At 34.0% G+C, this 72,089-nt stretch overlaps 3 protein-coding genes across 15 annotated transcripts in view; 1 reads left to right on the top strand and 2 right to left on the bottom strand.

Annotated features, from left to right (window-relative positions):
• The window catches only part of mcf2la (mcf.2 cell line derived transforming sequence-like a), a 139,993-nt gene extending 128,229 nt beyond the window's left edge, over positions 1 to 11,764 (bottom strand). Inside the window, exons 1-2 of one of the 2 annotated variants that reach the window (XM_087237622.1) lie at positions 11,467 to 11,764; positions 10,362 to 10,518 (exon numbers count right to left, since the gene is read on the bottom strand). In XM_087237622.1, the coding sequence (XP_087093748.1) occupies positions 10,362 to 10,518; positions 11,467 to 11,487 (178 nt within the window). In that variant the 5' untranslated portion in view covers positions 11,488 to 11,764. The remainder of the gene's footprint in view (positions 1 to 10,361; positions 10,519 to 11,466) is intronic. The other variant, XM_087237625.1, reaches the window with a different exon arrangement.
• Positions 11,765 to 14,229: 2,465 nt separating this feature from the next.
• Positions 14,230 to 54,225, bottom strand: tubgcp3 (tubulin gamma complex component 3). Of its 3 annotated transcripts, none has more exons than XM_087236095.1 (22): positions 54,017 to 54,225; positions 49,093 to 49,200; positions 47,946 to 48,013; positions 47,753 to 47,836; positions 47,159 to 47,370; positions 45,983 to 46,155; positions 44,537 to 44,649; positions 39,187 to 39,312; positions 37,496 to 37,564; positions 35,865 to 35,997; positions 34,441 to 34,607; positions 29,083 to 29,193; positions 27,753 to 27,861; positions 25,747 to 25,936; positions 24,655 to 24,790; positions 24,496 to 24,564; positions 23,692 to 23,827; positions 20,693 to 20,781; positions 19,778 to 19,909; positions 19,557 to 19,697; positions 17,848 to 17,964; positions 14,230 to 15,453 (listed from the first exon to the last, which is right to left on the bottom strand). In XM_087236095.1, exons 1-22 carry the CDS (start codon positions 54,090 to 54,092, stop codon positions 15,292 to 15,294), a joined length of 2,721 nt encoding a protein of 906 aa, XP_087092221.1. In that variant the 5' UTR covers positions 54,093 to 54,225; the 3' UTR covers positions 14,230 to 15,291.
• Positions 54,226 to 58,615: 4,390 nt separating this feature from the next.
• atp11a (ATPase phospholipid transporting 11A) overlaps positions 58,616 to 72,089 on the top strand; it is a 136,655-nt gene continuing 123,181 nt past the window's right edge. For all 10 annotated transcript variants that reach the window (XR_015476925.1, XM_087237657.1, XM_087237658.1 and 7 more), the window contains exon 1: positions 58,616 to 59,029. Coding sequence is in view for 9 of the 10 variants with exons in the window: in XM_087237657.1 (XP_087093783.1) it covers positions 58,991 to 59,029 (39 nt within the window). In the remaining variant the exon portion in view is untranslated. The remainder of the gene's footprint in view (positions 59,030 to 72,089) is intronic.

Raw genomic sequence — 72,089 nt, 5'->3', positions numbered from 1 at the left:
TTACACACACACACACACACACACACACACACACACACATATAAACACTAATCTCCAGCATTCTTGTGCGCCACTTAGGGGCCAAACTGACTAACTTTTTCTAAACATAAATAACAAAATTAATTTAAATTTTTTTTAATGGAATTATATCAAGCATATTCACATCTAGTACACTGTAAAAAGCGATTAGTTAACTTTACTCTTAAACCAGGGGTAAATTTATTGTAACTATTAAGTTAACAAGCTGTGTGCATAATTATAATAGTCAATAAATTTACTCACTTTTTTAAAGTAAGATCAACTTGTTGTTCTTAAGGCAACAGATTTACTCACTTATTTAAAGGTGCTGATTGTAAGTTTTTGACTCTTCTAAAGCATAAAATACCATAATATGTTTGCAGATTTTTAAGAAACATGCTAAGTTATCATTCTTGTTTATCTGAAAAACAATGATAAAGTCAGATATTCTGCTTTGAAAATGTGCATTACGTGCCGGAACGTCCGTCTTTGTTTTGGTTCTTTTACCCCGCCCACTGCCACTTTAGCCAATTATATTTCAGCACCCTGAGTTGCCTTGATAAAAAACTACATATTTCATTCACTCAGTCATGAAGGCTCTTAAAGTGTGCATCCAAGACTGTAATGCGACCTCCTGTGGACCGTAGCAAAATGACTTCAAATGACTCCAAAATGAAATGCAGATTCAGAGTTCCACATGAGGTGGTTATTAATTAGCAAACAATACAAATAAATCAAGAGCAAACATTAGGTGAGCAGGTTACATTGTAATGTCATGTCCTAACAACAGGCTATGTGATGAGATTTTTAGTGAAAAGCAGTTTGACTGTTTACACCAGACGAAACACGACAGAAATTTAAGCACAACCATTTAGAAGCACAGAATAGTGCACCCACTGCACTCCAATGAAATGGTAAGGTTTATAATCTCATTAATACATATTAAACCCTGTTTTACATTATTAAATGTAGATGCTAAGACACTGGTTTTGCCTCAAGTTCAATTTAAAACTTTATTTTAAAGATCTGAGGTGAACTATCTGCTGCTGTTTTCAGTAGTATGGCAATAATTGTCATTTAAAATAGTATTCAAACTCACATTGTTAGTATTAAACACTTAATAAAGCACAAAATGTACCTGAGGTGGTCATTGTCTGTTTTTCCTGTTGTTCAACAGCAAGAAATATAAGTCGTTTCTAAAATATCAATTTCAGTTGTTGGTTAGGACAAAAACTTTTGCCCTAAATTTAATATGGAAAATATTCCATCTATCATGAGCCAATGCTTTTATTTTGAACATGGCTTAAGTCAGCCTTTAGGCTCGATAGTCAGGCTCACTCCTGTCAATGTCATTAATCTGGAAACCTGTGCTCGCATGTGTTTTAAACCAGACATGCAATACCTAGTTCAACCACTGGGTGTCAAACTTACATACTGCACCTTTAAAGTATAACTAGCCACTTTTTTACAGTGTATTTCCATTTTATGACCTAAATTAAATGATTTTTTAATGCTGTGTTCAATGCATTAAAACTTCAATTAAATAGATGAATTAAAATACATTTTAATTGAATGGGTAAGATAGGGTTAATCTGTAGGATTTACAATCAATTTGAAAATGTAAAACAATAGCTGTGCATGTAAAATATGGTGGCAACTAGTGTATTTAGAAAGTCCTCAATTGGAAAATGAATTAATAAAACATTTAAGGGCTTGGAAAAGGACAGACTATAGCATCAATAATTAATTAGAAATTTGTGCAATGGGAAATTCTAATAAATTCATAAAAATGTAATGCATTTAAAGAATTCAAGTAAATAAAGGATTGACGTTGCAACACAACATTCTGAAAACGTACCCCAGTATACATTTCTGGAGAGTGCGAATTATGTAGCCAGAGCTAAGTATGGTTGCATTTCTGCTTTAAAACAAACCTCAGTGTGGACAGCCTTACCACTATTGCCAGTTTTCCCAGTAGCTCGCCGTGTAGGTTGGCGGACCAGAGACACAGAAAGGAATTTACCGTGACAACGTGGTTGGAGTCTGGCGAAGAACAGTTCCAGTAAGCAGGTACACCAAAAAAAGGCAAAAAATAAAATAACAGGGAGAGAACATGGTAAGTTCTGAAAATCAGGCAAGAGATTTTCTTTTTCTGAATTGCTTTTGAAAACACTACCGATTGGGTTTAGGGAAGGGGGTGGGTGGGGTTATCGGGCAGTCAGTCAACAGCGGCCTCTGCTGAATTTACGTGAGAACAGCAGGTGCTAAAGGCATTCGTGAGAGAAATTTGAGATCTAAAAAGCATACACAGCAGTCTCTGGTGAATTTGCTAATTCTGGAACACATTTTGCGATCTCCAAAAATGTATATAGGGGTACATATGAATAATGAGCCAGGGTTGTCAATATTTTTTGAAACTATAACAAGTTGTAATATTATACACATTATATAATATTGCAAACCTATTACTGGTGCATCGGGGAAGCCCGCAGTTAAAGCCAATCAACCCTAAAATGAAAGGTAGGGATAATCTGTAGTATTTTATTTAGCAGGAAATGACCAATAAAAATATAGAAAAGCTTAGAGTCAAAATAGGAATAAAGTATTGAATAAAAAAAAATTTGTTGCAAAAGTCAAAGTCAGAACATGTTTGTGTGATGAGCAGTCAGATGCAGAAAGATGAAGAGCTGAGTAAGCCATTTTCCAGTACGTTCCCTCAAACACACCACATGGATAAACACTATAAATAATGCAGACTACACCTAAACATACTTCCTTATGTGACTTTGTACAATTCCTAACATTACGACCACAGAACAAATAACACACCCTCTCATCATAGAGCTCTGTAATTATGCACTATTAAATATTATCGTGAATATGCATGTACATAATCTTAGTTCAGTCCTTTACAACTGCATAGCACAATTTAGCAAGATACAAAAAATGTAGTACTGATTTTCAACTGTTCACAACTACCACACATGACAGGTCGAGAGACAGACACTTACTGTTCCTCTCTTTGCTCTGATTCTCTCCCTGTTTCAACCCTGGCACTCTCTCCTCTTCACAGAACACACAGAAAAGAGCAGAGAGAGAGAGAAACGGCCTGCCAAGGTTTATGCAAAGGCCTCCGCAGCATGTAATTTAGCCCTCCCGTTCTCATCCTATTACCACGCTGGAGGAAACCCCACAGAAGAAAACAGCCTCCTCCTGAAAGACCACAGAACCCGTTTCTACAGCAACCTGCAGACTCCATACAGTATGTAGAACCCATAAGCTGCGCTAAATAGAGGAAAACCTGTATGAAATGAAAACTAATTTGCTATTCGTAGTATTTCCGTGCGCTAGTGGCTAACCTGAGCTGCGCTGCGTTTCATAGCTTCCCTTGAATTAAATATCAGTGTGAAATATTTGCACAGTATAGTACTGCAAAAAACAAAACAAAGAGTATGAAAAGCATGAGATAATGTGAAATGGGTTAAAAGCTTGCAAGTTATGCTGAAAAAAAAAAAAAACCATCACAAACACCAAAACATTACAAACCATTAACTACAATCTATTAGAATCAGTACACTTCTAGTGGTTTCTACTGTGTATTGGGATATATTTCCTAGAGTATAAAGAGTTATAAGACTTAAATAACATAAATAAGGTTTCAACAACAAAAAACAAGGTATACAAAGTTTAACTTAATATTTGTAGTCATATAAAGTCATATATAGTCTTATATTTTGACTGATTACCGACAAATTACCGGTACAGACACACAGGGATCATTACATTTAATATTAAAAAACTTAAAATTCAAATTATGAATTTTGTGTTGAAATGTGTTTAAAAAAAACACAAACAAACAAAAAAAACGTTATAAATTCTATACAATTTTCTATTTTTTTTTTTTTTAGCAGAGAAGAAAAAAGAAAAATCAAACATTAGATCTCAAATCATATAAAACCACTATACAGACGCTGTTCAAAATCAACTGACATAAAGAAACCATTTAATATCACATTACAGTATTAATATAAAGATGCTTTCAGGTTTCTGGCTTTTTCAGGTACATTTGTACTTTGTAGGTATTAATATGTACTTTTAGGGACCTATCAGGAGCAAAAAAATACCTTTTGAAAATGTACCACCCCAGTGACAGATTTTGCATCTTTATTTTAGTAAAGATCCAACTGAAAAAACAACAGAAACCATCACAAAAGTTCTAATGGTTTCCTCTACAAATACAAATGCACTTTGATGACTTGTACTATATTTTGAGACCATTCATTCATTTATTTTCTTTTAGGCTCACTACCTTTATTACTTAGGGGTTGCCACAGCGGAATGATCTGCCAACTTATCCAGCATATGTTTTTATGTAGCGGATGCCCTTCCAGCTGCAACCCAACACTAGGAAACGCCCATACACTTTTGCATTCATACACATACACTACGGCCAATGTAGCTTATTCAATTTACCTATAGCACATGTCTTTGGGCTGTTGGGGAAACTGGAGCACCCGGAGGAAACCTACACAAACACAGGGAGAACATGCAAACTCCACACAGAAATGCCAACTGACCCAGCCGGGGCTCGAACTAGCGACCTTCTTGCTGTGAGGCGATCGTGCTACCCAGTATGCCACCATGATGCCCTATTGAGACATTTTCCATTTAAATTTAGTGTGTTTTTACCATGCCACCAGTAAAAGGCAAATGACCAGGACAGACCCAAAGGACCAATACAATTTCAATAAAAACCAATACAATTAATTAAATTCTATTATAAACCATTAGAAATTCTAAGATAGTTTCTATGTATGTAATTTTTTTCATCAGTGGTGAAATGCCCAAATCAAATTTGGATTTAACAACAAAAAATACCACTGAATTATAAAATAATTTATAAATTATTTATTTTATTTATAAAATAATAGACCAACAAGCTCCAAAGAAAGCCACTGCTGTTGTCTCTCCATTCGGATGCATAAGCAGAATCTCTGAATGCTCTGACCAATGAGATGAGAGTTCATCTAAACGTGACAATTTTGGGTCCATTTAGAAATATTGCCTTGTGTAAGCAAACTGAACCAATATGAAACTGCAACATTCTGCCTTTTTTGATCCCTGTTTTGGATCTACAGGTGTTGTAACATCCTGACTGTCACCGCACTGAGAGCTGGATGAGCACAATGGGTGACATTGTCAGTCCAGACGCTATGTCATGTGTGAGTGTGTGAGCAGACAGCTGAAGGCTGGCAATAGCTCTTTGGCTAGACTAAGTTTTTAACACCTCATAAACACTATTTCAAGACATAAAATGAGGTACCGTATAGTTCACTATAGTATATAGCACACACATACTCTGTCAGAATTTCAACATCACGAATCAACCATGCTTGTGTTGTGAATTTAAATGATGACAATATCTCGATGGTGGTTTAACATCAAACCCTTCAGTCCTGAATTATAATTATATTGTCATAAACGCTGAAGGTGATTCACATTGACTTTTACTGATTATTTATTTAAATAATGATGTTTGCTTACATGCATGCTGGTACAGTATATTTATTAAGATGTTGTCAATGTAGCTGCAGGTGAAATGAACCTTTCTGTTTGAGTATACTGTATTTTAAAATGTAATTAATTCCTAACAGCTACCGCAACACTTCCTATTTGCGTGCACATATGTAATGCTTGGAAGTCTCAAAATACACACACACAAATGGGATTCACAGGTGAAAGAAGATTTGTAAATTCGCGGTCACGATGAAGTTGCAAATTTTAAACATTTACAGATTTCTGTACGCTGTTATTCATTTGTAAATGTAGTTTTGCATTTGTGAAACATGATTCATGAACATGTATTTTCATCCTGTGTATGTGAATTCATTTTGTGAAAATATATAATAATTTTGTGCATGTGAAATTGTTTTCACGCATATGAAGTTGACTTTATAAACGTGTGTATATCGGGTTTTTGCGTGAGTTGTTATTGAGACTGATCTAGCTTCATACGGGATCGTTGCTGTTTATGAAGGACAAGAAAGCTCTTGAATCTAAATATTCATCTATATTTGATATTAAAATAGCAAATTTTGTGAATGAAATGTCTCAGGAGATTGGAACATCATGACGGTGTGTAATTAATAACTACATTTTGATTTTAAGGTGAACTAACACTGTAATGACTGGTAGAATGAGCAACATATAATAAGTTCTGCCTTCTAACTACTACAGCCAATCGGTAAATGCTACAAAAGCTTGAGTTGTCTTTGAAATATTCATTTCATAGACTAATAATGCATTGATTGATTCACTCACACATATAATATATGTTTTTTAATGCTACTTTAGTGCAAGAAACATCATTTAAAGGACAATTAAAGCAGGATGGCATTAACTATGTGTTTAAACTAACAGTTTATCAAGCAATTTTTTGAGATTTCAGGATTGTACTATTCAAGTAGATGGCAGATGCATGCTTGAAACTGTTCGACCAGAGCTGTTGCAAATATTGGCGCAGAGTTAAAAGCCTATTCTTGAGTAGCCCCTCGACTGAATTTAACACCTGTCTTGAGAAAAGGTGTGTAGTTGCTTTAGGTGGGCTCTGAATGTAGCTCTCTTTATGTTGTGCTCTTTTTTTCACATGCATCCATTTTTCTCTGCAGCTTTAAGCAATTCTGCATGGGTATATTTTACATACACTGTAAAAAATATCCCTAAATTTGCAGTTTTTCATATTTAGTGATTCATGTTCTTATTTTTCTGCTTATTTCTGCTTTTGATTGCATTTTTGGACCTTGATCTTACTTTCAACAACTTTTAACCTTGACATTTGGGGGGAAAATGACTTTTAGTGACATTTGTAACAGTTGAAAGTCATATATTTTCTGGGTTGCTGTTGTACATTACAGTAGAAAACCCTTGTATAAACTGCCAGTATATTTTCAGTAATGTTACAGACTTACTGCTCTATACATTTTTTCTATACATTACATTACTTCAAACTCCTAAAATGTCAATAGAAGTCGCTTTGTTAAACTGTAGAGTTGAATTTTCAACATCAAAAGTCAGCTGAGCAGAGATCAACATCCCATAATGCAATTCACAGCCGTAAATAAACAGAAGGCACTAGTGAAACTGATCTTTTTATTAACATATAAAATATACAGACAAATCTCTATCAATAGACATCATCATATCGCACAGGACCTTTACCCCTGCTTTACATGCAAACCTTGTGTTTCTGCAGGTCACATCGTTCCTGGAAAATAACTAATAATAACCCATTTAGTAGAGTTTCTGCAAATGAGAGTTTGTGGGAATATGAGCAGGCTGAACATGAGTTCACTACTGTACACAGTAACACCAGAACGCTGAAGGCGAATTTTGACTAAAGGATGACCCATTTATGAGTTTACAATATTTTTGAAAGACCAAAATGTGGGTAGGGATGTTACTACACATTGTGTGTTTGCTGTTTCATTGTGCCAGTGTGTGTTTTTAGCTCACTGCCATTGGCAGACTGCTCAAATGTAGGGAAATAGGACACGCAGAAGTCCTCAGAGAATAGCAGAGACATGGTAAAAACACCGTTAGGGTTATCAACAACAGATGAAAGTGAGTCAAAGCTTGTTTACAAATCTATACAATAAAATTTTTATTGTAGTTTTAAAATATTGATGATTAAAAAAATGACTAGTTTTTGAATGAATAATTAAGGCAGAAAATAATAATAATAATAATAAAATAATAAATTAATTAATTCATTGTCATTTAATGAATACATTAAATGATTACATCCAGTAATAAAAATTACTTTTATTGACACTTTATAGAGGTTTTAAATAAAATTTTGTCTAATTAGCAGCCAGTACTTTTAAAATATGCTTTCACATCTGCTAAAAAGATAATAGTGCGAAGATGGCTCCCTCCAAATTCTTTAGTTATTCTGCAGTGTTTTTTTTCTTCAGTTTTATATTATAGTATTGCTTGAATTTTCAACAGCCAGAAAAAAATAAAGCTAGTGTAAAGAAAGTGACTGCAGACAAACTGGCAAAAAGACACGGATAGTAGAAATTAATGTGCTACAACCTGAATCTTTAAATCTCTGATAATCTGTGTGATTTTCTACCTACTTTATTTAGTTTATTAGTATATATAGTTGAAGTCAGAATTATTAGGTAATTATAGCCCCCCGTTAATATTTTCCCCAATTTCTGTTTAACGGAGAGCAGATTTTTTCAGCACATTTCTAAACATAACAGTTTTAATAACTCATTTCTAATTACTGATTTATTTTATCTTTGCCATGATGACAGTAAATAATATTTTACTAGATATTTTTCAAGACACTTCTATACAACTTAAAGTGACATTTAAGGGTTAACTAGGTTAACTAGGTTAAATCGGCAGGTTAGGGTAATTAGACAAGTTATTGTATAATGATGGTTTGTTCTGTAGATCATCAAAAAATATATAGCTTAAAGGGGCTAATAACATAAAAAAAATTTAAAAACTGCTTTTATTCTAGCCAAAATAAAACTAATAAGTATATGTACACACATATGGGCAGGTATATATACATATATATGTGCATTATTTTCTATGAAATTATAGACTGTACTTATACCCTGTAATTATTATGTTCATGTTTAAGGTATATGTAGTTCATGTTTATAAGTATGTGTATATTTTCTGTTAGTTATTTGTCCTGATTGCAATGTTATTTGTGGGATGGCACGGACTTTAGCACTACTGGAGGGGTGGGGTTGGTGTTTTTTTGTGTGGGCTGAAGGGGTTGAGGAGTGGATCTTGTTTTTTGTTTATTGGAAAGAAAAGTTTAAAGATGCTGTGATCACTCACATGTAAAAATCAATAACAATTTGATCACAAAAAAAAAAATAATTCTACTCATTTGAACAGAGTTTTGAACTCAGTGTTGAAAGTGCTGAGTTAATTAAACTTCATAACTTCAACTTAAATGGAGTAAGTTCACAGTACTCATATAGATTAGTTTTTTTTTACTCAAATGGTTTGTAGCAATCGGTTTCCTCAAACGGTTTGAGTTACCTTAACTTATTGGGTTTTACAGTACTCAGCTGGTTTGAGTTCTCTTTATGTATTATGTTTTACTGTGCTCAAATTGTTTCGTTTACACAAATGGAGTAAGTTCAAAGAATTCATTAGGATTAGTTTGTGAACTTAAATGGTTTGTTGCAATCAGTTTCCTCAAATTTTTTGAGTTACCTTAACTTTTTGGGGTTTCACAGTGTATATTTTGTGACTGTAAAAGTAAATAAATGTCACTTTGTTTAACTGCAGTCATAAACATTTGTTGGAAAAGAGTTTAATGTCCCAAGTTGCAATTCGAAAGCATAAAGTAATAAAAATACACCTGTAAATCAAAAATAAAAAACTGTTAATTAAAATACAGTGAAGCAGCATATATGAGTACAGCCCATTTCGAACATTCTCAGTGAATACGGTGTAATATATATTGGTGCATTTGAACAAGACAGATTTATTAAACAGATATATTTATAATATTTTAGTCACAGAACATCTTTAGAAATGGAAAGATAATACAATTAAATTCATGCAAAATATTGCTATTTTTGAAAATGGTATTTAATATTTTTCCATAGCATCTAAATTTGGGCTACTAATTTTTGAACCATTATTGTAAGTTATATTGTTAGATTAGCTCTAGATTTGGCTTCAGTACTTACTCATGTATATGCACAAATATAATATTGTAAAGCATCTTTTGGAACAATATTAATTTGAATAAGAGATATGGGGGGGGGGTGTACTCATATATGCTGAGCAGTGTACTTTAACTGTGTTCTGTTGCATGCAGCTGAGAAAGAACCGATAATGTTAGTGATATTTTAGGTTAACCGATAAGTAGAAAGTGCAATTTAAGCCCATCTGCATGTGGAAAAAGACATTTACTTAAACTGTCCATTTTTCGACCAGCAAGCACATGTCTACACTCTAATGTTAAAACCTTTTTGCAATTCTGATTAGTTATGTTGACAATTTTCTTATTAAGACTTTTCAAAATTCAACTTTCTAAATTCAGACGCCATCAACAGCAACACCTTTGAGTGCTCAACTAAGCATAATAATTGGACCGATCCATTAATTCAAATACAAAAGCAATACAACACAATTTTAGCAAACATTTACCAAAGCAAAGACAAACAGAAGCTGCAAACAACCTTGAGCTACAGTTCCCATACTGATTCACACACACACACACCACACACACACACACACACACACACACACACACACACATGCACGCATAAACACACAAACACAGCTCCTCCTCCTACCGATTTTCAGCATGGTAACAGTGAGTCGTCTGACAAGCTCCTCCAGAGAGTCCTCTCCCATCTTCACCCACAGGATCATGATGAGCAGGAGCCAGGAGAGCAGGAGCTGCAGAGGAGAACACACGACTGAAGCTGAAGACTGCTGCTGCAAGAGATGCTGGAGAGAGAGAGAGAGAGAGAGAGAGAGAGAGAGATGCCTCAGCAAAGCAGCAAAGATGAGACAGCAACACACTGACACACATGTACACTTAGGCTCTGCATCAACCAGGCAGAGTTTGTGCACACACACACACACACACACAGGTATGCGCATATGAGTAATGTTAAGGTCACTGTATTTACAACTCTGACAAAGGAACCATGACATACAAACATGCATGTGCTCAGTTTGTTTAAGTATTCATGTGTGTGTGTGTGTGTGCGAGTGTGTGTGTGTGAGTGTGTGTTTTACTGCTTTTTCTAACTACTTCTTTAAAATGAGCGGAATCAACACAATTTATGGGTTTTTTGGGGGAGGACAATTTAACAGTTTTATGTTCAATGCACTTGAGTTTGTAAAAACAATTACTGTAAATTAACTTCATTGATTTGTGTTGGGACAACATGCAGGACCTCTGTGGAACCCAGCATTTTTACAATTTACAATGTATGGCACAGGTATTTACAAAGAGATGGTGAATTATGAGGACATTGCTGATGTCCTCATTTTTCAAAATGTCTATAAATCATACAGAATGAGTTTTCTTTTCTTCAGAAGGTAGAACTACAGTTTACTGTAAGAAGCAGGCGTAGAGTAATAGAAAATAGTATAGTTGTATAAAAACAATGAAAATCTATGGAAATGTCATCACAATTCACCAAGTGTGTGTACCTGACATTGTGGAGACCAAATGTTTAATCAAAAGAAACTAATACCAGTCATTTTGATTTTTTAGTCCCTTGAAGAAAACATCTTTTAAATGTGTGTCTATCACAGAATGAAGTATTTCAAACATGCGAGTGTCGTGTTTAGGGGGAAAGTAAAAGTAACAGAGGAAAATACAGTTCGTTAGGTATTAAAAAATACGTTAGTGTGTGGTAAGTCCCCATAAAACTTGAAACTCACCAGGTGTGTTGTCATATCCATGTCATATATGTCAAACAGTCATAATTTGAAAAAAAAAAAACTGCATGGCATTTAATACACTGCAGCCATCGTCGAATTCAAGGTCAAGAAAGGACATTTGGGTTTGTTCGTGGTTAATTCTGTATTTTTTCAGTCGTTATTTTGCAGACGTTTATAAAAATTAAACACAATTTGATAACGTCAAAGGATGAAACTACACAAATGTAGTAGAAAGAATCATGGATGAGTAGTGCTGCATTACCTGCATCAAGACTGTACCTCGAGGAGCTCAGAACTCTGTGCTTGAGGAACGTGGCGACATCTTGTGTTCGACAAGCAGAATTACAAAATTACATTTGTTTTAAATTCCCAGAAGCTGAATAGCACTTTAAAGAAGAGAAACAATTCATAAAAGACAACAATGCTCAAACAATATTGGACAAACATAAAAGCAAACAAAAAGCCAAGACTCGAACCAGCGATCTCACAGCAAGAAGGTTTGTCACAGTTCTGTTGTTTAATGCTTTAATACTTCCCCCTCCATATTACATTCAAGGCTTCTAAAAGACATTAAAGCGATTACATATCGTAGTCTAAAGGGCACCTATGATGAAAATCAACTTTATGCTGTTTGGACAGAACTGATTAAAGTTGTAGTGTGTCCACTGTCATATTGGAGTGTTAGAAACCCAAAGAGTGTCTGTTTTTTTTTTTTTTAATTCTTAACGTTACAATAGCACCCAAATACCAGTGATTTTGAGGCCCAATGCAACGGGAAGTAAGAGCGTGGTTTCCCCGCCCCACCAAATTGATTGACAGGCACCATGTTTCTATAATAACATGTGTACACATCCAGTCCACAGAACCTTTTTTTTTTTTGCAAAGAAACTGGGATTAAAACATCTATTCCAAGTCTCTGTGATTTTTATGTTTTATAAATTTAAAACGTTTTAAAGCAGAGCATGATTTCAAGAATCAGACAGAACTGTTCCGGTTTCCCCCACTGTCCATAGACATGCGGTAAAGGTTAATTGGGTAAGCTAAATTGTTTGTAGTGTATGAGTATGAATGAGTGTGTATGAATGTTTCCCAGAGATGGGTGTTGCAGCTTGAAGGGCATCCGGTGCGTAAAACATATGCTGGATAAATTGGTGGTTCATTCCGCTGTGGCAACCCCAGAATAATAAAGGGACTAAGCCGAAAAGAAAATGAATAAATGTATGTATATATATATATATATATATATATATATATATATATATATATATATATATATATATATATATATACACACACACATACATACAACAGTTTGGTTTGGGTCTTGAATTTGATTGGTTGATATATTCTGCCAGTAAAAGCACTTGTACCGCTTATATTATACAAATATTGCAGCTGTTGGACAACATCATGTACTTTTGAGGATTTTTTTGGTCAAGAATATAGTTTAGATTGCAACTATGCAGTTCATTTATAAGGATATTCCCTATTTTGAATATTTATCATTTCTGAGACAGCGCATTGGCAGCTATTATCCTGCTATACCGAGTAGACCAAAGACGGTTGACGTTGTCTATCCACAAGATGGCAACAGAGACCACATAATAAGCCTTTAGAGGAGACAAAATACAGCGTAATTTTAAACTACAGCTGATTAAATCAATATTTAACTGATAAGTGATATTTTAAGTCGATCTCTCACTTTTGCATGTTGTATTGCTGTATTTATACCATATAATTGTAGTGTAATGAGTATGAGACGGGACTCGCATATCAGGAACGTGTGTTGTGTTGGCAATGTGCGTTCCTTGTCGCAAACACAACAGCAGTCTGGTATGCTTGAGCAGCCTTTTTCGGGGTTAATTATTGTGATATCCTGATTGCAACAGAGAATGCTGTAGACTGTAACACTGTAGGGAGATATCAGTGTACACTGCCGTTCAGCATTATAATCTTAAAATCTCAGCAAAATCAGCTGTTTTGTTATCACTTTAGACTTCACGCTAGAGAATTATTCAAACACTAGCTCTAAAGTGATGTTGGTGAATTAGTAACGGTTTCTGCTTTTCTGATGTCAGCTGCAGATGTGAATGAATGGCGGAAGTAGTTTCTTATAAAAAAGGGTTTTTAGACTCCAAGTTTGATTTTCTTTTTTATATACACGATTATGCTGTTGAACTGTTGTATAAACGCAATATCACACAGTAGCAGTGTGATGTGGCTGAATATCATCACTGGTGGGACACTAAGGCACGCCTCCCACCAGCCGATATACAGCCACATCACACTGCTACTCCTATATGTATATGTGTGTGTGTGTTTATGTATATGTGCTGCAAACAACATTTGTGTGAGACTCATCGTTTCAGAAAGGCTTGAATAAACTCCACCACAAATACAGCAAATAAACTTACTTGGTATTTTTGACTAATGAGCTGCATTTCAGCTTCATTCATGTCTGTTTCTGACTTCTGATTACCTGACCTAACACAGGAGAAGCAGACACCCACATAGGAACGGTGGGCGGGGAGAAGCAGCTCATTTGCATTTAAAGCAACAGGCTACAAAAACAGCTGCAATGTACTCAGCAAAATGAGCATATTCTGGAGGCTATAATAAATCTGATGGGTATTTTGAGTGGAAACTTTACGGACGCATTCTGGAGACACCAAAGACTTACCTTACATCTTGTAAAAGGTGTAAAATAGGTGCCATTTAAAAGTGAAGCAATTCAATACTTGACTTGAATGAAAATCTACCATGTTTTATATATATTATAAAAAAAGTTTATTCATTCAAGAAAAGAAAGACAGGATGTTGGATTCTGAATTCTGCTTTGTAGACGTGTGTTACAGAGCAGAAAGCGCTTAATCCATCAATGAACGATCATTTCAGTCTGCTTCAGCCTCAAACCCCTGCCACACATTAAAATATGGATAAAAAAAGTCTTCTCCACTTCATCCGAGGACAAAACTATTTATCAATCTCCATATAAAGGGGGACTTTTTTTCATCTTTGCCAGCTTCACCAAAGCCACTTCCATCAATACAGTTCATGAACATGAGAGAAAGACAAAGGGGAAAAACATTACAACAGCAATCTATTCATATTGCCCATAATGACCCAATACTTCAAAACAACAACTTCATCCTCGCAGTATCAACCTGAGGCTTGAGAAGATCACACAGCATTGTGGGTAATTGATTTTTGTACACGTATGAAATGATTTTTTGTTTTTACAGAGGTCAAAGTAGTTCATTTACTGTAAGTGCATGTAACTGAACAGGTCCATTCATATAAATTAAACAACTGCTTTACGGTTTCTTGTTCTTTTTTTACACAAAGGTCACAGCCTGTATAATTACAAACATAATATATTTATATATTTATAATCATGAAAAAGGTTCATTCGATATTCATCCAGAACCATAAACACAGTCGAATTTGTCTTATGAAGATTTTAAGATGCGTAACAAAAGGGCACAAGAAGAAAACAACTCCAAAAAAGTATGTAAACGTGGACTTAAATATTATCAAAAACAAAGATTTGTACAAAAACCAAAGAAAAAAAACTAGTATTCACACATTAACTACATCAACCGAAAATAAACAGACTTGTGACCTTGTGCTACTGAGTCACACGGTAAAAACCACTAGATAGTCAAGTGACTGAACTCATTTGTCGATGACACTGCAATAGGATATTCTAGAAAGGATTTCCCTGTTATATGGGTTCATTACAGAGCGCCAGACGAGTTCTGAGTAGCCCTAACAATAAACAGTCTTTTTAGACAGCGAGCGCACGTGATGTTGACATTCGCAGGGTCAGATGTTGGAGCTCCGTCTGCCTCTGGTGGCCCCGAGCGAGGGCCGCAGGCGGGGGTCACGGGCCTTGTAATGTTCATTGAAATCCAGACGAAAACTGAGGAACTGGAGACTCTCGTCAGAGCAGGTCATTAGCAGCCGCAGGAACTCCTGCACTATGCCCTGAAAGACAGGAAAAAAAAAAATCACAGCTCAGGGTTATTTTGGTTTGATGCTGATTTAACCCTTGTGTGCTGTTGAGGATGCCTTCATCCACTCTGGGGTGACTTTGATTCTTAATTTGGCCACAACTTTCTTTGTGTTTCAGGCAAATTGAATAATTTTTGGTGACAAATTTTATTTCAACAAATTTTAGGGGGAAAATGCTTTGAAAGATTACAAGAATTTAACAATACACTCTGGGCAAATTGACTACCATTTCGTTTTGTTGATGGCTGTTTTTGCCCCATTGACTTCCATTAAAATGACATTTTTTGATTGCAAAGCCATGACCGTTTAATCGTGCATCCTTGATTTGTTAGTGGTTTACCCTGTTGGGACGAGGTAAAATTGGTCAATTTTACTAGTTTCTGCCTTATATATGGAGTATAATGTGTGTGAGTGTGTGTGTGTGTGTGAGAGAGACCATTGTGCACTTAGTTTGATATGTCTGAGAAAATCAAAATAAGCAGCTCAGCTCTCATCAGATAATAGTACTTCAACAAACAGGATGTGCTTTAACTGCAGACTGTCAGCTTTAATTTGAGTGTATTTACATCTAAATCAGGTGAGTGGTTTAGGAATTACAACAATTTGCATTTTTGCCTCCCACTTGTTAAGGGTCCAAAAGTAATAGGACAATTGGCTCCTAAGCTGTTCTTTGGCCAGGTGTGTTATTCCCTCATTATCCCAATTGCAATAAGCAGAGAAAAGGTCCAGAGTTCATTGCTAGGGTGTTATTTGCATTTAGAATCGGTTACTGTCAATTCTCAAGATGCGATCCAAAGAGCTGTCACTTATAGTCAAGCAAGCCATCATTAGGCTGAAAAAACAAAACAAACCTATCAAAGAGATAGCAAAACCATCAGGCATGACCAATAACAACTGTTTGGAACATTCTTAAAAAGAAAGAACGGACCTTCAAGCTCAGCAACACCACTTTACCTGGAAGACCACAGAAATAACTGTGGTGGATGACCAAATAATTATTTTCCTGGTGAAGAAAACACCCTTCACAACAGTTGGCCAGATCAAGAACGCTCGCCAATGGGTAGCTGTATGTGTGACAATCAAGTCAACAATCAAGAGAAGACTTCACCGGAGTGAATACGGAAGGTTCAACACGAGATGTAAACCATTGGTGAGCCTCAAAAACAGGAACGCCAGATTAGAGTTCAAAAAAAGTCTTCACAGAGCTGGAACAACATCTATGGACAGATGAGTCCAAGACCAACTTGTACCAGCGTAATGGGAAGAGTATGGAGAAGGAAAGGATCTGCTGATGATCCTAAGCAGTGAAGCATGGTGGTAGTATTGACATGTCTTGGGCATGTATGGCTGTCATGGGAACTGTTTCTCTTGTATTTATTGATGATGTGACTGCTGACAAAAGCAGCAGGATGAATTCTGAAGTGTTTCAGGCAATATTATCTGCTCATATTAAGCCAAATTCTTCAGAACTCACTAGACGGTGCTTCACAGTGCAGATGGAGAATGATCCATAGCATACTGCAAAAGCAACCAAACAGTTTTTGAAGGGAAAGAAGTTGAATATAATGCAATGGCCAAGTAAACCACCTGACCTGAATCCGATTGAGCATGCATTTCACTTGCTAAAGACAAAACTGAAGGAAAATGCCCCAAGAACAAGCAGGAACTAAAGACAGTTGCCGTAGAGGCCTGGAAGAACACCACCAGGAATGAAACCCAACGTCTGCTTATGTTTATGCATTCCAGACTTCAGGCTGTAATTGACTGCAAAGAATTTGCAACCAAGTATTAAAAAGTAAAAGCTTAATTTATGATTATTATTCTGTCTAATTACTTTTGGACCCTTAACAAGTGGGAGGCACGTATGCAAACTGATGTTATTCCTACAGAGTTCACCTGATTTGGATGTAAATACACTCAAATTAAAGTTGACAGTCGGCAGTTGGCAGTTTAAGTACATCTTGTTCGTTCCATTTCAAATCGATTGTGCTGGTGTATAGAGCCAAAAATGTTGTAATTGTGTCGATGACCAAATATTATTGGACCTAACCGTATATATAAAAATAAAAAAATACACATACTGTTCCTAGAATGAGAATATCATTTTCCGATAACAACATCAATGCCCTCACTACTAGATTATCTAGCCTTCTCCAGCATGATGTGTTAAATATAGAGCACGTTCTGCTGAAATTCGATAAGATCCACATTAAGTGTCTGACAGTATCAGATGTAACGTGCGGATCAGCATAAAACGCTCCGCTAAACATCATTAAGCATGTTCTCTTGTGCTGGCTCAGCACTTTATCGCGGACGCATGAAATGATATTGGTTTATTAGGCGAGTGTGTGAAAGTGTCCGGGGTACCTGATAGAAGTGTGTGAGCAATCGGAGCTGAGAGCACATTTTTGGTATGGTGTCTTTAAACTCCTGCACGCGTCTGTTCTCCTCGGCCTCCTGCTCTGCTGTTACACCCCACTCGCCCTGAAACACACAAACAACCCTGTAAGCAAACACACCATGACACTATTTTCAGGTTTGTTTACTTTTGGAGCCATTTTAGCTGATGTGAAAGACAAAAAAGGAAGGGAAAAAAAAAATCGATGTCAATAGAAAACAAACACCAGCGCTGTAAAAGGAGACGCAGCTCTCAGTTTGGCTCATACATTTGCTAATGGCCACTTTACTGGGTCAAATAAAGAAGTGGATCATAATTCTGTGTATGGAGATAATAATAAGCATGGAAGGATCAGATCACCCAAAATCAACAAAGAAGAAAGATATTTTTAGGTGATTTCAGTCAAAATGCCTGAAAAATGCCTAAGAACTCTCAAAAAAATGAACATTTTCTTGCTCTCAAATGGTTACAAACCTTTATCAGTATCTTTTTTTGTTGACCACAAAACAATATTCTGAACAATGTTGAGGATTAGCAGCCATTGACAAATAAGAAATAATAATATGGATGTTAACGGCAACCAGTTTCCAACATACTTCAAAATGTCTTTTACAGCAGTGATTAATAATAGGTTTTAATGGTTTATTTTGGTTACATTATTTGAGGCTGTTTGGTAATTGTGAAGTGACAATGACACTCGTGCAGTTTGTCAAAGCTTTTTTGCAGAAACATGTACTCAGAGGGAGTTGGTACTATGCAACCAAATTTGTTGATGTTGTAAATAGGAACCATTTGTCTGTTGATTCTGTTATAACAAAATTGCTGGGCAGATCCTTCAAGTGCAGTGTTCATTATGTGGAATTTGTTCGGTAAAAGTGTTTCCATCGCAGTTTATGCGCATCTTTTCTTTTTGAATAAAAAAAGTTTATCCTACTCAGTTATGCACATTTTCAAAATTTTTGCTTATTTTGGCAATTCCATCAATCTGTTTTGATGCGCATATCTAAAATGCGCATAAAAATAGGTGGATGGAAACATAGCTATTGATGAATGAATCAGCAATTTTGAACGAAATTATTGAGTTAGTGATCCAATGTCCCAACAGCCAAGTATATATATATATATATATACACAGAACATATGTGTGTGCGTGCGTGTGTATTTATATGGTGGGGGGGCTCCAATGTTTGTATATGTTCTTTTGGGGGGGGGGAAAAAGAAAAAGGTTGGGAATCAATGCGCTAACGGACACAGTAAATACAGTGTCATGATCAGTAAAAAAATATATCTATCATAAGTAAATGAACTATTTTGACCTGACAAAAATGGATTAAAATTACTTTAGCATTCATCATTTTAGGGTTCAGACTGGAAGTCATTAGTTCCAATTGCAGAGTAGTCCGGGAGCTGTTGTTTAAAATTATTAGATGAGAATTATTATAAGTTGTTTGTTATTTTTTTGAATCAGAAAAGTAGTCCATAATAAAAAAAAACTTATACAATTTTTTTTATGCTCTCTCAACAATCCTCCAAAGTTTTTTTGCGGTCTATGAATTTCTAGCATTCATTCAATCAACCGTGGTAAAGGCACAGAAAATAAAGGCTCTTGCTTTTGCACTCCTTTATTGGAGTATCTTTAAGACTATCTGTATCGTTGAGAAACAGTGACTGCACATACCATCTCTTCTCTCTGTCTCTTCTTGTCCTCGAATTGTATGCGTAGCTGCAGTTCTTCTAGAGCAGAGCGGTACAGTGTGTCCTGAGCATTCTGGAACTCGATGATCTGATCAAACACTGCGCGCAACTGATTCAACAGAGACTACAAACACATGACAATAAAGTTAGAGATGTGAGGATGAGTATGAAGCATCCCAATCACCCAGTGTGAGTGCATCATACCCGGTTGTTCACATCCAGCAGGCAGCGAGAAATGATGGTGTCCAGGAAAACGTCATGAGCTGCTATAATGTGATCCAGATCCTGAGCCTGCTGGACTTTATTCCACAACTCATCCCAAGAGCATTCCAACACCTGCGTAAAAGCACACACGCACACAAATAATTAATTCAATGATATAGATCAGTGGTTCTCAAACTGGTACGTGTACCACTAGTGGTACGCAGGCTTACTTCTAGTGGTACGCAAAGGAATCACTGAGTAATGAAAGAAAAAAATTTATCAAATTTTGAAAAATTACCGTATTCTCTTGTTACATCTCGGTCACTTGGGCGTCAAAATTTAACCCACAGACTAGAAAAAATGAGTAAGAACTGCAGCACAACGCACTTGCGTATTCCAGGCATCCCCAGTTGAAAACATTTTAACTTGCCGCATTGTGAGTCACGTGACAAGAATCAACTGATCAGCTTCATGTTTTATATAAAATATAACTTCATTAGACTAATTATCTCAAACACAGAACACCCAAACACTGCAGTGCTTCTTAATTTTCTCCATAAATAAAACTCGTATCAGAGTGCAGCAATGTTCAGTCAGCTTGACATCCTCTGAGGAAAACGGGTTCCCTAGCAATCTACATACAAGTTAATGTTTAGATATCAAAGTTTTTAAAAAATGTCATATGTACATGCAACATATTTCAAAATCAATCAAAAATTGTATAAATATAAATATGACTTGTTTGTGCTGTAGCTGCTTAATTTGGCCAACTTCACTGCTTTATTTCACGACTGGTCATTATGGTGGTCCTTGGAGAGACCAATTTTTTCTGAGGTGGTACTTGGTGGAAAAAAGTTTGAGAACCACTGATATAGATCAACTGTTTAAATGAGGAAACCAGAAAGATTTACGCACCTCAAATGTGATGTAATACTGCATCTGATGAATGAAGTGAACCATTTCAGAAGCAAGAACGTGACACTGGTGCAGCACACCAGAAAGCTCTGTGAACGCACACAACACACAAATAAAATGAAACATTTACAAATATTACACACGTGATAGTTACTGTGTTTTGAAAGAAGTCAGATGTGACAATAAGGCCCAATCCCAATTCTATTTTTGCACCTCTACCTCTTGTGAAACGTGTGAAGGGCTTCAAATTTACCCCTAAGAAATGTTATAGCACTAAAACACCAGCACACATCATAATATGTCATTGTGAGCTCTTAGTTCATATGAGATCCATGATGGCGACTGCTGTGGTTATTCCAGTTGCATTATCTTTTGGTTTTTATTTTCAGGAAATTACCTAAGGCAACGATATCATGTTGTCATAATGATGTGATGTGGCAATAAGCTCATAACTGTACTGTGCATTTAACCGTGGCCATAATCATCCATGTAAACACACGAAAACAACATTAACATTATAGCAGACACTGAAAAGGTCATTCCCAGCCACTAGACTTTTCTGACTGGGGATTCCAGTGTCACCGAGTGACGGATGTAAAAGTATATTGTGAGACTACTATACAGGAGTTATTGTTATGGATTATACACTCACAGGTCACTTTAATAGGTACAAATGCTCGTTAACACAAATTTCCAATCAGCTAATCACATGGCAGCAACTCAATGCCTTTAGGCATGCAGACATAGTCAAGACGATCTGCTGCAGTTCAAACCGAGCATCAGAATGGGGAAGAAAGGTGATTTAAGTGACTTTGAACATGGCATGGTTGTCGGTACCAGACGGGCTGGTCTGAGTATTTCAGAAACTGCTGATCTACTGAGGTTTTCACGCACAACCATCTCTAAGAATTACAGAGAATGGTCCGAAAACGAGAAAATATCCAGTAAGCGGCAGTTCTGTGGGCACAAATGCCATGTTGATGCCAGAGGTCAGAGGAGAAATTAGCAGACTGGTTTAAGTTGATAGAAAGGCAACAGTAACTCAACCACTCAATACAAACAAGGTCTGCTGAAGAGCACCAGAACAATTTGAACCTTGGGGATATGGGATACAGCAGCAGAAGAACACACCAGGTACCATCTTTGTTAGTTAAGAACAGGAAACTGAGGCTACATTTCGCACAGGCTCACCAAAATTGGGCAATAGAAGATTAAGAAAAATGTTGCCTGGTCTGATAGGTCTCGATTTCTGCTGTGACATTCAGATGGAAGGGTCAGAATTTTCATTCAACAACATGAAAAGATGGATCCATCTTGCCTTTTATCAACGATTCTAGCTGGTAATGGTTGTGGGGATATTTTCTTGGCACACTTTAGGCTCATTAGTACAAATTGAGCATCGTGTCAACGTCACAGCCTGCCTGAGTATTGTTGCTGACCATTTCAATCCCTTTCTGACCACAGTATACACATCTTCTGATGGCTACTTCCAGCAGGATAAGGCACCATGTCATAAAGCACAAATCATCTAAGACTGGTTTCTTGAACATGACAATGAGTTCACTGTACTTAAATGGCCTCCAGTCACCAGATCTTAATCCAATAGAGTGCCTTTGTGTATGGTAGAACGGGAGATTCGCATCATGGATGTGCAGCCAACAAAAATCAGCAACTGCATGATGCTATCATGTTAATATGGACCAAAATCCATATCCTATCTACAACCCCTGAGGAATATTTTCAGTACCTTGTTGAATCTATGCCATGAAGGATTAAGGCAGTTCTGAAGGAAAAAGGGGGTCAACGTGGTACTAATAAGGTGTACCTAATTAAGTGGCAAAGTAAAGAGCGAAATTTAGCAGGTTTTTTTTTATCGTTTTATTTTTAAAAAGCATGATCATAAAACACGAACGCCATTATGAATGTAATGCAACATATGCTTGTTTGTTGTTTTTCTTCTGACTCACGTGTTTGGCTAAGTTGCCGTTGTAAGCTGGTGTATTCTGTGAAATTTTCTTACCCCTTGGTTTCAAGTGTGGTCCTCGAAAATCTCAGTTTCCAGGGCTATCTAGCCCTTCCGCTTAGCCCTATGCCTTCAAGCTAAAGAAGTCAAGCTGTGTACAAGTCAAACTTTACAAATTCCTGATATATAATATTTTAATAAAGTGCAGGGTTTCTGCAGGTCAAATTTAAGACTTTAAGACATTTTTTTTACCATTATGAATGAAAATGTAAACCTATACAAGGCTTAACGCAGATGGAAGATTTTCACTTGCCCTGTCAAAAATTATTATAATTTAATACATTTAATAATACAATAATAATATTAATATTCATTAATTTTATTTTCAGCTTAGTCCCTTTATTAACCAGGGGTCGCCACAGCAGAATGAACCACCAATAATAATATTAATAATAATTTAATAATAAAAAAATAGGTCAGGTCAGTGTCCTTAGCAGTAAATACATGGAGAACTTTTAAGCAAATGTTACTGTAAGGAAAGGAATTAAAGCATTATGGTAAATACAGTTAAAAATGTTACTTTTAAATAAAAAGTTAAACACTATATTGAGATGGATTGTTGGTGATTGTATGGATTGTATACATGAACAAAGGAAAAATTAAGACCTGTTAAAAAAGATGTAAGACCCATATAACACAACCTATACCCATAACACAATATTTCAGTAGATTTAAGACTTTAAGGCTTCAGGTTATGAGATTTAAGATATTTTAAGACTTTTTAAGTCTACTTGTAGCCCTAAATAAAACAAAATGTTTACAAACATTATGCACATGTATTAAAGTTCCTCTCCATAACAAATACTTTAAATGTAAAACCATTCAGGAGAGAATGAAAACTGTAAGAATAAAGGTTTAAACAAGCATCTATTATTTGCTTAGTTTGGTGACTGTATTATCTACGCTGTTTTCGGACATCATTCGGACATCAGAGAAAAAAAAAATTAAAATCAAACAAAATGTAAAGTGCATTCACCCGGCATGCTCTTCAGCAGCTTGGCGTTACACATCTGACCCTTCCAGATGTCTGTGAGGATGTACTCCATTCTTTTAGCCCTCCACAGGAAGTTGAAGACACGCAAGTAGTGGCTCATACACTCACGGGTGAACACCTGAAATCAATTGTGATTAGGGATTAAAATAGTTGCAAAAAAACAAACTCTGTTATCTTCTTTTTTTAAGTCGGTTAACTGATGCTTAATGAAGCGAGTAAACTCAAAATGTTCATGCGTCTATTAACGCATGAATAGCAGGATTTATCCGTGGCGCGCCACGTCTGCTGTGAACACAGCAATAGAACACAACAATGTGAGTTCTAGAATGCTGATCAGCTGCCAAGAGTGAATGTGCTGTAATACTCATAAAAATGTTTGTAATGTTTATATCCATGTCTAATCTCAGATAGTCAGACATTGATTTATCTTTTATGAATCGTTCAATTATTAATGTCATAATGCAGCAAGGCTAGAGATTGGAAAACAACAAATAATAATATAATGAAATGAAACATTTAACAAACAAGTAAAATAATCGATAATCAATATTTTAATGCTAATTGTGATACTATAAAAACAGTATAGGTTCAGAAGTACAGTACAACATCTTACAATACATACATCATAATTGATGGAAAAAATATAATAATAATAATAAGTAAAGCATAATATAGTAAGCATAGGTTGCATGTGGACAATATCATATTATATTATGCTAATCAAAAATTTATCACAGCACAATGTACGTTGGACTCAAAAACGTAAGCTAGATTGTGTTTATTTACTGTGGCAATGGGTCCTTCGACATGATAGTCCAAACTGAAGACGTCCCAGCCAGTGTCTCCAGGAGAAACCTAGGCCAAACAAGACACCAGATCAACTTTCAGTGTTGCACAGTTATCTACCTGAATTTACCATCAAATTTACCAGTCTCCTCTAAATACCTCCAGCAGCCGGACATCAAGCCTCTTCAGTATCTCAGGGCTGTCAAATTGGGCATTGGTTGCTCTGACGGCCGTCTCAAGGATTCCGGTTAGATTGTGCTGGTAAAGAGTGGTGGCAGGCCTGGCTAACTCTGGCCTGAGAGAAACAAAGAGAGATAGATGGATGGATTTACAGCTAGACAGATGAATTACAGATTACAGATGGATTTAAGGCTGATAAAGTGACCTTAAAAACTTTTTTGTTGCCATTTAAAAGATATTTTTAAATGCTTTGCTTTGTTTAAAGGTCCTGTGAAGTGCTTTAATATGTGATTTTTTTTTTATTCTGTAATTTGATGCAAGTTTAACTGAAACATTAAGACGGGGCGGGACAGATTGTAGCTCCTCCCCTTTATAATAACACAGCCAATAGTGTTTCGTATTTATGACAGCTCTGCCAGTGGGAGTGGTGGAGCTCAAGCGCATCAAATTAAAAGCAATTAAGTGTCATGAAAGGGGCGGAGCATGTCAGATACTAGAAAGCATTTGATTGGTCAGATATTTCATGAAAAAGGGAAATATGAAAAAAAAAAAAACGTTGATCCATTTAGGTGATAAACTGAAAGCTTTAGATGTTCATATCGGATTTATATTTCCTAAATGTGAAGTTTGTCACTTATTTTGAGCACACTAGCTTTTAGATATCCTTATAACTAACATCTACAAAAGATTATTTTAATGTCACGGGACATTTAAATCACAGTTCTCACACAATACTGAATAGACAAAATTAACAAAAATAAATTATATACATATATACTTTTTCCTAAATAAATAAAACTGTATTTTTTTATTCTTACTTTGGTTCAAATTTTTAAGATTTATTTTTTTACATTTTTTTTATTGTACAATTTTTAAGATTGATTTATTAATTTATTTTAGCTTTTTGCGATTATTAAGATAGGATAGTAAGGGTGTTTGAATCCAGAATTCAATGATTATTATTGTTTTTGCTAATTAGTGCAGCTCCAATAATCTTACTGAAGAAAAACACCTCTAAATCAACAATAAAATGCAAAACGAGATATCAGATGAGATCACATATAAACATACTTAAGGAGGTCCATGAGGTGCCGGATAAAGTCTCCCTGGCCCAGCAGCAGGTATCTCCTCATGGCCTGAAGATGCTCCAGAAGCTGGTAGTTCTTATTCAGCACGTCTAGAAGATACTTACTGGTCTCAAAATACGCAGCATCAATCTTACTCTGAAAGGTCCCTTCCAGATCAGTGAACAACTCTGCAGCTGGGAAAGAAATAAAGAGAGTTTTAATTCAAAGCAAGAGCATGAGAGTGACAAATAGTGGAAAGAGAAGGGGTAAATGAAGAAAAAAAAAAAAGCCATGAAAACGCAGTTATTGATTAAACTTTAGTGGCTTTAATGGCTTAAATTAAAATTCTGACATTTACTTATCCTCTACTTTTACCAAACATATTTAAGTTTCTTACATTTTTTAATTTTAAATATTTTTCATTCTTTTAAATGCATTATCTATTGCTTCCTTTAAACCTTATACCTTTAATATTTGAATCTTTTCTGATGTTAAACAGATATTGTTATTACATAAATAACATTTTCCATTTTAAAAAGGGGTAAATAAAAGTATTTTGTTTTGTAAAACCATGTGTGTGAGACAGTAAATTTAGTACAGGGTACGTTCTTATGCCTAAAGATGGCAATATTTACCATTTTAACCTGTCATTTTTTTCAAAGTTTGAAACCGTCAGTAAGACTTAAATTTAATGCAAACAAAACAACAAAGACTGTAGTTTCACTGTAAACAAGACACAACCAAAACAATTTACCTGAAGAATTATTGTAGGATTTAGACTCACACAGTCGATCAAGCTCTCTCATAAATATAGCTATTAACTTAAAGGGCACCTATTTTTCCCCTTTTTCATTTAAGATTAAGATTTAAGATAAGTCTTTTGTGTCTCCAGAATGTGTCTGTAAAGTTTCAGCACACAACAACCATCAGATTATTTATTATACCTTTTAATACCTTTTAAAATGTTGGTATTTTCTGCTCTAAACACAATGTAGCTGTTTCTGTTGCCTCTGCTTTTAATGCTGGTTCTACCCACCCACCAATCCCATGTGCCTCTCAGAGTATGCCTCAATCTCTGCCTCAGCTGCGTCAGATAAATAGCACAGTGACAGACATGAAGGAAACAGATCTCATCTAAGTTTTGTAAAAAATACTACAGTAAGAACTTTCCCAATGATTATTTGATGTATTTGTTGTGGAGTTAATTCAAGCCTATCTGCAACGATAAGTCACACACACAATGTTGTTACAAAGTTCACGCACACAGACACACACACAGACAGCAAGTGTGTTTAACTTTGCACTATTTTTGCACAGCAAATGTGACAGGATACACATTAATATCCACTGCTATATTGATATCTGTTATGGTAATGTACAAAATTAACCTGATGTAATGTCCACAAACCGAGATTGAACTGTCTTTTATAATTGTTCTGCTGTTTTTCGGGAATAACATATCTTTGAATGTCGCAACTGACCAATCAGAACTGACTAATCCCAGTAATAAGGGTCTTTATCAACATGCCTGTAATTATCCGTGGCTTTATTTTTTTATTTAGCACAGCTAAGATGATATAGAGAAATATATAAGACTTTTCTTTTAGAATTTCACCATTTTGAACGCTATTTTTATTATTATCAGTTTGATACAATGAAATTTGCCATGAAAGCAGACAAAGTCAATGTAGAGTTTAAAAATAGAAGAACTGAACACCAGAAAAAAAAATAAAGAACCTTGTAGAATCACACTGAAGGACAGAGAAGTGTGTTGGAGGCTAAGAGCATTGATTAACCATGCTAGCAAAGACGTTAAATACAGCCAGCATCGATACGGACAACTGCGACACAGACGGGCAGTCAAAAACAGCACTTTTCTCCACAACAGATCAATCCTTCTCTCTCCTCTTTCAGCAGCTTATTTAACTATTGCTGCCATTATGGCCACAAATATCGCATTAGCAAGCATAAGCGCAGCTATTTTTAGCGACTGCATTAGCACTAGCTCACCATCTTTGGGAGAGTCTTTAGATTTGGAGGCAGGCATGATCTTTCCCGGTGGTGTCCGGTCATGACAAACCTGATGCAGGAAGTTGATGGATTTGCCAATAAGAAGAACCTGCAGAACAACATACATCAGATAGCATTATTATATGGCCATTCAAATCTGAATATTAATTAGTACTTATGTATGTATCACAGTAAACATGACCTTAAAATATCTTGAAGAAAAAAAGCATAACTTGGGCTTATATGTGCAAATCTCACAGTCACTTTCTACAGTGTGAACTGGGAAGTTGTTATAGGTAAAGCTGCGGTCACACTGCACTTTTCTCCCCATAAACTTCCATTCATATGCATGCAAATGCGTCAGACTGGAAACGTAAGCTTGTGGGACAAGTGTCACAGTTCGCTGCATTGCAAAGTTTAGGTTTGGTAAACTCTGACCTATGAAATCGCATCACGTGATTGCGTGACACCCATCAAAGATCAAAACATGACCTCTCTAGACAGAAATTTAAAACACTGACCAATCGCTCGCTTTTTAAAATGTCTAATCATCTTGTTAAATCCCACCCCCTTTTGCAGCGGCGTACAACAGAATTTCGCACGCACAATCTCAAGTGTGACTGAGGTATAAAGCATATTTTAAATTAATAAAATTAACCAAAATTCATTTGGTGAGTAGCAAAATTATTAATAAATAAAAAACAAATAATTAATAAATAAATATTAACATTACTATCATAAAAAATATACAATTATATAGTTAAATTACATACATATTGGATAATTTATAATGATTAATTTATAATGAAGATTACAAATTAAAATACATTGCTAAATTTAAATGCCTAGATAGTAAACTTGACATTGTAAACACCTTCAATTCTGCAGAGGATGACAAAAACTGGACAAAAGAATATTTCAGAGAGGAATAATATCTGTTTTGCAAACTTATACAAAATGTAATGGTTTTGTTTTTGTTTTTATAAGTCAATTTGTGGTGTATGCTTTATATTTCATACACAAACCAATGTCCCCCAAGTTTAAATTGATAGTGTACCCTATTTAAAGCCTAAAAGCATATATATATATATATATATATATATATATATATATATATATATATATATATATATATATATATATATATATATATATATATATATAAACACACACACACAATCTATTGACTTGCCTGATATAGCAAACACCACTCACTTTACTTAAAAAAATAAATAAATAAAATATCCAGATTGTGTATGTCAGACCACAATCATAGATTTTAACCAACAAGAGACTATACTATGATGATGATGTACAGAAAGTGCTGTACCTTCCTGGCCTGGTCCATGGTGATGAAGGATGGGATCATACTCTTCCTTAGAGAGTATTTGTCATGCCAGAGTCTGTCCGTCTTCACTGTTGGGTCCGAGGCTACAAAAAACTGAAGAAAGGTTTTGATTGTCAGACAGGTTTCTTATCGATTTTAAAAAGGTCTTAAAAGGACATCTCACCCAGCAATGAAAACTGCTAATAAACAATTCAACATACATATAACTTTTTTTTTTAACAGAACATTTGAAGAACATTTTAGCTGAATCAGAGGTCTTGGCGATTCATAAAATGTAAAAAAAATAAAAATAAAATAAAAAATAATAAAATAATTACTGGATTTTCACACTCTGAGAATCAAAAACAAGAGCAAAAACCACAGTTATAGCTAAAAATTAAATTTTTCTGAAGCGAAAAAAAAAGGTTGAGTCGCACTACAAAGGCAAAGTGCAGAAACTATGTACACAAAAACAAATCCTGGATATTTTAGGACATTTAGAAACCCAAACCGGACACAAAAAGGTGCGGGTCTCTGTGGGTCTGTAGAGCATGTGAGACGGGTAAAGGAGAGTATGAAACGGGTAAAAGAGAGAAGATGTTCCACTCGCTCGCGAATGTTTGTTTATATTGGGCTGATCCAAAAAAAAAGTGTAAAAGGATGATGATAATATAAAAAAATGTCACTAAATACACAAGTAAAGTCTATGTGTGGGATGCACTGGGTAGTTCCTGCACTTTGCCTTTGGAGAGTAGTGTGGGTGACTATTCTTAAGGCATTATCCACGGAATGAAAATTCTGCAATCATTTCTCACCCTTGACAGCCAGTTGAGTTCGTTTCAGTCTGCTTTTGTTCGGCTGAACACAAAATATGATTTTTTGAAGAATGCTGAAAACCAGTAACCACTGACTTTCATAGTATTTGTTTCTTTCTATAGATTTGAATGAGTACAGGTTCACAACACTCCTCAAAATATCTTCTTTAGTGTTCAACAGAAGAAAAAAAAACGAAAAAAAATCTGTTTTAGAACACATAAAGGGTGACTAAATATTAGCAGAATTCTTCAGTTTTGGGTAAACTTTTATGCTACAGCATCCAACATGCACATGGAATCTGATAATGAAGAAACTACTGCACTGTTGAAGTGACTCAATTCCAATCTTTTTTCTCCTATGGCACAGATCGGATATGGCCCATGTACAAGTAGCAGGAACAAATCACATGGATTCCGATTTACTCAAATCAGATTCAGGCCTTGTTCATATGTAAAAATTTAATAAGATGCCTAAAGGTTTTTAAAAAAAGCCTATATATCAAAAGAAGACGATCAAGTGAAAACCTTTGTCATAAACTATAGTAAAACAGCTTGTCAAAAGCTGCGAACATACAGGAATAAAGAAAAGAGCACTCTTTAATTATCAGCTGTTAACCGGCGCCCGCTGTTTTTTTTTCTGGTCATTGCACCTTTGCCGTGTGCTGTGTAAATGCAGATGATCGCATACGAGTCACTTTTAAAAAATAATGTAAGCAGGTCATCAAAAAAAATAAATAAAAATCGGATACAGTCACAAAATCGTAATTGACCAACAAGATCTGCAGTGTAAATGCAGCCACTAAAGTAAACACTACAGCTCAAAGACAAAAGACCTTCATCAACTGCTCAACTAATAACACAACAAATGACCTTTCTGTAGTAATTCCACATGAAGAGTACATCAGTACTTTCAGCAAGGCGACTATTAAAATGGCTGTTGCGAAGAATAACGATGCCAATGGAAACGAGGAGCTCGTAAACCCCTGGCCAAGAAGGAGAGAGCTGTGGATGGGTACATTAGTGATATAACCCTCTCCGTCACCTCCACCCCTCAGCACTGCTTACACAGTGAAAAAGCCTGTTACACTTCAGCGAGGGCCAGATTAAATCCTGTGATTGCAGGCAGGAGAGTCTGATTGGTGCCTGTGTGGAGGGTAAGCTGGGAGTTGATTGGGCGATAATTCTTCTACGCCCTGCGACTTCAGACTTAGTCGAGTGGGCATAGACTAAGTAAAGAAAGATTCATTGACATGGTTTGGTAATGGTGGAGGACAAGGAGAAGTGGATGTGAGAGTGATAGCATGGAGAACGAAAGAGAAGGACAAAGAGGAAGAAGAAGACGGGTCCATTAGTGCAGCCTCATCTGTCCTCATCTGGACGTCTGTGTGTAGGAGACTGTGGTTCACTGTGTCTGGAGAACTAAATCACACTCAAGTGCAGCTGCTTTCTCACATATATAACAGTGCACAAGTCAACGGAGTCAACATGAGGACACCGTGTATGAGTTCAGCTTGAACTATATGATCAAATACGAAACATGCAGGAATTCCTTTTGCTAATTTTCTATGCATTAAATGGCACTTCTATGTTTTTTATGAGGTGTACGATTAATAATAATAATAATTAAAAAAAAAAACTACTTTAAAAAAAAAGTCTAATTTCTCCATGATGGATGTCCAGCGTCCTCCAGTCTCTGGCACCTAGACTGCAGCTCTGTACAAAAAGTTTGGCTAGAGGAAAAATGGTTGTATCTAACTGAGCCTGGTTTCTGTCAAGTTTTTTTCCCTTCACTTTCGTCAATTGGTAAAGTTAGTTCCTCGCCACTTTCACCACTGGCTTGCTTGGTTTGGGAGTTGTGGAGCTGCGCATCCATGGATTTGCTCAGTGTTTGACCTTTCAGCAGTGAAAATTAAACCACACTAAACTGAATTAAACCGAACTTCAACTCTGAAAACTGAACTGACACAGTTTCAATCTTCTAGAACTTCTATGTTAAGCTGCTTTGACACAATCTACATCGTTAAAGTGCTATAGAAATATAGATGAATTGAATTGAATAGTTTTAAATAGATTTAAGTTTACTCAGCTAAAAATTGCCCAAACATATTTAACGCACTGGTATACTTCAAACAAAATCAAAAAAGAACAGAAATGGCGTCTTTCCGAACAAAATCCAGCCAAAAAGGAAGTTTGTTTTGAGTTTGTTTCGCTCACTAAAGCATACTTTTGTGGAAGTTCGTTTTGCTTCTAAACCCTTTTAAACTTCCATAGTTCTAATAGTGTTCTGCTTGGTGTCTATACACCGCAAACAGAATGCATTGTGACGTGCTGCTGTGGGGATTCTCGTGCGACTGTTTGCTTTATATGAAACTGTTCTTCTCTCACAGAAACAATTGTTGCCATTTAGGAGTAGCAGGAAACATTTTATCTATTGTTTTAAAATCAATTAATCAATCAATAAATCTCTATCTATATATCTATCTATCTATCTGGGCTGTCAAAGGATTAAAAAAAATTACGTAAATAATCACACTTTTTTGTAATTAATCATGATTAATCACCATCAAATAAGTGCCATATTTATTACAGAAATAAAAACACAGACATTTAAGTGCCATTTGAATTTCAAAACCATCAATCCCAATAACAAACAAAAGTGATTTCCAAAAATGATTTCCATCAAACTTATGAAATGTGAGGACTCCTGTTAGTAGCTTAAAGGCAGAGAATAGGACTGTCTTTGATAGCTTGCATGATGAAAGTAAGCACTGTGAGGGAGGGGGTGGGTGTAGTGGATGAAAGTGAGGACCGGGGGTGTTGCTCACTATTCTGCTGCCTAAGGCGCCCGTCTAGGTGCCTCTATAGACGCGCCAACCCTGAACACGTCAGCCACAACAGGAAATAAAATCAAAAAAAACTGCAACTGTGATATTTGCGTTATTTATTTATTTTTACGCGTTATACATTTCAAATTAATCACGTCCATTAACACGCTAACTTTGACAGCAACCACTAAAATTAGGCAACAACCATCTCATAAGCTTCATTTCTAAATGTTTGAATCAAACAAAATCAGCACTTTTTAGGTTGCCCGAGGTAATGCACATGCGCACTCAAAATTAACATTTTTGTTTGTCGTGAACATTTCATTTATGGCCGTGCTACACACTATCATCCCAATAATGCTTCGTCTGATCGCGCTCGTCTTCTGCAGTTCACAACTTGTCTTGATGGCGAATGTCCTACACAAATGACAGTGACTCTTTGTTTACAAGTTTGTGGGCGTTTGAGAGGCTGCTGTCATGTAATGTGCGTTTGACAGGACAGACTTGCGTTCGTTTCATACAGATTACAAAACCAAAAAAAAAATTTTGTTTTCAAGTGCACTTGGTTCATTTAAAAGCACAGATTTAAGGATGTGGATATATTTCTTAAGTCTCTAGAGCAAATATTCGCTGAGATTCCAGTGTTTATTGCTGAAGTTCATGTTAAAATCAGTTTAGTTAGTTTTTTGTTTGTTAGTTTGTTGTTTGTTTTTGTATTTTAGAGGTTTGTTTGCATGCTATATACATATATTAAAAATATAAATTATTGTATAAATGTTGTAATGTTTAAATATTTTCCTTTTAAAATGTGTGAATGTCATGTGACCATCAGGAAAAATGTAATTTTTTAGAGGATGTGTTCTCGCGGTCTTCCGAGTTGGTTCCGAGGTAACTTGGCAGAACTGGTCTTCATGAAAACACAAGTCTATTCTCTGTGTTTGTGGAATCGAGAAACAGCCACGGTCAAAATATGGAGAAGTTCAAATCAAATGTCACAATCCAGAAGAAAGATGATTTGAGAACCTTTAAAAGTGGAATGGTTGTTAGTGTCAGACAGGCTGGTCAGAGTATTTTTAAAACCTGCTGATCTACTGCAGTTTTTCCACACACCAGTCTCTGGGGTTTACAGAAAATGGGTTGAAACAAAGAGAGAAAGAGTAAAAAAAAAAAAAGCTACTGCGCAAGTTCTGTGAGTGAAAATGTCTCATAGATATTTTCTGAAGGCAAATGTACCTAATGAAGTGGCCAGTCAGTTTATATATAATTTTTAAAAATTAAATAAAGAGAATTAAATAAATTATAATACAATAAAAAATAAATTCTTCCAAAATTCTCATAAATGCTTTAATAATATAAGAGATAATCCTTAAATGGTCTAAAGACTTTGAAATGATTAATGGAAGTGAATCAAAAGGAGCAACCCTTACATTGCTAATGAAATTTAAATCAGAGACACTATTAAAAAAGGTCTTAACGCTCCACTACTTGAGAAATGAGGCTTGTGAAACTCTCCAGGACATTTAATGACCAAATTAAAAGTTCATTTAAAAAAAGAAATCACTGCAATAGTCTCTTAATCGTAGATTGCCAGCAAAATGAATGCCACAGTGTAAAGAAGGAAGTACAGCTTTGCAGTGTTAACCATAAAATAAACACTAAAGTATGAAGTAAGTTATTGTGTGACTTTGACATAAACAGAGTGTGTATGTGTTCCTCCTGACCTCATGGTACGTATCCTCCAGCTCTCCATCATAAATCCAGCGGTATAAGAAGTTGAGAATCGGATGAGACACCAGACCAAGGATGTGCTGGATCAGTGCTCTCATGTTGGGGTCACCCGTCTTTCCATACGCATGTACAGCAGTGGCCAACTCTCCACCCTTACGCCCTGAGAGAGAAACCAGAGTTTGTTTATTTACCGTCATATCAGCAACCTATGGCTAAATTGCAAAATTAATATAGATCATTGGCTAAAATAATAAGATAAAATGGCTAAAAGCAAAATTAATATAGATAAAAAATTAACATTAAAATTGCATAATAATAAAAATGTCAATCATAATAACAGATGATAAATAAATACATAAAATATTTCACATTAAGAACATTAAATATGATTTTTTACTTGCCCTGCCAAAATTTTCACTGGCCCAAGTAAAAAAAAAAAGTCAAAAGTCATTTCTTAGCCTCATATTTTAAATTATATATATATATATATATATATATATATATATATATATATATATATATATATATATATATGTATATGTATGTATATATATATATATATATATATATATATATATATATATATATATATATATATATATATATATATATATATATATATATATATATATATATATTACAGATGTAATGGTATCAAAATTTCACGATACGGTAATACCTCGGTATGAATGGCACGGTACGGTATTTATTGAATCATTTAAAGGAAAAAAAAAACTATTGAAGAGACTCAAAAAAGTGCTAGAATGTTCAGGTAACCTCAACACTGAACAGATCAATGACATACAAATTATCTATTTGTAAACTTTCAAACAGGAACTTAAATTATTAAATTTTAATAACAAAAAATATTAAACCATGTAAAAAAAAACACCACTCGAAAGGACAAGCCATGAGTGAGATAGAAGTCTCTTGGTGGTACAAGTCAATGTCTCCATCAATCTGAGCAGTGTGCTGTGTTCTGCTGTCCCCTTGACTAAAAGAATCCCCATCATGTTAGCCATATTCCCCGACTTGTATTTCAGCATTGTATTTTTTTTTCTGTCACCTTTTTTTTTTTTCTTGTTTCTTTTCAGAGAGAAACTGAAATGCTTCCACGCATCTGATTTAAAACCCGCTTTAGGTTTGACCATTTTTAGCTCTTTTTCTTTGCCCCTACTAGCAGCACCCTCCATTTCTGCATTACTGGATCTGTAGTGACAACAGACCGCAAAGGATGATGGCTACGCCTGGGCTGATGAAAATTGTAGTTTCCGCTACCCTTTATTTGCTCCATTCGCCTGAGCAAACTTTTCACCAGAAGACCTATAATTTTATTGAGTCACAACCACGGTAATATTGAAAGAAATTGCTATTGCGGTATGACGGTATTTACAGGATGAGTTGTATAACCACCAACCTTGGCAGTAGTCCACCAGGGCAGCCAGTGTTTTTAGTCGAACCTTGGGGTCGTAGGTCCACACCAGAAGTCTCCTCAGAGTCAAACTGCTGTCAACACTCATATTTACACCCTGATCATCCTCCACCTGTAGCTGAACGCACACACATTCACACCAATTAACTGGCAAAAAATACAAAAACATTGTATTTATATGTTTTAGATTATTATTTTTTTTATAATTGAACACAAACTGCCCTGCAAATGATTTCATAGTGCAAAGTATGTAAATAAGAGTTGGGCTAAACAATATATCAAATAGTTATCATTGTGGCGATAATAGTATTTGCAATATCTGAATCAAAGAGTATTTGCTTGTTACATGCATAGGTCATTTATCCAAATTTAACCAATCAGATGGGGTCTTGCTATATCCCCAGTAGGTGCTATTATGCTATTGGCTAGACCGGCCCATAAGTGATACAGGTGCCTCAGAGCAGAGAGCTGAAAATAAATACTAATGGCGGAAACATCAGTTCAAATGAAGACAAATGAAGCAAATGAAAACAGTGAAAAAAAATCGGATTATTAAAAATAGAATAATAAATATATAAATAAAAGATCTGAAGGGATGCAGGGTGGGGCAGTGGGTAGCACAATCGCCTCACAGCAAGAAGGTCGCTGATTCGACCCCCTGCTGGGTCAGTTGCCGTTTCTGTGTGGAGTTTGCATGTTCTCCTCATGTTCGTGTGGGTTTCCTCCAGGCGCTCCGGTTTCCCATCAAGTCCAAAAACATGCGGTACAGGTGAATTGGGTAAGCTAAATTGTCCGTAGTGAATAAGTGTGAATGAGTGTGTATAGATGTATGTTTCCCTGTAATTGGTTGCAGCTGGAAGGGCTGGATAAGTTGGCAGTTCATTCCACTGTGGCGACCCCAGATTAATAAAGGGATTAAGCCGAAAATAAAATGAATGAATAAAAAAAAAATCTGAAAAGGTTTGGAGTCATTGGTGGTGCTCTTAAGTCTAAATGTTTGCACCATGACTATAAATATCTAATAACAAAATATCTAAAACTTACTGGCAGAAGCTCAATGTCCCTGATATGTGAAATATTGTTTTAATAATTATGAATAATTAATATTTATTTTATTAATGATGAGAAGGGATCCCTCTGTATTCAAAGAGGTTTAAAAGAAAATATAATGCAAATTAAATATTAAACATTAAACTTTTGTTTTGTGGAGGTATGTTTTATGTAGCATCACTTGGCTTAAATCAAACCATTATATTTTTTATGTTAAAATTATATCATCATAATAATAATAAAAAAATGTATTAATATACAATAAAAAAAGATTGTTGTATTCATTCATTTATTCCACTAATTCACTGTACGGCTTCCTTTGCTTGGTTGTCGTCATTACAAGTTGCTTTGGATGCAACAGTCAGAAAGGGTTACAGGAGCAATTTGTTTCATTCCAGACAGGGTACAAAAATTGGCTGGAGCTTTGCATCAGTTTCCCCAAACTTCTGTTCTGAAAACTTTACTACAATATCCTGCAGATTTTTTCCAGCCAAGAACGAAAGGCAGAAAAGGGTCGAACGCACACACATTTTCCCCTGCACATTAAGCGCTTGTCCCATACTCACCTGTGCATGAAGTACAGAGAGCAATCTGTAGTACTCTTTCAGTTCCTGATGCAGAGCAGCACAAAAACTCTGAGAATAAAGACAACAAAACAAGTGTTACTAAAATTATGCAACATTTTTTATGTTAGTAATTACATTTTCATTTTTAAAATTGTAATCATTTTTTGAATAGCTGTACACACATATCCAACTATTTTCTTTACCGAGTGAAAAGAACATAAGTGCTTGTGATAATACACACACACACACACACACACACACACACACACACACACACACACACACACACACACACACACACACACACACACACACACACACACACACACACACACACACACACACACACACGGAGTTTAAATTATTAGCCCCCTGAGTTATTAGCACCCCTGTTTATTTTTTCCATTTCCATTTAGTCATTTAGCAGACGCTTTTATCCAAAGCGACTTTCCCAATTTCTGTTTAACGGAGAGCAGATTCTTTCAACACATTTCTAAACATAATAGTTTTAATAACTCCTTTCTAATAACTGATTTTTTTTATCTTTGTCAAGATGACAGTAAATAATATTTGACTAGATATTTTTCAAGACACTTCTATACAGCTTAAAGTGACATTTAGGGTGCTTTCACACTTGGTTCAATTGCCCGGACCGTACCCAAGTTCGATTGTCTCCCCCTGCCACCTCCTCGGTTGGTTTGTGTTCACACTGTCTTTTTTCCATCTGAACCCCGGTACGCTTACATCATCGAGCTGCTGTTTTGTTTACAGCCGTTGCTAGGTGACGGTCACAAAAGCAAGTGCCAAAATGGAAAGACGTCCGCACATCGTGGTCATTCTGCTTTTACTAAAGCTTTTAGTTTTGGACATACAGAAAGCGACTCGCGTCCATCTGCAGCGAAAATGTCATAAACATTCAGAACATCAAGACATCACTGTGTTTGCTTTGGCTCAGAAACGTGACACACACACACACACACACACACACAAATTAACGTTATGAAAACGATAGTTTGTTATACAGTTGGCGGTTCACTTCCGTGATTTGGTACGATTGCATTCACATCAGAAGTGAACCGTACCAGAGTTCGCATGAACCATACCACAGACCACCTCTTTCAGGTGGACTCGGGTACGGTTCACGGGTGCGCACACGAGTTTAGAAGACACATTGACACTATATAAACATACCTTACTATGACGTCAAACAAACCCGGGTGCGGACCAAAAGTGCTGATGTAAAAGCACCCTTAAAGGCTTAACTAGGTTAATTAGGCAGGTTAGGGTAATTAGGCAAGTCATTGAATAATGATGGTTTGTTCTGTAGACTATCGAATAAAATATAGCTTAAAGGGGCTAATAATTTTGTCCTTAAAATGATTTGAAAATAAATTTTAAAAACTGCTTTTATTCTATATGAAATGAAATAAATAAGACTTTTTGCTGAAGAAAAAATCTTTTATATATATATATATATATATATATACATACATATATATATATATATATATATACATATATATATATATATATATATATATATATATATATATATATATATATATATATATATATATGTATATAAAATCACAATGTATTCTGTGTAAGACGTAGTATAATGAAGGAGGTCCCCAAAAAATGGCAGCTTCTAGGTCTGACAAGACTTGAAATGAACACATTTTACTTCTTACCTGCCCAACAAGACCAAAGGCTCGATCCAAGCTGTGTGAGTCTGTATATTTTCTTATTTTATTGTGGAGCCAGCCGAGCTCGGCCAGCCTGCTGCTAGTGTCTCTCAAAGACTTACACAGTGGCACCTACAGAACAAACAATTAAACAAACAAACAAAAAAAATTTATTAGCTGACTGACCTACAAAATGCAGAATACACAGCAAGAACCAAAATACTGAAAGTAATACATTACAATCTAAAGTCACTTTAAAAAAAAAAAGAAACAAAGCTAAATATGTGGTTCATTTTAAGGAAAGTAACGTCAAAGCATGTGTTATTATATTTGTTGTGCTGGGCATATATATGTAAAACAAAACTATACAAACTTTTGTTACATAGATATTTAATTATTTAAATGTATATATTATTTGTATCACACTATATCCAAATATAGATTGTCAAATATATGCATGCGTGTATTTATATATAACGGGTAATGTCAGAACTATTAGCTCTCCTGAATTATTAGCCCCCCACGTATGTTTTCGCCCCATTTCTAAACATCATAGTTTAATATCTAATTTATAATAATTGATTTCTTTTATCTTTGCCATGGTGACACTACATAATATTTTACTGGATATTTTTCAACACACTAGTATTCAGCTTAAAGTGACATGCTAAAGGTTAACTAGGTTAATTAAGCAAGTTTGAGTAATGAGGTCAATCACTGTATAATGATTGTTTGTTCTATAGACAATCAAAAAAACATATAATGCTTAAGGAGGCTAATAATAATGACGTTAAAATGATTTTTAAACAATAAAAACTGCTTTTATTCTAGCCAAAATAAACCAAACTGCTCTGTTAAACATGATTTGGCAAATATTTGAAAAAAAAAAAAAGTAAAAAATCTAATAATTTTGACTTCAACTGTACATAATAAATGTACACAGTACGCACACATTTTGTCAAAAAGTTTATTTTATTTTTGCATTTTATTTCATTTTAAAGAGCAAGATAGGATTAAAATGATATATAATATATATCATTATATAATATAATATAACATTATATAATATAATATAACATAAATAATATATGTTTTTTTTACCCAACACTGACTTTAAAAGTCTGTAGGAAATCTGTGTTTTATTGTAGGGTTTCTGTCAACCGGCCAGTGTGTAATCTGCACTTGTGACATTCCGGTAAAGACATTTCTATCAGGTTAATGAAGAAATTGCTAGAGCCAATCTCGATAGTTGCTTTATTTTGTCTTTTTTGTGAGCTACATCATCTCCCTTCCACACAAAAGCTCTTTGATTAGAAATGCGCTTGGAAAGGTCACCAAGATTCCTTCAAAGCAAAGCGGTTTCTAAACAGACAACCAGTTCTTTCACATATTTTTCCTCAGATACAGACGAATCAGGCACTGAAATCTGATATCTTTTACTAACAGCATAACAAGGGAATATGCAAAATATGAAAATGATTCACTGATTTGTTAAACTTAAGGCGTACACCAAGAAATACCTTCACATTTAAAGGCTAATTACTTAACACATAAATAGTGACAACAATATAGAATTTTATATTTGGATATACAGCTATGAAAAAAATAAGAGCCACTTTCTCTGGATGTACTAGATTTCCAGTTGAAGTCTTTTTCCTACTTATTTTGCAAGAAACAAGCATTTAACTTAAAGTGCAATTAAAAGACATAACTAGGTTATTACGGTAACTAGGAAAGTTAGAATAATTAGGCAAGTCAATGGACAACAGAAAATAATAAGGGCTAATAATATTGACCTTAAAATGTGTTTTACCCATTTAAAAACTGCTTTTATTTACTATATAAAAAAGTAAGGTAACTTAAACATTTAAAGCAACGGCTGCAAGGAAATTGAGTTTATTCAGTGCCAAAGCTGTGCCAAATTTTTTTTTTTAGATTAAGACCCGTATATTTTAAGAAATAAGTAGATCTTATTTGTCAAACATTTTTTTTAATTGAATGAACTTCTATGTAGTTGTGCCAACTCATTTAATACAGTTTACTCAAGCCCTGTTTAATTTTAAGCAAACAAATTTGGCACAACTTCAACCACAAACCAATTTCATTGCAGCAGGTTGCTTTAAACTTTTTAGTTCCCTCAACATTAATTTGTACAATGTTCTATCAGAACTAAAAGAAAAACTTTCCCCAGAAGAAAAAATATTATAGGAATTACTGAAAATGTCCTTGCTCTGTTAAAAATCACTTGGGAAATATTTAAACTGTATATTGGGTATTGGTTTGAGTAAAATGTTTGTTTTATTCTATAAAGGTCAGATAAAATTTCTTCCAAAATAATAATATTAATAATAATAATAATTAGCGGTTTTTGGAGCAAATATCAATAGGTCCAAATTTCAAGCGTTTTTATTGGTTGTTATTACACTGATATTGTGTTGTCTAAAAATGAATATTCTTTAAATAAAAGAGCCTTTTTTTGATATTTTATACAAGATAAATGATGTAATTGTTTAATTTTAAATTAGAAAGGGCAACAGAAGTTTACAGTGCCTCTAGAAAATCATCATAGCCTCTTAAAATAATTACTTTGTTATAGAGCCTGAAATCAAATCACATTCCAAATAACTTTTCCAGCTTTTGAAATGTTTTTGTAGCCTTCTCCTAACCTGTGTCTTTCTACAATTTTATCCCGAAAGTCTTTTGAAAGCAGGGTGTAATGCGAGTAAAGGTATTGGTAAAAGGTAGATTTTTCTATGGGCACTGTACATAATACTAAACATTAAAATCTACAACTATGTGTGATAATTTCTGTCTTTTTATTATTAAAAAGAATAATATTTTTCTATTTTTCTTTGTTTGTGGTTAAATTTGATTAATATAGTTTTTTTGTATATTCTGAAGTGATTGAATCAATTTACATCTTTATGGAAGTTTATTTTATATTTTATAACCCGTTGATTGTATTGCAAAGGGTATTAAAAAGTATTGTGAAATATCTGGAAAGTTAGGTTTGTTAGGTTTATGATGAGCTGAACTAAAATGTGGTGAAGTGTTTTTTGCTGTTCTCATTTTTTAATACATTGATTTGGTCGATTGAACATTTGATTTTGGTTTATTTGATGAAATCATACATTTGTTGAAACTTTATTTAATTAAACTATTTGAGAAACTGTAGAAGGGTTTTCTACCCCTGGCCCCAGACCCATTTTATTAGCCAAATACTGCTACAAGCCAGACTGGTTTGTATTTTTCTTCAGACAAGACATAAAGCTATGAAAAATGAAGAGAACGCTTTACACAACAATGAAACATAAACCCCAAAAAAATTGAGAATTTTCAAACTTCTCCTTTTTTCATAGCTGTATGTCATATCCAAAATAAAAAAAAACAAACCAGTCTGGCTCATCAGTGTGTCCATTATTTATCCAGCACACCTAACCGAACACAAAAAGCCCATTGTTCTTTTCTAAACAAATGGATGTACCATTTTAAAACTGTCACTTAAAAAAAGACACCTGATCAATGGGCTTTGATTCACCATCAGTGTCTGCCAGGAATGAAAAAGACTTGTAAGTTGCTTGGCTTAAATGGATTCACGAGACCATAAGTAGAAACTGATGATGCTATCCTATATTTCTCATAATGCACTTTCAAACTGACAGGAGCTTTAGTTTGTTTAATAAAAACTCACTTTAACACGCTTTATAGATACTTTCAAGAAGAAGTGTTAGAGTAGAACATTGTGCTCACAATAATTACTTCCCATCATCCCTGTCTGACGTCTAAAGTGATTGTACAGTAGCTGGAGTGGAGAGGAAATTAAAAATGTGAATAATCAGAAAAAAAAGTACTTGGCTAATAATCTGAAAGTTAAACTTGCTTTGTAAATGATCATCATAACATAGTCATTATGAATGACTGAGTGATTTGACTGGCTATAAAACTTAACATAAGATTTTCATTTAAAAGTGTGGTCATTAAAGAATTGCTTTGTAAGAACACAGCAAGCTAATGTTAAGATCATTCTTGTAAAATTGTATGTTATGCTAAAATACACTACTGATCAAAATAATAAGGGGAGGTTTGCGCGTTTGCATTCATTTGTAGATTAAAAACAAGACATTTGACAAGACATTTGAAAATGCTGTATTAAAATACACTCACAGGCCACTTTATTAGGTACACCTTTCTAGTAGCTGTTGAATTCAGAACTGCCTTAATCCTTCGTGGCATAGATTCATCAAGGTACTGGACATATTCCTCAGAAATATTGGTCCTTATTGACATGATAGAATCTTGCAGATGCAGCAGACTTGAAAGCTGCACATCCATGATGCGAATCTCCCATTCCACCACATCCCAAAGCTGCTTTATTAGATTGAGTCCGGTGACTGTGGAGGCCATTTGAGTACAGTGAACTCATTGTCATGTTCTGGAAACCTGAGATGACTTGCGCTTTATGACATGCCACATTAACCTAGCCATCAGAAGATAGGTACACTGTGGTCATAAAGGGATAGACATGGTCAGCAACAATACTCAGGTGGGCTGTGGCATTGACACAATGCTTAATTGGTACTGATGGGTCCAAAGTGTGCCAATAAAATATCCCCCACGCCCTTACACCTTCACCACCAGCCTGAACCATTGATACAAGGCAATCTGGATCTATGCTTTCATGTTGTTGGTGACAAATTCTGACCAAATCATCCGAAAGTCGCAGCAGAAATCGAGCGAATTTGGTGAGCCATTGCAAATTGTAGCCTCACTTTTTTGTTTTTAGCTGACAGGAGTGGCACCCGGTGTGGTCTTCTGCTGCTGTAGCCCATTCTGACACTCAGTTTGAGCTGCAGATGGTCTTGACCATGTCTACATACCTAAATGCATTGAGCAGCTGCCATGTGATTAACTAGCAATTATACCTAATAAAGTGGCCGGTAAGCAACATTGAAATTTAATTTATTCCTGTTTTGGCAAAGTTTTGACGCTTTCAGCATCACATGAAGCAATCTAATATGTAGATTTTAGGTTTTAAGAAAAATGTATAATAATTATCAATATTTTAAAAACAGCGGCAGATATCTAATCATGATGCTTAACATTTAATACATTCGTGATACATACTACGTGCAATTTTTATAAAACAGCATTTATTTGAAACTCAATATTTTAAAACATACAAAAAATACTCAAATAATAGACAAATAAATAACAGATCTCCCTGAAAGGAAACTTTAAACAGTAATGCATATTTTTTTTATATAAAAAAAATATCCTGCCATACAATCCTGCCATAGGTTAATGGTAGTTCTCAAAGAAGCCAAATGAGAGAAAGATACAGCTTATAATGCATCACCTTTGAATCAATTTTGTAGCAGTTTTCCGGGCTGCACATCCTGATGAACTTTCCGTCGATTCCCTGGAAAACATAAAGAATGTCTCGGACGAGAGCAGCTTCCCCAATATCAGCTGGCCCAGAAAAAGAGAGGAAAAAAAAGTAGTGAAAAAAAGACAGTTTGAAGTACTGTAAAGGTCAGACTCATATATCTGTCACAGAGAAAGGTGCCGTGTGGCCCTCTGCATCTTAAACACCTCAGAAATCCTTCTTCAGGTCTAAGGAATGCACAAGAAAGGACACAAGTCTAATGTGAAATGCAAGAATCTACTCTGACTAATTAAAAAAAAAAAAAAAAAAAGGAAAATATTCTGTAAAATAAAATGAGGGTTTGTTCACAGACGGACGCATTTATTGCATATATTGAATAAAACACTTGGGCTGATGTCAATGGTGTTAAATGATTATTTATATAGGATATAAAATATATTTATTTACATTTATCTTCATAGAGAAATGGTAAAAAAATGTATTTCTGTCATTTACTGAAACACAAACACAAACTGTTTAACACAAAAGAAGATATTCTGAAGAGAAGAATGTTGGAAAACAGTTGCCATTGATTAGAGGGAAAATACTACTGAAGTCAATGGCTACTGGTCTCCAACATTCTTCAAAATATCTTTTTTGTCATTGCTTTTTGTTAAAAAATATTTTATTATAATTATTCTTTTTTTATTATTTATTTATTTGCTTTAATATTATAATTTCTTTTATTATTATTATAACTGTCACAACAGCAATGTGACAGGCTATTTCATGGCAAGCTCAACATCCATAAAACACATTTACATAATGATAAATTCAATAACAAATCCATATTTCAGCTTGTTATAAATATAATTTTTAAAAATATACATTTCCTACTATCAAAGTCAATGGCAACCAGTTTCCCACATTCCAATAGCGTTCAGCTGCACGTCTAGCTCCACGTTTTGGTACCTTTTCTCGTGTTTGGTACCCTTTCGAAAGGGTGCCGAACAATTGGTATGGTACGGTTTGGTACGCCTTTTGACAGTGGAAATGGCCATAAAAAAGTACCGAACAGAACAGTACCACTCAATGGAAACGGGCCATAAGGTGTAACTAATAAAGTGGCTGGTGAGTGTATATCCCAATAAAAATAAGAAATCCATAATACTTCCTCTGCACGTCACATAACTAAAGTGTAATCGCAACATCTGTGGTTTCAAATTTGTGATACTGCTTCTGCAATTAATAAACCAGTACTAGTTTTAAACCATTTGCAGTTAGTAAAGGAGGAGTAAATTAAAAGTTTTGGGCGAACTATCCTTTAAGTTTTTAAAATACTATCCTTATTTTATTTATTTTAGTATAAGCAATCGACACTTTCCAACTGGCCATGTCTTTTAACAAAAATCTAAGATTACTGCTGCAGATACCAACCACTGCCATCTCCGTCCCGCCTGGGTCTTTGCAGTGGTTTGGGAGCTGGACTGGAGGAGGGTCCGCTGGGGGGACGAGGAGCAGCTGCTGCCCCAGACGGAGAACTGGACACTGGCAGAGTCCAGGCTAAACGAGACCCTCTCATAGACTCTCCAACAGCCTGAGTTCCAGCTCTGAAACAGAAAAAAATGGTATAGATTTATAAAAATTTACCTCATGATGCTGTATGTTAAATTCTAGACCAAAAAAGTCCAACTCTAAGGCTGCGGTGAAAGAAATATTTGTCTTTTTCACCACATAAATTTTCTAGAGACAAATTCTCGTTGCCCATTAGCAAAACCAGTGGGAATTCACTAATTACCTCATAATGGCACGCTTTAAACAAATAATGACATTGAGCTTCGGACACTTTAATGATGTTGTTTGCTCTGACAGATTTACTGTGAAATGGATCCGGTAATCAATTAATTCAGGAGCTTGGAGGACATGGCCATATTTAAAATATCTTAAGTGCTGCAGGTGCTAGACAGATGCATTAATAATAGATGAGTGTGCGGCAGTTCAATTAAACGTGCGACAAATACAACAGCAGTATAATTGAAAAGATAATTATGAAAAGGGGAGGGAAGGAGAGAGAGAAACCCTTATGTTTTGTCATAGACTTTATAAAGGATTACATGAAGCAATTCAACAGAAGCTGCATAAGAATGACACAACAACTGTTCACAGGAGAGAAAATTCAGCTAGATCTTTTCTTACAACATTTTTTAAACCACCTATAGAACCACTGATTTATTTTATGTACAAAAATAAGTTGGGAATTATTGCTGTCTATGGAGGATGAGGGAGCTCTCTTAATTATATTCATTTATAATATGTAATATTTGAGAAGTATGCTTTAAGATCATTCATATAAAATTCTACGTACAAACACAATGATTTCTATATGCAAATACTTGCTGTGTTATACTGTATTTTACTTATTGTATAAAAAAATTCATACATAAATATATATATATATATATATGTATATATTTTTTGCCGAAATTATTATATTGAAATTGTCATTCCATTTTTTTTTTTTTCGAAGTGTATTTTTTAAGCTTCCCCAAGAATGACGACTTCCACTGCTGAGAAAGCTGCAAATATGAAAAAGGTTTATTGTCTGCAACTGACCCAGTAAGCAAAGATGGTGGGGTCGGTCCAGGCCCATTAATAGAAAACACCCCCATACTGCTGATTCCACTGGTAGCCATGGTGGAGTTATGAGCTGTGGCGGAGCGCTCTGGGTAGCTAAGTGGGAGACTCTGAGGACGGGCATAGTAGAACGGTGTGGAGTGAACATCACGGGGCAAAGCCTGAGCAAGCAGAGCTCCATAACTACACACCTGTAGACAGAAAACAAGATTACCTCTGCGCTTATACACAAAATCCCTTTAAGGCAAGTCATTTTACTCGCCGACCATCTTTGAAATGCCTTGTATGCTGAGGTATTCTGTTTGAATGGGGTAACATTAAATTCTCTAAAAATGCTTGCCAAGCTTAAGATTTAATTTCAAATTAGGAATCATCAATGAATACTGCCCCCTTCCCCAGAGAATTGTCAGTCTATAACTATTGCTGATTGTCTCCTGTACTAGAAGACGGGGCTTCATTCGTCATATTGACCATTACACTTTTCGCCATTCAAAACTTTAAGTTAAAACCTTTGTTATACATCATATAAAGTGATATTTCATATCATTGAGTCTATAAAATAAGATTTCATACAGGAACCCGGCCGGATGGTTTCCTTGGGTCCTCACAGAGGCTGAGCAGGAGGTATAAGATGGACCATCTGTGTTTCAATACACCCTGTTGAACAGAAACAACTGAAATAAACATAAAAAATCTAACAATCGTTATATCTGATCCGTGCACCACGGCTAGCTGGGAAATAATGAGAATAATGTTCGATTCTGACCTGGGTCTGAAGCTTTCTGTGCAACTCAGAGAAAAGGGCTGCATCAGCTTCCCGCCTTTGTTTCAACACTGCAAGAATTCAGAAATAATCAACAATAAATGAATACACCAAAATATAAAGTTTTTCTTTTTAATGCAGCTATTATTAAAGGGCATTTTTGACAGAATTGTCTCTACGCCGATAGGTCCAGGGCTGGATTATTACTAATGACAACATGGTGGAATAATTATGCTTAGTCAGTAAAGGAACAAAGAAAAGTAACAGACATTAAACACACAGTAAATACATTACAGTGGTTTTTGAATCGGGTTGTCTGCAATATTAATGATTTTTGTCAATCTTAATTCTGAAATTCCAGCTGACAGCATTATTTTGTGTTATTTTACTATAAAGAAAGTAGAACTGTAAATTTGACACAAAAATATGTATAATCTGGTACATACAGTGATCATTCTTTCAATATTTAAAAGTAACTTAAAAATGGATTTGATTATACATAACAATTATCCAACCTTGGAAAAAATAACTCAAGACAAAAATATGGTTAAAACCAATCATCAGTTAATCACAAATTATCGATATTATTCACAGTAAATTTGCTGATCAGTTGTATTTTTTTATTCTGTTATACTGAACATTCGGAATTCTGTTGATTTTATCATCTTACCAAAGTCCTAAATCTGATATTATGAATTTCTATGACTACATCTGCTGAAATTCCAGCTACTATAGCAGATTAACAATTCACCCTAATTTCTATTTTTCATGCGGAAACAAAGTTTAATATTATGTTTCTGAAATAAAATTCTTAAAACCTAATTCTCATATAAAAAAGTATTAACAGTATTAAAAAGGCATTACAAAGTATTAGTATTAAAAAGGCAAACATTTAAAAACGTGTGTGTGTATGTATATATATATATATATATATATATATATATATATATATATATATATATATATATATATATATATATATATATATATATATATATATATATATATATATTTTTTTTTTTTTTTTTTTTTTTTTTTTTTTTTTGTAGATTAATATAACAGGTCAAAAAAAAAAAACACAGAATATTTGTATCAGGCCTTCTAAAAGCACATGTGCACAAAAAAAGGATAGGGATTCAACATCACTCACATTCTTTCTTAATTTTCTCAGACACCAAAAACTCGTCCCGTTCAATTGTGGGAGCGTAATTACTTCCAATGACCCGCACAGCGTACTGGAACTGATGGGCTACGTCAGCTGAGAACAAAAACAAACAAACATACATACATACATACATACATACATGAAGCAACAGACACATTTATATAGAAAAGAAGATTAAAATTAATTAATTAATTAATAAAAAAAAAATTTATATATATATATATATATATATATTAGGGATGTAACGGTATTGTAAATACCGTCATACCGCAATATTAATTTTTTTCGATATTACCGAAGTCGCATGACTCGGTAAAACTATAGGTCTTCTGAGAAAATTTGCTTAGGCGAATGAAGCGAACGGGAGGTAGCGAAAACTACAATACCCATCAGCCCCTGCTTGACCATCATCCCTTGCGGTCTGTTGTCGCTACAGATCCAGTAATGCGGAAATGGAGTGTGCTGCTAGAAGCGGGGATGAAAAGAGCTCTCGAGCGCCGAAAACGGAGCATTTCGAAATGTGTGGATAATGTCTCAGTGTGGATAATGGAAAACGGAGACATCTAAAAACTGAGGCGGGGCTGCAGACATTCGCCTCTCTGATTGGTGCTTTTCCTGAATATGAAGTAGCCTAACACGCACAGTTCAGTCCTGCATCATCTCCTTGTAAGTTCAGACTTCGCAAGTTTGATCAAGGCTGCAGTCTCTTCTTCTCAGTTTGATATGGAAAAGCAGACTATACCGAGGACACGGGTAAATCTTCAAAGGGAACAGTGTACTTTATAACTTCATTCACATCACCCTGGCTTCGTTGTTTCACTTTATTAACAATAAAATGTAAACATGATTTAAGGAACTGCCTATTTTCATTTTAATATTAGCAACTTAGACAGCAGAAATGTTGAGGCGTCGTGCTGCATAAGATGAGCGTCATCTTCACTGTGTGGATATTTATAACAAAACGGAGCCGATAACAACACTGCCTCCTTTCAATTTCAGTGAAAATACGAAACACAGCCTCTCTTTTGCTGAGTATCTGTTTTAATAATCGATAATGGCCATTTTAAAAGTATAACATACAATAAGTTTATACATTATAGGAAATAAAGGCAAGCGATCAGTCAATATACAGAATGTACGTGGTTACATTAATCATTAACTTATCTTTGCGCTCAGCCAAAACACGTTACCTGAGAACAAGTAATAGATTCCAATGACCAAAGTCAGGGAATATGTCGTTAGATAAAGACAACAAGATGAATGAAATATCCCGTTTAATAATTAAATATAGTGAGATTAGATCCAGCGGGAGATGCTTGATGAGAAGTCCGACTAGCAGAGCTCTCATCTGTGTAGATGGGCGAGTGTGATTAAATGTTGAATGTGATGAGTTTTCAACAATACTAAATTGAAACTTTATTATTTTTACATGGTTTAATAATTTTTTGTTATTAAAATTGAAGTTCCTGTTTCAAAGCTTACAGATAGATGGCTAATTTGTATGTCATTGACACTTTTGGCACTTTTTTGGAGTATTTTCATAAGTTTTGTTTTTTCCTGTAAATGATTCAATAAATACCGTACCGTGACATTCATACCGAGGTATTACCGTACCGTGAAATTCTGATACCGTTACATCCCTAATATATATATATATATATATATATATTAGGGTTGTAACGGTATGAATTTTTCACGGTATGATAATCGTCTAAAACAATACCACGGTTTGACGGTTTCGCGGTATACGGTATGTTACAAATGTTACAAAATAATAGAACAGTGAAGCAAATTTGACTTTTTCTAAATAATATATTTTTAGTTACTATAAACAACACCACTTGCAATGAACAAATAAAAATAAGAAAATAATAAATAATGTGTCAAAGTCCAAATAAAGTCCAAATAAACATGGTGCAATTCCTCAGTAAGAAATAGATATAAATATTTACTATACTATAAATAGTTACATAACGAAACTAGATTCAATATGGAACATCCTTAGGTTTTATGTGCCAGCATGGATATGGTTGTCTGTGGATTTGGATATGGTTGTCTGCAATGCAGACAAACAGCTGCATCTTCATTTGTGTCTTTTGAAAACCGCAAGAGCAGCAGTTCGTCTTTGCTGTGTCACTGTTTTGTCATGTTTCTGTGCTGCTGTGCATGCAAAAGTACTTAGTATGAGAATTATTTCATGCAAAACTTTTTTTTTGCGTTTTATTTAGCCGCGCATAAATGTATGCCTATCTCTCATTCCGTGTTGTTCAAAAAGCTTGGTCCACAAACAAAAGCGAAACCTATGCTTATTGGTTGTGATATAGCGAGCTTGAACCAATCTGGGCATGGAGGAGGGACAATGCATCAATGTATCATGTCTGATTTGTCCGGAGACACAGTGACGAGCGTTTCTTTGTCAAATCAGCGTTGTCAAATGTTGATGACGTAACCGCACTGATTCCGGAGCCTCTGAAAGTCCGTGAATGTTATGTGATACAGCACTGGAAAGCTGAGACTCTCTTCTTTATGCCAATCTTTGAATTGTATGAATCGGATCAGCGGATCAAAAGTTATTAAACATTTAAGAGCAATACTTATTTTTAGCTGCGGGCGGCTGTCTCGGTCTTTAAGGGTTAAAACCGTTGATATGCAATTGTTCATGGTATGATAATCGTGCACGTTCAAATCGTGGTAAACCGTCATACCGGTATATTGTTACAACCCTAATATATATATAATTTTTTTTTTTTTTTTTTTTTTTTAAACAGATACCTTTTTTTCAAAATATACACACTTATATTGTTTAACAGAGAAAACAAACACATACAGGTTTCAAACAAGGGCAAACTATCCCTTAATATATTATATTATATATTCATAAGTATAAAACTGCTGTAATCTGTTACATTTCTTTTATTTTATATATACAAATATATTTATTTATTTATTTATTTCTTACAGATTTTATTATGCCAAATGCCATTAATGTTAAACTAAATAAATAATAAAAAAAAGTCTAGCTGGTCATGAAATATTCTGAATTATTGACTGATAAAAATGTGTTTTCAAAACGCTCCTTCTAAAAACATTTGACTATTAATATGTCAAAAACAGGTAATCAAATGTTTTTAACTTGGCTTCATCCAAAATTTACATTTGTATGCTAAAAAAATGTATGAAAAATAGCACATTTCAATAAATAATGTCTTGTTTACAGGCAACCATGATATTATTCAGAAAATCTGATAAATATTTGTTTCCACAATGATGCCTCTTGTACACGTCTTATTATTTTTAGGGAGAAGTCTGTGTCATTTCAGGTCAAACTTATCTAGTCAAAAATATCTAGTCAAATATTATTTACTGTCATCATGACAAAGATAAAATAAATCAGTTATTAGAAATGAGTTATTGAAACTATTATGTTTAGAAATGTGTGGAAAAATCTTCTCTTCGTTAAATAGAAATTGGGAAAAAAATAAACAGGGGGGCTAATAACTCAGAGTGGCTAATAATTCTGACTTCAAATGTATTTATCTCATCTTCATAAAATGAAAGCAAGGACCATTCATTTGCCATCTCTACAGTTCACTGATAATCTGCTGATGAGCAATTCCATGGGAATTTTCAACAAATTAGTAAACCTCTTTCTAGTTTTTTTGCGTAGTCTTGTATTTTAGAGTACTGTAAAAATATTTTAAAAAAATGATCTGTCAATGTTTTCAAAGTTACATTGATTTACCAAAGTAACACAAGTGGTAATTTCACATCTATCACATCCATGATGGAGAGGCGTCATATCCAGATTCCATAACCAAGCTTTTTCCTCATAAATTTAAAAAATAAAAATAAAATAAAAATAATTGATGTATAGAGAGCCAACTCTTATCCTTATGATTAACTTTGTTTCTTCTGTGCAGTTTAATTTCTACAAAGTATGTTGTTTACTATAAACTCGCTAACTTTTTGGTCACATCCATAAGTAACGCAAGTTTATTTTCCTCATTTGAATATGAAATATATTTACATATTGATATTTTTCTGATCCCCTAACTCTGTGGTTAGTAGTTCTGGAAAATAGAAACAGACGTTTCAATATAAAATGAACATTTAGTTTCTAAATATTCTAAATTCTAAATAGCAAAATCATACTAGCAGCCAATGACTATGAAAGTACAACATTGTTCACAGTCAAATAAACTGTTAATGTTGTTTTCAAGTCATACTTAGAGTTTTTTCAGACCAAATATTCAAAGAACCGTGATAAACAATATAGGAAGCGCGTCACAAGTTGTCACTGAACGAATGTGTGAATATAAAAGCAACTTTACCTCAATGCACTAACTTATAGGAAAATGACAGCTGACATCAGGTGACACAAATCATCACAGGGTCTCTTTACTATTGAGGTAAAGTTAGTTTTGCACTCGCTCATGCGTGCATTTAACAGTCTCCACGTTGTTTACCACGCTACTTTGAATATTGGGTCTAAAATCGCATTTAAATATGACTTCAAAACAACATTAGCACCATTTCATTGATTGATTGAACACTTGATTGAACACTGTTGTACTTTGTTAGTCGTTGGCTGCTAATATGATTTGCCCATTTAGAATTTGTGAATAATTATTTTCTGAAATTATATTACTAAGTAGTATGTCTGAATGTGCGATTGTTTTTAACACCTATCTATTGACGCAAAGAGGCAGGGGCCCTGCGCTTTTCAGCATCTGCAGATGTTCACAAGATTACAGCATCTCATCGGTGCAGATCTGACCCTCAATCACGCATTTGATCGTATCACATTTTCAACGAAACAGCCACATACTCGCTCACATCCTGCACATGACGATCATGTTTAAGCGGCGGCATGACAAGTGATGTAAATGGATGAGATCTGAGTCTTTACCTTCGCTCTTGCCCGTGATCTTACAGCACAGGCTCTGCAGAAGCACGTTAGGGGATTTCTGATCAAGCGTCGCCATTGTGCGCTTATTTGTCGCCTCCGGTGCGGGCAGAAACGGTTAACGGTGTTTTTTTACCCGCTGTCGCTTTCCATTCGATGGGCTTGAGCTCCTGGCAACAACAGCGCCATTTTAACGGAACCCGCCGAAAAGCGCCCACAGTCGGACAGTCAACGGAAAACACAGCAGCGGTGCGCAGCGGAGGAACGGTCGGCTGTGAAATGAGGCTGAGAAACAGGTTCCTCCGTACTAACATTGCCTAAGCTTAAAATGTAATAATAATAATTGCATTAGTTATACTGATATATTTGAGCGTTTTTTATCTCAATTATTTAATAACAGAAACGTTATTCTTACTAATAAAACCGGTATAGATAAACAGCTTTGAAAGGTGCACTGGGCTGTTTCTAAATTTTTGCAACCAAACAAATAATGACAAACAAACATTCTTAAATATTATTATTATAACACTTTAACCAAAAACAGCACCAATAATATCCCATATAGAAATTTCATATATGACAATATGCTAATTACATGTATGACATTCAAGTTCATATTTGGTTTTTACGTATATAAAATGTCATTAGACCATTTTGAGGGATGTAAACAAAAACAATGGTGCCAACATACTTCCTGTTTCACATTTTTAATTTATATAGCTATAGCTTTTGATTACCGAAAAAAGCCATTTATTGATAAATAATGTTATGACAGCAGTTTAACTTTAAGTTATGATTGAATTGTTACAGTCATGAAATATTTTGATAACAAACTATTTTGACCACATTGAAATGGTCTATATCACACACACACACACACACACACACACACACACACACACACACACACACACACACACACACACACACACACACACACATATATATATATATATATATATATATATATATATATATATATATATATATATATATATATATATATATATATATTTCACTTTTAAAAGTATATTAGCTATACTTTCATATGTGTTTATGTATGGCCATATATGATTATATATAATTATGTATAATGAATTTGGATATATTTATATTCCAAAGGTTAAATAAATGTAATTGGCTATTTTTAAATATTTTGAAATATATGCTCCATCAAAAATCCAAATATGAAGTTGTATGTATGTCATAATTTTCATATATTTCCATGTAGATTAGATTTATAAATGGCATAATAAAACAAACATTTCCCAGTTGTTTTGATGCATTTCTCAGATCAAAAATGATAATAAAAGCAGTTTCGTTTGAAAAAGTTGTGTTTGCTTTTGTAAGGTTACAATTATAGTGTGTAATTACGTATTAGCAGCAGTTGTGACCTAATGGTTAGAAAGTTGGACTTGTAATTAAAAGGTTGCAGGTTTGATTCCTTGTCCCGGAAAGATTTCTCCATCTTCAACACCCAGCTGAGGTGCCATAACACATAATTGCTCCCTGGCTGCTAGAAGCAAAAGTTGCCCATTGCTTTGGGTATATGCTCAGTGTGTATGTGTGTGTGCTCTAACTTCTCACTCGTGTGTGTGTGCACAGAGGACCAATTTAGTATCGGTACTTGACAATACTCACTTCACATTTGTCTGCGGTTGCTTATGCCATGTTGCTAAAAATGAATTTTTTAGTTTTAGTTTTTAATCCCCTTTAATAATCCCCTTTTTATTTATTTATTCCTCTTTATATCCATTATTAATCCGGGGTTGCAGCAGCGTAATGAACTGCCAACTTATCCAGCAAATGTATTATGCAGCGTATGCCCTTCCAGCTGCAACCCATCACTGGGAAACACCCATACACTCTCATTCACACACATACACTATGGACAATTTAGCTTACCCAATTCACCTAGCACATGTGTTAGCGCAACTGTGGGGAAAACAGAAGCATCCGAAGGAAACCCACGCGAACACAGAGAGAACATGCAAACTAAACAGAAATGCCAACTGACCCAGCCGAGGATTGAACCAGTGACTTTTTCTGTAAGAGGATTGCACTACCCACTGCGCCACTGTGATGCCGTTTTAGTTTTTAGTGTTTGCTTTTCTACAGTAATTTAGCATTTTGCATTTGTGCCCATATTTAATTTTCTTCTCATTATCCCTATGCCAATGTTATTTTATTTGTCAGACATGCAAAAGTGTACCTCTGAATCATATCCAGTTTCTTTTAATCAATATTCCACATATCCAGTGATGTGTAAATTTGACATTTGAAATGGTAATATGACTTAGAGTAAGAAGAGAAGCATGTATTTCAGTTTTTCCAACTGTTGCCATAGTTTACAAAAACATAGTTCACTGTTGTATGTGTTTTATATTAATGGCACTGATGTTCCTTAACACATTTATGCATTTTAAGAGATTAGATTCTGAGTAAGTTATGTGCTTACTTATAACTAGGCAGGGTCTGGTGTGATAACCTTGTATAAAAATATCATGACTGCACAGTATTGTGATTACTGCATTAAAATATATTATTTTTAAATGTCTTCCCTTTGAACACACAATATATTTTATTTTGAGAAACATTTTAAATATTTTATAGCAGTAACATGTCAGGCTGAATAATTCAAACGGATCATTGACTTCTGCTGTCTTCATTAGTTTCAAAAACAGATGTCATTACAATTTAAAACTGCATTTTTGGAGATCTTTTCTGCTGGAGATACTGCTGTCCTAAAAACAAAACAAAAATTGTAAATAAAAAATTGTATACAAACCTTAAGGAATGGTTTAGCAGAAAATTTTGCCGGTTTAAAAAAAAAAAAACTTTTCCAAACTGCGGTAAACCTTGAAAATTGTCCTATGCATACTTATAATAAAGATCTTTCTAAAAACTGAAGAAGCTGAAATGACCAGCTTTGAAAGTTTGTATGAATGGCACACAGATATATAAACATGTCCACAGAACAACAACAACAACAATAATATAAAATTAACATACTAAAACCTGTGGTGAGACAGACAGATAGATTAATGAAAATCACTCACTTTCCTTCAGTTTATTCCCTGCTTTATCAGCAGGATGAATCGCCAATTAATCTGGCACATGTTTTACCAGCAGATACCCTTCCTGCCGCAACCCAGCCCAGAGAGGGCACCCTCAGTGCTAGATATACACAGATACAGCCAACTCAGTTCATCCAATTCACCTGTACCACATGTCTTGGTACTGTGGTGGAAACCGGAGCACACCAAGCACACCCACATGCAACATGCAACATGCAACATGCAAACTCCATAATAAGCCACTGTGCTGCCTAAATCCTGGAAATTCAGCAATACTGTATACACTCTGTAAAAAACAACTGTTTCTTAGTGGCACTGATGATTCCATAAAGAACCTTTAACATCCATGAAAACTTTTCATTCCACAAAAGGTTCCCACATAGCAAAATTTCTCTGGCCCAGATCTGGCCCACACAATCAGGTTTTGCTTGGCCCACATGCCGCAGTGAATTACGGTACATGACTGGACCAAATCTGGCCATATCTGGGCCATGTCTCAGCCAAGTTAATAACTCATAACTGGGCCTGAACTGGGCCAGATAGGTTGGTGTGTCACGACTGCAATGAAATTGATAAACCCATGGAGTGATTCGCTTTAGGCACACTATGGGCACGCTTTTTCCTGATGACCTGATTGGTAGAATTTTTTTTCTTTACTCAAAAATGATTTTAGTGTATTTTAAATGTGGGTCAAGACTGGTCAAACTCACATGGCCCACATCTTGTGTGCCGCCTTAAAGATGGTGCCGCCTCTGCCAAACCCGGGCCATGTTTGGCCACATGCTGTATGCCAGTGCCGGATGAATGCCTGCTTTGCCAGCTTTATGCCAAATCTGGGCCAGAATTCTTTGCTACTAGGGTTGTGAACAGTTGAAAAGTTTCTTTAGATAAAAGTGTTCTTAACAAGATATTAAGAGGAGGAACATTTAACAAAAAGCAAACAAAGGCATTTATTTTTAAGAATATACATTCATTATTTAGCAAAATTATCACAATAACTTCATTAAAAATCACATTACATAAAAATGAAAAATCAGTAAATGAAATAATGGTGTATACATAATAGCTACATTATTTATTTTCCTTCAGCTTAGTCCCTTTATTTATACATTTATTATGATTATTATAATATTTTAGCATGATAATATATCAACAATATGAATAATTATTGTTTTTGTTGTTATTATTGTTGTTGGTACTTCTTGTTCTACTTATTTCAACAACTTTCTTCCTCTTTAGTATCACAGCATCACTCACAAACAGTAAATGCCGAAACGCTTGAACGGCTCTGTTAAGTTCTTGATGTCATCACCATGCTGCACTGGTTTGTCGTCGAGATTGATTGGCAGTAACTGGAAGGGGGAGTAACAGAGTAACCGGAGGGCAGGCTGAACCAAAACTCCCCGCGGGCGGTCGGGTGGGTGTAGCCGGAGAGTGCGCGTGCGCTCACGGGGCTCATGACGTCTCCGGTGCGAGCAGACGGGCTCTATCCATCTACTACACCGAGAAGGAGAGCGAGTACGTCAGTACACCACAGAACAGCCCGAAGGGACGCTCGACAAGGAAGAAGTGACCAGTCCCTTCAAATAATCAAGTGAAACACCGGAGAACGAGCGCGTGCTGTTGTTTTTCCCTCATTCGCAGTATATGTAAGTCACGCCGGAGCACGTCACTATGACAACGTTTGGACTTTCCATAGTAGCCTTCTTCATCTCTGTAGGTGCTCAGTAGAGGCAATAATAATCTCTCCGGTCGTGCAAGGACTGTCGCTTGTCAAGCCTAGAAGAAGACCGCAGAATGGAAAAGAGACTTGGTACGATGATCAGCTAGCGTCTTATACAGCGATCTTCAAGCTTAGAGGAGAAACCGAAGACAGCGCACCTGGAGCGGCTCGAGCAGAATGGATTTCAGCACCATCCGGAACCTCATCACCAGATACGTGAGTACAGACGCTTTTCACTCTCGCCAACTTGTTGGTCCGGTTTGCTCTATTCCGAAGAGCTGCAGTGGTTTTTAGTACGCAATTTTGTCATTTTTTGCATAATTGACACGCTGTGTCTTCGTTTACATGTCTGTTTGTCTGTTTACATGGTGTGGGTGCAACACTTTTGTGGCTCTCTGTGGATGGAGAAAGGGTTAGCAATGGACACTGCTGGGCTTTACTGTTACTAATGGCAGGCGTTTGTGTAACCAAGTTATGACTGCTGCGGACTTGAATTCTCAGTCACTAATGTTACAGTAGTATGTGCTCATTCTCTGCAGCTTGTTTTGTGAAATATCAAAACTGTAAACAGGACTCAATGAATGAAAAGACGTTGCGCAGGCGTGGAGACTCAAGGGTTAGTCAACGGAAAAGAATGTAGTTTTACTTTGCGTTGACATTATAGAAAGTTATGTCCATGAGGGTTTATTAAGCAATGGAAATACTTTAGAAAATGCCAAATATCTACCTTGTTTGGTTGTAAGAAGCTTAATGAATTGAAATCTAATATAAAGTCTTTAAAACAATCAAACTGGAACTAAAATATAGCTTACATCAAGCTACAAGTTGGAACTAAATTCAAATATAAAGTAAATATAATGTCAAGGCTACAAAATAATAAATACTAAAACTAAATTAGGAGTATAAAATTAAAACTATAAAATCTGCTATTTATTTTATATCCAATTTAAACGACTTTAAAAAAAAATAAACATTTGTTTTATAAACATTGGGTCATAACAACCATTTATTTTGTTCTCCTACATTACACATATAATGCTAAGTGTGACCTCTTTTATTATTAGCATGAAATGAATTAATAGCATATAAAGAAAAGAAAAACTCACTCAAAAATATCAAATCCCAGTGTATACTCTTTTAAAATGAAATTTCAGTTCAAATATACAAAATAATGCACACAAATTCCATTATATATGAAGTAACATTGTTGCTCTACATTGTTTTATTATATAATCTAGTTGTTTTCATAGACATGTTCAATCGATAGGTTACTGTAAGTCATTTCGACTCAGATTAGTCCTGCTTTTAAGCCACTTAGCACTCAGTATAGGCAAGAGTATTTGCGAAACCAACTGGCCAAGCTGTTTAGGGTTAGAGAAAAAGATTTGCTTAGCAACTGCATCAAACAGCATCATCAAGATTTAAAAGTCGCATACATATAATGGTAAAAGAAAGACCATAAAGGCTATTTTTTATTTAATAGCCCATATAAGCCAGATTTGGCTGTTGAAACCATTGTACTGTATGTAATTTGAGGATATCATGCAACAAATGCAGCTGTTGATGTTTCTGTAATTTGCATTAAATTGTTTTTGTGCTGAGAAGAACATACCGCAAGACATTTCTCAATTTAAATGGTGAAAAGGTCCATTAAATTTTGTTCTCCATCACTGAAGGCTGTATGAATCTGTAATTCTATGATCTCTAATCAAACTAGCATGCGAACAGATGAGCAAAATCTCTTGCACTGTCTAGACAGTCTGCAAAAGACCCGATGAAAAGATGAAGAGACTGCGAAAAACATGTCGTGTGCAATAATGGTCGTGTCATGTCACAAACACCTCTCACCTGTCTGTTTGTGTGTTTGCTCAGGTTTTACGGTAAACCACATAACACATACTGTATGTCTCAACAATAAGGATGACCTGAGCTGATGTGAGAGAGTTTTGGGACTAAAAACTCTTTATTATTTTAGAGTAATTTAGATATTATTATAGTTTATAGTAATAATAATAATAATAATATTAATAATAATATTAATAATATATTATTAGATTTTAATTTTATATAATTTATTTTTATTTGTAATTTAAATTTTTATTTTTTTACTAGCAATCTTGCTCTGGAGAAGCTGACATATGCTGTTAAAAGAAAATTACAAGATTTTTTTTATCAAATATGGACCCCCTTTCAACACTTTCTTACTTTTCTCAACACTTTTGAGCTTTCAAACCTTTGTTGGTGTCTTATTTTATTGTTCAGATGTTTTATATTTCAGCAACAATTAACAAATTTGTGTAACCAACCAGCATATGAAGTCAATCAAAAGAAAGCTTTGCAAACAAAAATAACTAATATTTGAATTATTATTAATTTTAAAAAACTTTATATGGCAATGCTCATTTGGATTAGCGTTTTTATCAACAGTGAGTTTGCGGTGCTGTTTTCACTTTGTGGCCCTGATTTGACAAGTTCTCAAAATATTATACAATATTATAAAATATCTTAAAAATATTTTAGTTTTTATGCAATGCTGGGTTTTTATTTGCAGCTCTTTTTTGTTTGCAAATTTCATTTTTACTTCTTAAGTTTATTTTTCACTTTGCGATTTTTGGAGATTTGCATTTATTTATTTATTTACTTATTCATTTATTTATTGTTCAATACCTAATTTTTTGTTTGCAAAACTTTCTTTTTATTTTGCAATTATATATGGCCCTAGATTGACGCCATACTAACACACACTGGAAGGCTGTGAAATGCAAGTACAAAAATATGTATTGAACATTCTTATTATTTATTTATTTTTTAATTATGTATTGTTCTTACTTTAATTTATGCATTTAATTTAATTTATTTATTTACTTTCACCTTTTTAACAATTTGTTATTCCAACAAATGATTAAAAAGGTAAAATTAAACATATAAATGATGTTTCATAATTTCATAATAAAAAAAAACTTTTTAAGTTTTGTTTAATATATATTTTATTCAATTTAAGCCTTTTTATTTTATTGTATTTTTTTTTTTTATATTTTGTTCTGTAGTTCAAATGAAATCCAATAAATATATTTTGGGGAAAAAAAAACTATAGGCTAACCCTTCATTGTTTAATACATTTGCTAAACCCACTAGTGGTGTTCATGGCTAGAAAATATCATATTTGACCAATTTAAAAAGCGTGTCTATTAAAATAAATATTTGTATTGATCTCTGGCTATCCTTAAGCCTTCAAAATCATATTTGCATGGGTGTGGTTTGACTAATACCCTTTATTTGAAATGCAAAGCAATAAAATGCAAGTCACTCTTTCTAAACAGAAATGAATTCATCCATTGGAAAAGTTAAAAAGTTTATGAAAGATATATACAAGTCAGTTTTGTTAAGAAACAAGCAGTTCCCTACCCGAACTGATCATTTAGTGAGGGCTGTGTCATGAGATCGGAAGGAGTGTGTTAGTCACATGAATGTGTGTGTGTGTGTAAGATTGCCAGTGAAAAGCGCAGCTCACCCCATTGCTCTTTGATCTAATGCGTGGTAATGCAGGTTGGCAGAGTGAGAAGTGAAAAGCAAATGAGAGAAGCGGGCAGACGAGAGGGTGAGATGGAGCGAGAGAAGACGACATGAGAGAGGGATGGAGAATGAGATGGGTCAGAGGAGATGAGAAATAAGTCCCTGCTCGGATTTGACTGGCTCAGACAACAAAGGAAGTGACAGGGGAATGATTTGCTTCCACCTGTAGTAGCGCTCACTTCCAGAGTCTGTCTGCTGAATGGGCATTTTCAATAGAGGAAGATAAATATGAAATGGAAATGTGAAACCTGCTTTATTATGCAAAGCTCATCATTTTTCGTTCAAGCTGGAAAAGTAGTATGGAAATTGAGTGTCTGCTTTGAAGTCCAGATAGATTAGGATTCAAGCACTTCGGAATGATTCAAATATGCTTGTTCTTATTTGATGAAAAGGAAGTTTTTTCATTCTTTCTAGTACTTCCAAAACTTTACTATTAATATGCAACTGTGAGTAACCATTTGTGGATAGGATCTTCCTATAACTTGTAAACATTGATTCTGTGTGGTGATTTTAAACAAAGTTAACCAATGGTGTGATTTTTTTTTGGGTGGTGCTTTTTTAAAATTAACCAATGGCAATGGAGTCTGGCCAAGTTGAGTAGTGTCTCATTTCTTATGGAATATTATGCTGTATGAGTATGCAACACTCCACATTATTATATGATGAATGTTTTAGTTTGTTTAGTTACCTCATGATTTGTACATACTTTTACGAAAAAACGTTATTTTTGCCATTTATTAAGAAAGAAATGTTTAAAATTGTGGCTTTGTTGTATAATGCTTAATTTGGCAAATATCTAAAATAAAATAAAATGAAATAAAATGAAATAAAATAAAATAAAATAAAATAAAATAAAATAAAATAAAATAAAATAAAATTAAATTAAATTAAATTAAATAAAATTAAATTAAATTAAATTAAATTAAATTAAATTAAATTAAATTAAATTAAATTAAATTAAAAATAAAATAAAATACAAAAAAGAGAAAATAAAATTTAAAAAGGTAAATAACAAATAAAATAAAATAAAAGTAAATAGAAAGATAAAAATAAATTCGAAAATAAAAAAATAAAAAAATAAATAAAATTAAATAAAATTAAAATTCAAAAAGATAAAAATAAATAAAATAAAATAAAATAAAAAAAGATAAAATTCAATAAAAATAAATAAATAAACAAAATAAAATAAAATGCAAAAATGTAATATGGTACGTTGACAACGTTTTTAACATGGCAGGACATGACAGGATTTCAGTACTGTATTACCTCACAAACAGGCAATTTCCAGTCATAACTGGCTTCTGAATAATTTCCAGCCCCGGACAGGAAGTAGCACGACTGACCATATCCTCTCCCAAGAGGCTGTGAGGTAATTTGAGCTTTGTGTACAGTGCTAATCTCATCGTCTGTGTGGTCGCTGTCAGGAAAGACTTATTGGAAATCTTGATAAGGAATATAGTTCTATTGGTCAGTGTAAAAACATGGAAAGTCAAGCATTTCAAGTAAATTCAGACTTAACAAATAATAAAGTACAAACAGTATGAGGAAAGACAAACTGGAGTAAAAATATGCAGCCTTCAACTGATCAGTTTTACTGATCCAGTGTCTGTGGTTGTGTTTGAAATACTACATTACCATAGTACAATTGACTATTTGTGTTTGAGCATACAACAAGCTACAAGTTAGAACTTAAATCAAAATCTAGATCTAATCTAATCAAAAATAATTGCAAATCTATTAAATTAAATTAAATTAAATTAAATTAAATTAAATTAAATTAAATTAAATTAAATTAAATTAAATTAAATTAAATTAAATTAAATTAAATTAAATTAAATTAAATTAAATTAAATTAAATTGGTGCAGTAGGTAGTGCTGTCGCCTCACAGCTAGAAGGTCGCTGGTTCGAGCCTCGGCTGGGTCAGCTGGCATTTCTGTGTGGAGTGTGTGGAGCATATTCTTGGCTAAATTGTCCATGGTGTATGAGTGTGTGTGGATGTTTCCCAGAGATGGGTTGGGGCTGGATAAATAAAGGGACTAAGTCCAAAAGAAAATTAATGAATAAATGAATAAATTAAATTTAATTAAAAGTAAGTAAAAAAGATGAAAAATAAAATAAATAAAACAGTTATAAAATAAATTTAAATAAATAAACATAAACAAAATGAAATACAATTTAAAAAGATAAAAAAGTAATTAAAATAAAATATAAGTAAATAAAAAAAGATTAATAGAAAAGATCATACAAATTAAATAAATAAAAAAAATAAAATAAAATTAAATGAATTAAATAAAACTTAATTTAAAAAGGTAAATAAAACAAAAACTAAATTAAATAAAAATACATTACCATAGTACAATTTACTGTTTGTATACTAAAATGAACCACTAGTATTATAAGAGTAAACCACAAGTTTTAACTCTAATTACTAAAAAAAAAAAAAAAAAAAAACTATACAAAATGTATTGTCTGTTACTTTTATGTGAAATCACAAGAAATGCAAAATTCAAAATACAAAAAAAAACTGCAGAAATAAAAAAGTTTTATATGGAAAATTATTTCATAACACATTGCACTATTCCATATTTTATTAGAACTTTTATGGAACACTGTCAAAAAAAAAAAAAAAAAAAAAAAGCCATACAAACAAAAATATTAAGGTGAAACAAAATTAACGCTTGTGGCTCCTGAAAATACAAGAGGGCTTAAATAAATGGACATTATTTACAACTCTGTTAACTTTAACATGAAGAACATTTGATTTTAATACAGATGAATACAGTAGATTAAACATGCAATGTAGTCATGTGTGTTATACTATTGTTTGAAATGAGTATTACTGCACTGTAAAAAATAATAGTGCCAATTAGTTATCACAGCTTAATATTTTATGTTAAGTTAACATGTCTGGGTTGATGGTGTTGACATAACTTATATATCAACGTTTTATTTTTCTGAACTTCATCCATTACATCCAACATTTAAGTGAAGTAAACTTAAAATTTTAAAGCAGAATGAACACTTACCTTTTAAGTTGAAACAACAACATTTTTTTACAGTGTGCATGATATTTCATTTTATGGCTTCATATAAAACATTTGTGTTCCACAGCATATGCAGTAAGATTACCAGTTACATATTTTGCATTGATTTAAAGCATTTTTTACTGTACACAATCAGCATTAATGGAGTCTAATGGCACAGGTAACACTGCTTTTTATCAATAAAGCCAAACTAATGCAACACTTTAAAGCACATCATCCAACAGAGTCTGTGCCAGAAACTAGCTGACCAAGCACATAAACACATAGAGCCATACATCATTAAGACATGACATCGTTTGTCCCTTTGGCCGCAGCAACAAATTAGAACAAACTAAATGTGGGTATTTACTGTGGGTATAACTTTTGCTAATAATAAATGGGTAACTTAAACGTAGTTTGCTGCTTATGAATAGTTATTACTGTAGTTAAGTTTGGTTTTGGTTAGTGTTGACAAATTGATAAATATTGATACCGAAATATTTAAAATGATACAATCTTTTGGTTAATATCGATAATGGCTTTGCTCTCTCCCACTCTCTCTTCTCCCCAGCAGGGAGATAAATAATTAATAATAATATTAAGATTTTAACACTTTTGTTTTAATTAGGAAATAAGACGTGATTGCACTAATTTAGTTTTATTTTGTTTAAATGTATTGCCATAATGACTGCTGATGTACCTGGCATAAGCATTGGTTTAGTTATTGGTTTAGTTATTTTTCTCCTTTTACTTCCTTTGCATTCTTTTAATGTTGGAGAATTTGTTCACCACTGTATCCAAAAATGGTATCGAATATCGAGGTATCGTATTGAAATTCCAGTATTGTGAAACATTAGTTTAGGTATTAGATATTATGTTATTTTAAAGTATTAGTAAATGCCTAATATCTTGATAATAGGTAGGTAATAAACTCCTAGTTAATACTAAAAATAAAAAAAAAATAAAAAATATTAAGTGTTATCAAACTATGAAATTTTATGACCACAAAATACTGAAATACTTTAAAATTAAATAAAATAAAATAACGTAAGATACAATATATAAAAAAAAACATAAAATAAAATAGTTTTGATTTTTTCGGAATCACAAAATACTGAAATTAAATGAAATTCAATTCAATTAAATTATTGTGACGTTTCTTATAATCACAAGATAAAATTCTCGACAATAAAAAAATAAAATAAAATAATTGTGAATTTGTTTATAATTACAAAATACTAAAATACTTGAAATTAAACTAAAATAAATAAAATAATTGTGAAATTGTACAAATCTTTTATAATTACAAAATAGTAAAATACTCGAAACCAAAATAAAATACAATAATTGTGACATTTTGTACAAATACAAATACTGGAATACTTGAAAATAAAATAAAGTAAGATACAATATTAAAAAAATAAAGAAAGATAAAATAAAATAATTGTTACTTTTTATAATCACAAAAAATAATAATAAAATAAAATAAAATAAAAATAAAATAAAAATAAAATAAAATAAAATTAAATTAAATTAAATTAAATTAAATTAAATTAAATTAAATTAAATTAAATTAAATTAAATTAAATTAAATTAAATTAAATTAAATAATTGTCACATTTCTTATAATCACAAAATAAAATTCTCGACAATAAAACAAAACAAAATAAAATAAAATAATTGTGACCGTTTTTATAATTACAAAATACTAAAATACTTGAAACTAAACTAAAATAAATAAAGTAATTGTGACATTTTTTATAATTACAAAATACTAAAATACTCGAAACTAAACTAAAATAAAATAAAAAATAAATAAAATAATTGTGACATTTTTTTATAATTACAAAATACTGAAATTCTTGAAACTAAACTAAACTAAAATAAAATAAAATAAAATAAAATTGCTGCTTAAACTAAAGTGTTACCATTTTTTTTTATGAAGCGCACCAAAAAAGATTAGTTTGATGGTATTATTAAAGAAACCATCATTCACATCGGACTTTTTTTATTCCTGGAATAGTTACAGAAGTTTCTTTTTTTATGTCAACAAGTTAAGGTTCTTGGGTTAAACTCATAACATTGCTACTAGAGACAAGTGCAAACACACACACGCTGACTCACATTCATCACAGACTCAATGGGCGCTAACCCATGAAGAGCATCCTAGAATGATAAATGATTTTTCTTGGGAATCAATATGGGTGATGTAATGATAATCATTCTCTTCACACTTCACATATTCATCAAAGTTCAACTGAAGTTCATAGACTGCGTCAGTATGTACATGCAGCTAATAAAGCAATGTCACTTTTTAAAAAATAGGCTCATGTTACTTATTGTGAATCCATTTAGCTGGTTCTGGAGGGAGCACATTAAGCTTAGCATAGATCATTGAATCAGATTAGACCGTTAGCATCTGGCTCAAAAATGATAGATTTTAATCTAATAATTTTCCTATTTACAGCTTGACTCTTCTGTAGTTAAATTGTGTACTAAGATAATATGATTACGCCTGCTGCAGCCAACGTTCCTTGATTATTACGCCAGAATGAGAGTAGTTCCTAGCCATATCAGCCTAGCAAGTGCAACTTTTCATTTTTCATTGGTCTTACTATACAATGTAACAGAAGAGTCAAGGTATATTTTTATGTAGGAAAAATATTGAATATCTTTGGTCATTTTTCATATGTTAATTGTGTAATTCAATTCAATGATCTATGCTAAGCTAAGCTAAAAGGCTCCTACCAGACCCGGAATTCGACTGAATGGATTCAAAAATGGTAGAACTCAACTGTTTGACTGAGAGTAAAGTGGAGTGTTTCTGATAAAATGGCTTAATGTGTTCTCCCAAAGTCTTATTTAGACTTCCCGTTGGAGCGGTCAGCTGGAGTCCATAATGAACAACTGATAAGTGACAGCAAACTGTCAGCCAAAGCCTGGTCCCTGAGGGTCTGTCAAACTGCAGCACCATGTGAATCTCTTTTAAGGAGAATGATCGAATGGCTGCCGCTGTGGTCAGATATTATGTAATATTGCTGATGTTTAGTCCCCCGTTGGTGTCGTTGGATTTAAATTCAGTAAAGAGAAGCAATTTGTATGGCTGGCAGGAGAAAAATAATAATTGTTTGCTGTAGCTTTAGGGAGGAAACTCTGTGTGACTGTGTGCGAGTGACAGAGAGGAGTGCTTTTATTTTTTACCCTTGAAGAAAACTTAGTAAAGGTCAAGAAGACGTGAAAATGTTTTGACAGAGTTGTCGCTTTGCATAAAACCATAAAAATATCAAACTCGCCTATAACTTCGCTCAAGCAGAAAATTGTGTGATCAAAAAGAAGTGAAGCATTATACACAACATAGCAGGGACTCTTTATCTGTCCCTCTCAGTTAATAAAAACTGAAAATTATTAAGTAATTATTTTATTTAAAAAGAGTGTACTTTACTTCAAAGCTAGATGTATTTTATTTTTAATTTAATTTAATTTAATTTAATTTAATTTAATTTAATTTAATTTAATTTAATTTAATTTAATTTAATTTAATTTAATTTAATTTAATTTAATTTAATTTAATTTTATTTAATTTTATTTTATTTAATTTAATTTAATTTTATTCTGTTTTATTTTATTTTATTTTATTTTATTATTTTTATTTAGTTTATTTTAGCTTTGAATTTTTTATTTTATTTTTTATTTTTATTTTTAAGCTTTAATTAAGTTAAATTAAATTTTATTTTATTTATTATGAATGATGTCACAATTTGGTAACTTTTTAGTTTAACTACCAATTATTTCTATTATTTCATGGTTAATTACCTCCCTATAATTAAAATATTGACTGTTTATTAGTACTTATAATGTACATATTCTGCTTCATTTATTTTAATTTAATTTAGCTTTAAAGTACTTTAATTTTGCTTTGAAGTAATTTAATTTAATTTTATTTAATTTTATTTAATTTTATTTTATTTTATTTTATTTTATTTTATTTTATTTTATTTTATTTTATTTTATTTTATTTTATTTTATTTTATTATAAATGATGTCACAATTTGGTAACTTTTTAGTTTAACTGCCAATTATCTCTGTTAATTAGTAGTTAATTACCTGCCTATAATTAAAATATTAACTGTTTATTAGTACTTATAAAATATATACTCTGCATAGTTTATTTTATTTTATTTTGTTAATTTAATTTAATTTAATTATAAATTATGTCACAATTTGTTAACTCTTTAGTTTAACTACCAATTCTCTCTAATAATTTGTGGTTAATTACCTGCCTATAATTAAAACATTGGCTGCTTATCAGTATTTATAAAGTACTTATTCTGCATTATCTTATTCCACAACCCAACTCCTAACCAAAACCCAAACCCAACAACCTTTACTAACTAATAAATAAGGGATTTATTCTATCATGTGATGGTGAGATGTGGAAACCAAATCCTTTAGAAAAATGTCAACGTTTTTACAAAGTAAGAGGTGAAAGTGAAGATTCTTAAGAAAGAAACCAGCAAAAGGCGTTTGGAGTTTGGAGTTGTTGGGTGTAACCCTGTTTAGAATCTTTTCAACTCCCTTCAATGAAAGATTGACATGTTGGGACAAGTAGAGAATGCTATTCGTGCATTTCAATGAGGATTTGCCTTTTCCATTTAAAAATGACATCGAAGAATTTTAAAAGGTAAAATTTAATTTAATGTTCACAGTAGTTTTTTATTCTTAGTTTTATAAATGTGTATTAGACTAAGTCATACCTGACTACTTAAAGCAATAGCAAATGGCCTTTATGATGAAAACTCAATTGTTGTAGACCTTCTGCTCTGGTAAAGTACTGTAGCTCTTGAGGGCTTAATGCAACAGTCAGAGGAAAGAGCCGCTGGAATAATGGCCTATTGATGGCTGTGAAATTGAATTGTGCTTGTTAAAAGAGCACATGACCCTCCACTCGATAGCAGTAGAGAAGTTTGAATGCCATCGAATGGGTAGGTATTTATTTGAAAGAGGATTTTGGCCATTACATTTAGCTTTAAGATATGGAGAGAGGGATTTGGCTGAATCAGAGCAAGACTTTGAGTGGGACTAACAGTTACATATTTGACATGGACATAAAGTGATTTTCAACATTATTTTCCTTAAAGTTCTTTTATTTTAAAGGTTTTTCGCATTTAGGTTTTCTCCTTTGGTTTACACTGTCATTTTCTCGTAATATCCATTAAAGGAGAACCTCTTTATTAGTGTCAGTGGTCTCTCTAAACCCCTCATTTTTGAAGTCCTTATCCTTTGATAGATTGTGCAAAGTGGATTTGTTTTCGCAACACAGAAGACAGCGCCTTTTCAACGTCAACAGCACAAACCAAACTCCTCCAGGCCTCAACTAAAGACATCTAGTTAAAACTATATAGGCTGGCAATTCGACCCAAACCCTATTAAGTCTGTGCAGGAAATAAGACTGTAATAACTGGCATTTTCTGTGTTTATATTTTTATTTTTTTAAATAGTAACTTATCATGTTAACTTTCACATTCACAAGTTATGTTACACGCACACTAAAGCCTTAAGCACTCAAAAAAAGAATATTTTTTTGTTGCTTATTCAAACTACTTCTTTAAAATGAGCTGAAACAGCTCAATTCTTGAGATTTTGTTGGCACAACTTAATTGTTTATAGTCAATCTACTTAAATTAGTAAAAACTAATAAGTTAACTTAATGGGGGCGAAGCAGTGGCGCAGTAGGTAGTGCTGTCGCCTCACAGCAAGAAGGTCTGTTAAGGTGAATTGGGTAGGCTAAATTGTCTGTAGTGTATGTATGTGTGTGTGGATGTTTCCCAGAGATGGGTTGCCGCTGGAAGGGCATCCGCTGCGTAAAAACATGCTGGATAAGTTGGCGGTTCATTCCACTGTGGCGACCCCGGATTAATAAAGGGATTAAGCCGACAATAAAATGAATGAATGAAGTCAACTTAATTCCTCCATGTTGTCCCAACACAAATTGTGTGAAACCAAGCGTTTTTTACAGTGCAGGGCACTTTAAATGTTGGGGATTTTATTCAGCTTACTATTTCTTTTTGTAAATGTAAATGAAAATGCTGTCATGGCAGATCTTCCAGACCTTCTTAATTGATGAAGCTCATGTGGAAGATTTGTAGTAATAAAATGGTGTTTGTTTTGAGTTCTTCAACAGACATTCTTTGCTGAGTCAGACTGTCTTTATATGAAAGGGTGGGCCGCTGAGTTTATGCAGTATGTCCACAGATCGATGGAAGCATTTAAAAGGGCTCAGCTGCTTAGATCCAGGTGTCCCTGCCTGCTGGGAATGGAAAATTCACATTGATTTCACATTGATTGACATTTGCTCCGTTGCTGACCTGAGGGCAGTTTAACAGTCTCTTTGATGGCAGTTTTAGGTAAAGAATAGACAAAGTAGTTCTAGATCAGTGTTAAAATCTATCTATCTATTTATCTATCTATCTATCTATCTATCTATCTATCTATCTATCTATCTATCTATCTATCTATCTATCTATCTATCTATCTATCTATCTATCTATCTATCTATCTATCTATCTATCTATCTATCTATCTATCTATCTATCTATCTATCTATCTATTTATCTGTCTGTCTGTCTGTCTGTCTGTCTGTCTGTCTGTCTGTCTGTCCGTCCGTCCGTCCGTCCGTCCG

This window comes from Danio rerio, chromosome 1, assembly GCF_052040795.2.
Source record: "Danio rerio strain M-AB ecotype USA chromosome 1, GRCz13ab, whole genome shotgun sequence".
NCBI classification, from domain to species: domain Eukaryota; kingdom Metazoa; phylum Chordata; class Actinopteri; order Cypriniformes; family Danionidae; genus Danio; species Danio rerio.
Note: the sequence above shows the minus strand (reverse complement) of the source record. Positions and strands in the feature narration are given on the sequence as shown.

Excerpts from the sequence above, each read along its gene's own strand:
- tubgcp3 (XM_087236095.1), bottom strand. The coding sequence starts at position 54,092 with ATGGCGACGCTTGATCAGAAATCCCCTAACGTGCTTCTGCAGAGCCTG. Across the intron at positions 47,371-47,752 it reads AACCATCCGGCCGGGTTCCT|GTGTGTAGTTATGGAGCTCT; the intron begins GTATGAAATCTT and ends TTCTGTCTACAG. Across the intron at positions 19,698-19,777 it reads TGCTGGATGTGAACAACCGG|TCTCTGTTGAATCAGTTGCG; the intron begins GTATGATGCACT and ends ATGTGTTTGTAG.